The 72,089-nt window shown below is 37.3% G+C and overlaps 1 long non-coding RNA gene across 2 annotated transcripts; it reads left to right on the top strand.

The window, feature by feature from the left end:
- Window positions 1-3,146: 3,146 nt before the first annotated feature.
- Window positions 3,147-53,727, top strand: LOC112654727 (uncharacterized). Of its 2 annotated transcripts, none has more exons than XR_004804960.2 (5): window positions 3,147-3,390; window positions 24,024-24,176; window positions 30,763-30,836; window positions 37,447-37,545; window positions 52,157-53,727. It is a non-coding gene; the product is annotated as an uncharacterized LOC112654727 (long non-coding RNA). The 2 variants fall into 2 exon arrangements; XR_003133302.3 differs by lacking the exon at window positions 3,147-3,390 and adding an exon at window positions 7,980-8,106.
- The last annotated feature ends 18,362 nt before the right edge of the window (window positions 53,728-72,089 follow it).

The raw sequence follows: 72,089 nt of genomic DNA on the forward strand, positions 1-72,089 counted from the left end.
GGTACAGCTGAAGCAAGTGTAATAGACAATGACATCACAAAGCCTATAAGAGGTCAACATGACATTTGGGACAACTGGTGAAAAGGTTTTATTGACTGCTTCAATATTGTAGTTTGGCTACACAAAAAACTGTGAACAATTTAATAATGCCAGTTCGATGACAATAGAACCTGTTAATTTCAATCTACTTACTGTTCAGCTTATTGAACTGACGAGGGCTATTATTTGTACCTCACAGTGTAAAAAATGAATTGTTATTGAACTTGCAGTATTAAAGGCTCATTGTTAGTACTTACTGAGGACTACCTGGGAAAATTTGGTGCTGTGCTAAATGTGGTAATGGAATTAAGAAAAATATAAGATGGAATCCCTGTCCCCAGGCAACTCACATTATCTTTTAGGAGAAGAAAGGTTAACAAGCACAGGAAACCATTAAAATTATTTTAAAAACTATATAAAATCAGTGATCTTTGTATCTTATATGTGGGGAATTCAGTAAATGCTAGATAAATTCACCTGTAATATTTTATTTTTAGTGTATTTTATTATTTTACTTTATGTTATTATCATGACAATTCTAAAGAGCAAACTTCTTTTTGTTTTATGGAATTGGTATAACTACTTGAAAAAAAATCTCCTATATATATTATCTGATAGATTCTGAAAAGTGAAGATAAATGTGCTGTTTTGCTAACCAGTCAAAGTATCAGAAAGGCACATCTACTAGTTGCTGATTGTTATATTTTTAGCATGCAACTTTTGTATAATTCAAGAATATCCTGTAATAAATTAGAGCACGTACTTAAGCTAATATGATTTTAATTGAGGCTTGGGGACCTTTGAAAATATACCTCTATAAACAGCCCCAGGAACAATGACTTCCTGCAAGGGGAAAAGACAGATATTTGCAAAGTCTAGGAGATCCTGTCTAGCATGTTAGTCTCTGCTCTGCAGAACAAATCCCTTGCATCCTTTAAAAAAGATTGATTTTTGATGTAAAGGCACATTTAATCATAGCTTTGAAAGTCTAAAAAGTGTCTGTGAGGGTTTGTTTCTCAGTGGATTGGAAATCTATTAGTGTCTAGTCAAGAGGTCACTGAATAACAGAAATCAAACTTTTCAAGTGTTCTGATGCAAAATTTGATGGGACATGCCAAAGTACTACATTTCTTCTAAAAGCATAGCATTAAAGGTCCACTAGCAGGAATCAGACTAACAAAATACTTTCTTATGAAGTGTTATTGTGATCATGATTCCTCCATCTTGTAATAAAAGTTAACCAACCCTGGAGGCATTTCAAAAAAACACAAGCTTATAAAAAATATTACCACCTAGAAAAGATTTAGTGGCGTTGGCTATAATATTCGAAGATTCTGGGTTCTTCCAAATCCATTCCATAAAACAAGTATATGCTTTATTCCCTATCATCTAGGTTGTATTTCTGTATGTTTAAAGTGTATCGATAAGCTGTGTTTGTAATGATGTCCTAAAGGCCTGCAAGACAGAGTAATTCCTTTTGTATCTTCTCTCATTTGGTTTTATAGTGCTAATTTACAAAGTGTTCTCCCTATTTTTTAGTTTGATTTCATTTTCATTTATTTTTTCTCTCTGCCACCCCAGTAAACTCTTTAAAATGCGATCCAAGTCTACTTAAAATCCTTCCACCATCACTATTTCCAGGAGAATAAATCCAACACCAGGACCTGTGACCAGACTAGGGCAAATTACTTGGACAAGCAGGTAGCAAATATGTGTCAGCTACCACGCTGGCCTTCACACTGGTCCCTTAACACAGGACGTGTAGTGCAACCAACGGAATAGGATAGCAATTGGGGGATGGCAGTTTCTAAGGTAAGTTTGTTATACCAAGAGTCCAGATTAAGCTGGTTAGTTTTATAAATTCACACTGGGATTGAAATTTTGCCCAGTTTGTTATTTTTATATCTCATGCACTTATATTTATTTATAATTTCTACTCAAATTCAGGAAGAGTTGAGTTTGTTCTTAATAATTTTCAAAGAACTGTTAAAATGAAGATAAAATGAAAGGTGAGAAACCATATGTAAAAAAAGATTTATAAAAAAAAAAAAGATTTATCCTTTCAGTTACCTTTGTGTCAATGTACACTGACTCCTCCCTGTTTCTCCTATCCTGGGTATTGACATGATTTCTCCAAAAGCATTTTTTCCTTCCCAGTGTCCCTAATTTTTCTCTCTAAAATTAGCATCCCCGTCCTTAGTTATTCATGCTTACTTCTAATGTCCTCTGTGCTAACATCTTCCTTTTAAAACTCGGGTTCCACATTCTTCCACAAATGTGTAAATAAGTGTCATACCTCCGGAGATTCCATATCTCTTTAGTTTTCCTCTTCTCAAAAGCACTGCAACTCACAGTCTCAGAAAAAGAGTTCAACATTCTCAAGGAAAAACCTAGGATCTTTTCCTTAATAAAATTCATGCACACTACTGACGGCACTTCCTTTGTTGTCTTAAAGACACCTGCCTACCACCCAGAAAAGATTTTAATTCTTTCCTCACTGATTTCAACCTTTGTTTCATGGTCCTTGTTCTACCCTGTATTTTGACTTTGTGTCTGAAACTACTAATTATCTTACATTTATGCATGCAGACTTCCAATAGGCAGTCTTCACTTCTTTTAATAAAGAACCCCGTTATATTTAACAGGACATTGTCAACCAGCCAGAGACTATCTATCTAAACCTTCTTTGCAACTGTTCCTTTCTTCCATGTTCTTCAAATGTGCAATGTGACTAAGCTCTGGCCAACGGGTTGGGAACATAAGAGATGTACTACTCCCAGATCAACTGCTTGCCTTAAGCTTCCCCCTTGCTTCTTCTTACAGACTGTTTAGAAAAGGAAAGCAGCCTAGGGGATGGTGGAGGAACAAAAGAGAGAGAACCTGAATTTCTGGATTACTTTGGAGAGCTAACCGCCTACCCACACCTGCCTACATTTGAACTGGAACTTTAGGAAACAGTATATTTATTTGTACAAGTATATTTTGGGATGTGTTGTAAAAACAGCTTAGCCTGTATACAAACCCAATAAAGCATCTTGATGACACCACTGAAATCTCTGAGAGCATATTCCCTCTATCCAAAGACTACCATTTCTTTTTCTGTCTTAGCCACCTACATATCTTAGTAATCTCTGTACTCCAAGAAGTACAATATCAAAACCTCCTCTCTGGTTATGATCATCTATGTACCTTAATCTTTATATACTTTAACTCTCTTCTAAGCACCATCTGCTCAGGCTTGCTAAGTCTAGACTTGATTCTCTATCTACCTGGTTGCCAATTCAGAAGGAATATCAAGAGGATCGTCAAGGAGGAAAAAGCAAGCATCTGTTTGAAACAAAGAGGGAAGAGGTATTTACCAATGTCTCTTGCTACTGAAATATCAAATAAAATGAAATGTGCTTCTTATAGGAAGGTTGTAGATGGATGTAGAAAGTTCAGGGATGTGGTGAGTATACTCTGGGGATTTATGTGGAGGAATAAGAAGACACAAATGATGTCATTAATTCTAGAAAGTTGGAAATGTAGGGTAAGAGAAAGCAAAAGGTAATAAATCTTACTTAATCTCTAATATTTCAGGTGTGGAATTCTCTCACTCACATTACTCTCTAACCCCGTTTTTGCTTCCTCTGCTTTTCCCCCAACCTTCCTTTTGTCTCACTGTTCCACAGTACCGTGTGATCTGGCATCTTTTTTAACATTCTATCTTTAAAATCACAAATGATCTAATCATCAAGCAACCTCGTCTGTATGGTCATCATCTGCCTCAGCCATTCCACATTCTTCTTTCTTTTTGTTTAGATTTTAAAAAGGTAGGCTTAATTTTCCCTATTGATAGAAACAATATCTACTAACTATAAGAACTTTGGATTATTCATAAAGTCATTAAAGTGACTGGTAAGTTTAAAAATAACCACTGATAAGATTATTATGAATTATTTAGGTTTTCTTTATAATCTCTTATATGATCTATTTTTAGAAATGTTTTCATGGTTATAAAATTTTATTTTTTAAGGTAAAAATATATAAACTCAATCCTACCAAATCCATTATTAAAATACTTTATCATTTTTTATTTAATATAAGAAATAATAATGTATGTTAAATCTACCACTGATATGTACATCTGTCAGTTAATTTGGGGTTACTACAGATATTATTTTATGCATTCTGTTTCCATTTAAAGAGGGAATAATAGGGGCACCTGGATGGCTCCATCAGTTAAGCATCGACTCTTGGTTTCAGCTCAGGTCATGATTATAATTTTATTTATTTATTTATTTATTTATTTATTTATTTATTTATTTACTTACTTATTTAAGAAGGGGAGGGAAGGGCAGAGAGAGAGAATCTCAAGCAAGACTCCCTATTGAGTATGGAGCCTGAGGTGGGGCTCAATGTGAGGCTTGATTCCATGACCCTGAGATCATGACCTAAGCCAAAATCAAGAGTGAACACTAGACAGTTTGAGATGACTCTTTCAATTACTTGGAAAATGTTGGGCTTTATCCTAAGGACAAAGAAACAAATCATGAATCAAAGGATTCATTCAAAGAAGTGAAATGATGACAACAGCACTTTGGAAAAGATCATTCCAGTTACAATGTGGAGAATGACTTAGAGAAAGGCAAGACTGGGTGTCAGGAAAACTAGAGGAAGCTATTGAAGTAACCTAGGAGGGAAGCAATCATGACTTAGGCTAGGTGGCAGCTCTGGAAATGGAGAGAGAATTGAGGCATTCTAGGACGGAGAATTTCATCTAAATGGAGATTCTATCAGTAGTTAAATATATAAGTCTGGAGCTCAGGAAACAGATCTAAGGAAGAGATTACTATTTGACAGTCATAGGCTTGTGTGATAGATATTGACTGTATAGATAGATAATTATTTTTGATAAACTTTTTCAAAATATTGGTCTATTTTATGGCCCTTGTCCAGCTGTTACCTTCATGTTTGAACAGCAGCGAAGCAGGATGTGGCGATCGTGGGTCACAGTCTTTCCTTTCAACCTCTAGGGGTGTTGTTCCCTTGTGCTCTAGCATTTGGTGTTTGAAAGGAATGCTGGGCCTGTCTTACATTTTACTTTTCTTTGTATGGAGCATTCTCTATGCTTAGAATTCACTAATGTCACCAAGCTATTTTTTGTTGTATAAATTTTATTATTAATTTGCTTGGAACATGACTAGTTTCTCAATCTCAAAATATAGATCATTTTTAAAAAACTGGATAATTTTCTAGAATTCCTCTCTGATTATTGTCACAATATACTTATTCTGCTTTCTTTTGGAAGTCTCTTATATTAACTGCATTTCACTATGACTTGCCATTTTTCTCATTTTATCTGACTGTATACTCTCTTTGCCCTTTTATTCTGGATTCCTTAGTTCCTTCTCAGTCTTGTTCTGTAAATCACTAATTAAATTTTCTGTGATGTCAGGTCTGCTAATTATTGATTCAGATTAAAGTGTTTTATAATTCAATAAGTGTACTGTTTATCAACAGTTTTTTCCTCATCTTTGTCATCTGTTTGTTTCATAGGGGCAATGTTTCACTGATTTGTTTTTTTTTCTTTCTATTCCTTAAGGAGAATGTGAATCTAGTGAATTGAGCGCAATTCTCCTTTTCTTACATCGAGACCCTTTCTTATGTGCTATTTATTGATTTTCTTTTTTTTTCTCTTTTGGGTAAATTATCTTTTACAAATAAATGTACATTTCTTATAGTCTTATAATTATACATTGCTCTGGGTTTCATTACAAGTTGTGACAATTCTTTATCCAAATCCTTCCTAAAGGCTCCCATCAAGTTGCCAAGGCTTCAATCTGCCTCCTGAAAATCTTAATAGAACATCTCACTTTTCACACAAAATTAACATGTCCAAACTAGACTAAGAATCACCTTCTTCCCCTTCTAACTCCCACAATTATGCTATCATTCTGCCAATCACTCAAGATTAATTGGAGTATCTTTTACTTTTCTTTTTGACCCTTTCTTAAAGACAGTTTCCTGTATTACAATGATTCATGTGATGTTTCCTTCACAGTTGTGCTGTTCCTTCTCATGTTACGTATTAATAACTATTTCTTTTATAAAGAACACTTTCTTTTTTCTGAAAACAAGACTTTATTTATTTATTTGAGAGAGAGAGACAGAGATTGTGACAGAGAACACGAGCCTGGGAGGAGAGGTAGAAGCAGGCTCCCTCATGTGGGACTTGATCCCAGGACCCTGGGATCATGACCTGAGCTGAAGGCAGATGCTTAACTGACTGAGACACATAGGAACCCCAAATTAATAACTATTTTAATAACTATTTGGTCTTCTCCTACTTCAAAGCAACCTGTGTAATATTGTCAGATTATTCAACTATAATAACGCATTTCTTTGAAGCTTTTTATAACTCTTTATTGTTTGCTGAGTTAAGTACACATCCCCCTATGGTATTCAACACCTATCAGAATATCACCTACTCTGGATCCAATCTACATTTAAAGCCTTATCTTCCACCAGTTAATGCATACCTTATGCTAGGTTGACCTACTGGTCTGCAAGTATGTTTGTGCTACCTGCCTGCATCCCCATCGAAGACATTCCCTTCTCAGTTTTCATTTTTTATTCTACAAACCTATTGAGGTTCTTTCTATTATGAGGCAAGAATGCCTATCTAAGTTATTAGAAATGAAATCTATAAATATAATGTATCTTCTTAACTAGCAGACAATTCTGACATATACAGGTCAGAATATAATAATGCACTGGCCCAAATCAATAAAGTGCAGTGGGAGCACCGAATAGAAGGAGGAATGCTGACATGAAATTCAGGGTCAGCTCCACAGAGAAGGTGATTTTAGAGCAGTAACAGAAAAGATGAATTCGAGTTTACTATTCAGAAAAGAGTGAAATGGTATTCCATAAGGTGGAGATGATATGAGAAGAGTAAAAAAAATGTATGGTTTATGATATATTTGGGAAAAGATAAATAGTCTAGCATATTCATCTTTGACGTGCATACAAGGTCTAGAACATGATCTGGAATGCTGTATGTGCATAAATAGGTATTTGTTGAATAAATGAATTAAACACTGTCAGACTTGAATGTATTAGAGGTACATAATAGAAGACAAGACTGGGAAGCAAATATGAAGCTATGCTATCAATGTGTGAATTCTAGTTCAGAAGTTTAGACTTTATCTTATGAGTAATTGGGAAGCAGAGAAGATTTTTGCATAGGGAATTGGATGTAAAAATGAAAGTTTCAGCCAAAATTGGAAGGATAAATGTACCATACCAGATACTCAACTAAACAGTGAGACGAACCATCCTATAGAATTCTCATAAACACGAATTGACCGCAAGCCATGTTTACCACTCTTAACTTGGTCAAAATGTTATCAAATACATATAAGGATTCATTGAGTGGAGACTGAGAGATGGTAGAGAAGAAGGCCGTTATATGAGTCTCAGTTCTGTCCATAATAGGGAGAGTTGGGGGTGCTTTTCCTCTACCTGAAGTCAAAAAGGTGTATTTTAAAACTACTCCAATATCTTAATAGACACTTTCTGCAGGGTTTTGTGTGTGTGTGTGTGTGTGTATTGTTGTTATTGTTGTTGTTGGTTTTGGTGGTGGGGGGATATAGAATGGGCAGATAGTTAACTCCTACTTTCAAATTCTAAAAGAAGAAACACAACTGGATAACTAATCTAATAGCCAGGGTGAAAGAGAAACTGTTTTTGTTGTAGCAGAAGTGATTGAATGCTTGACTATTTTCCATGGGCTCCAGATACGTCAGGAGCTAAAGGAAGTCTATAGGTATTATCTTAGATCTTGTGTAAAAGGCTGACTGCAGGAGCAAACAGGCATCATTTTCTGGAATCTGGATTATGTGGGATGTAGAAGGAGTAATTGAGCGCTCAGAATAAAGATGCTTTTGTTTGGATTTAGGGAACTGCCAGTGAGAGATCATCAGTGATAGAGCAATCTCCAGAGAGCCCATGAAAGCACTAATGAGGGAGAGAGTCTGCTCTGAACAGCTGCCAGAGCCACGGAATGCAGCTCAGGGCAATAAGGTTGGTTAAGTCCTCCATGCTACTCTGTCCTTCCTGAACTTAATTCTGTAGTGTTCAGAAACTAATATTTTCAAGCTGGAAGAGGAAGGGAGAAACCCAACCATCCTTCTTTCTTAATTGTGAGCTCCCTTCTCTTCTCTGCACCTTCTGACCCCACCCACTACAGTGGAGAGGATACATGTCTGTGTTAATCAAGTTGGATTTAATGTTTTACTTATAAAAGTGAGATGGTAACTTTGATTAAAAGTAGCCTCCTTAGAATGACCAAAAGAATCGTAAGAATTTCATCCAGTGGAAAGAGAACAACTAAATACATGACAAGGACATTGGGAAACCAAAATAAACTTGTTTTATGATCACATCTTATGATTCATACTTATCCACTGTATAGTTACATAGAGAAATTTTATGAACTTACCTATGTTTGAAAAATATCCTCCACGTGCTGAAAGAGGGATGGATAAATCAGGAAGATCATTTCTTCCTGTCAAAGTTCTTTATCATCAAGTTACCTCCTCATACATTAAGTCATAAGTGTTTTCTTCCACTGCCTTTTCTCCCCAGTCAAAGCTGGTCACTCATTAATTTATTCAGTAGTTATGTATTGAGCACCTACTGTGCTTCAGATATTGATCTGATACTTGGAATGGATCAAGGAATAAAACAGATAGAGATTCCTATCCACATGGGGTTTATACTCTCGTTGGCAGAAATGGACGATAGACACACATGATAGTGGATAACTTTCACAGTACACTAGAAGATAATAAGCATAATAGAATAAAGAAAACAAGAGAGTAGGATAAAGAAATTTGAAAAGGTGCAGTGGAGATAGTATCTTAATTTTAAATAAAAGAACCATTAGGCCTCCTTTAGAAGGTAAGATTTGACACAAGTGTTGGGAGAGGTGAGAGAATTAGCCATGTGGATATTTGAAGGAAAGAACCAGTTCCAAAGGCTTGACGGTATTTGGTGATTTGTGAAACAGCACAGATCCTAAGAGAGTAAGGTGGGCGTTGGTAGTAGATGAGGTAAAAGATGTAATAGCAGCCGGACTGTGTAGGGTCTTGAAGCTCATTGCGAGGACTTTGACATTTATATTCAGTGAGGCAGCAAGCCATTAGAAAAACTCAGTGGAGGAGTGACATAATGTGACTCATGTTGTAAAAGAGTTGTTCCTCTGATCTTTGGTAGCCTTTCTTTATTGTTCATATGGCATTTACCATAGTTGGGTTTTTTTGGTAATGTGGTTATTTGTGTGTCTTTTCTTCCAAATTATAAATCCAGAAATGAAAGAGTCTAGGTCTTACTCAGCTTTGTATTACTTATAGTGAGTAGCCAGTATTTTGCATATAAATGATACTCAATCTATATTCGTCAGAACATAGTTTTATATTCCTCTGGCAAGTGATATTGATATTGTCTGACATTCAAAGACTTACTTCATTGATTAGCATATTTGATTCTGGACTCATTATTCTCTTATGCCAAATAGCATAAAATTGACTATAAAACTGCATTTTTCTATATGTTTGACTATAGTATATAAATCAGGTTATTCTACTCAATCTTGTTATTCTATATAATAGTGACCTGTTTCTTTCTCTATCATAGCAAACTGTTTAACCATAACTGGATCTGATTTTTTAATTTGTTGTTTTCCTTCTTTATTTTCTGGGTCCCCTATAAAGCCTGAGGTCCCTGAAAATCTTGTTCACTGTTGAATCCCTAGTGTCTACTGCACTGTTTGACACATAGTAAGTAATCATAGACATTACTGAATACATAAAAGAATGACAAGGGTCCTCTTACAGGGATAACACTCTTACAACAATAAAAATTCATCCAATTGAATGTGAATCATCCAAATTTATTTTCATACATCTCATGGCTAGAGTCAGATGTGTAGAGTAAAATCATGACATTTCCAAACTTTGAAAGGAAAAAAAAAAGAGTGAAAGAAGGAAAAAGGAAGAAAGAGAAAGAAAGAAGGAAAGAAGGGAGGAAGGGAGGAAGGGAGGAAGGAAGGAAGGAAGGAAGGAAGGAAGGAAGGAAGGAAGAGAGAGAAAGAAAGAAAGAAAGAAAGAAAGAAAGAAAGAAAGAAAGAAAGAAAGAAAGAAGAAAGAAAGAAAGAAAGAAAGAAAGAAAGAAAGAAAGAAAAGAAAGAAAGAAAGGAAAAGTGGAAGAAAGATGAAAAGAAGGGAAAAAGGAAGGAGGGGAGGGAGAGAGGCTGAAAGGGAGAAAATGAGGGACAAATGGAAGGAGGTGCTGGAGAGCAGAACTCCCCACTCTAGAATGTTTCTCTGCGGTGTATAGGGATTATTTTTAACTAGGACATGGGAGAAGCTTCGAAAACCAGGTAGAAGTTATCCTTTTGTAGGAGACATTTACATTTATAAGAGAAATCTTCCTTTGTAAGGGTGTTCCTCTTTGTACCAGGAAGAAAAGCTCACTGAATCTCTATAAGCTTTCAATGGAGAAGACACTGACTTTAATGTGCATACTGTTGTTGACCCTGCTTTGTCTGATAAGCTTCCAGGCTCAGGCTCCTCATCCTCAACATTTTCTTTTGTCATTAGCTGAGGATAGTATTTTTAAGTTGGTGGTTTGAGCCATTTGGGGAACTACTCAGCCTTCCTGAGTATCTCTCCTGTAAAGGATGGGTCTTAGCAAGAACTTCGAAGGGTGGAAGGAAAATTATTCCTTCTTCCTTACCAAGGAAAAGAGGAAGAAAGGAAAGAAAGCAAATTCCTTGTTGCTATTGAGGTTAATTTTCTCCCCATATCCTTTTAAGTTCCCCACCTTATCCTACACATAAGGATTTGTTCCATATTGCTTTGCACCTCACCATTTTTAATATTTAAATAGTGAAAGGTACATTACGAACTAATACTTTCTGACTTGCCTGACATTGAGTGATAAAAAAAAAAAACCTTCATTTTTCAGTGGGATTCTTATTCTGTAATAAAGAATAAAAAACTGTATAGCTGCTTGTCAAAGAATTGGTAAGATTTACCCAGCCTCTTTTACATATTAGGCAGCAAACACACAGAACATAACAGCTGAGAACCTAGTGATTAATGTAGCTTACTGTGGAAATCAACTCTAACCAATTCATTTCATTGTGGAATGCTTCTAGACCAGAACTTAATAGGCACTTTCTGTGTTTTCATCCAGTCAGCCTGCTGTGTGCAAGATGAATGTAGGTTTAGATAGATTCATTATATCCTTTGGAATGTTCTAATCCAGAGAGGTCCAAATTTAAGATTTGAACATTTTAGTTTCATATGACTTTATAGATAGTCAGAGATGGTAAGGCACTATTTCTAGGGAGATAAAAGGCATACTTCACAAAATCATGTATTCTACGTCCCTGACCATTAAAACTCCTTACATAAAGGAAGGCACCATGGTCATTATTTCTATTGCAATGGAGAATGCGAGATTTCCAAAAACATCAAAGAACTGAAATCTTATCCTGCTAACATCTTACACAATCTTGTAAGGTGTCAAATACATGTTATCTGTGGTTCTTTTCAGAATCTCACATGATAAATATAGCATCAGCTTTGTCTAGGAGGTAAGGAAGGAATCCTGCAGCAAGGCATAACAAAGAGGCAGAAATAGAGAGGTCAACAGACCTTTTCCCTGAGAAAGAATAATCCAACCTTCTTGAAGTAAATTATCCAGACACTGGTCATTTGCTCTATTGCATCATTTGCTCTATTACATATACACTAACGTTTAAAAGAGAAAAGAAGAAAATAATAAACTAAGCCTTTTAGTGAGGCTTTATTAACAGTTTTGTTGTCATGAATCAACAATTCCTTTTCATGATATTGTCCATTTATTGGTCTGGATGATTTTTGTCTATGTTGCTCAAGCTCTATTATTGGCAACACTTACCTGACTGTATTTGATTTATTAAGACACTAGCTTCTTTTTATGTCTTATCTTTGTATCAGATGCAAAGGAGAAAATTTCTCATAGGTTAGAGCAATGAATTTATCTTGGAATCGGGCATCTTGGGTTTCAAAGTTGAGTTACATTCTGACATGCCCTTTAAAAAAAAAATTCTGACATGTCCTAACATTCTCTCTTGATTTGATGTTAAGTCAGTAACTGTTCTGAGCCTTAGCTTTGTCATCTGCAAAATGAGAATAGAATAAAACTATCTTTAGTAATTGTTATAAATATTGAAAAGAAAGTAAATGTGAGGTCCCTTTTTATTTTATTTTTTTAAAGATTGTATTTATTTATTCATGAGAGACACTGAGAGAAAGACAGAGACACAGGCAGAGAGAGAAGTGGGCTGCCTGTGGGGCCTGATGCAGGACTTGATCCCAGGACCTCAGGATCAGGACTTGAGCCAAAGGCAGACACTCAACCACTAAGCCACCCAGGTGCCCCAAGACCCCTTTTCAACTGTTTAAAAAAATCCCCACAGATGTATAGGGTGATATTAATATTACCAAATGGCCAAATCTGATGTCCATATTATTTGTGATTATGTGGAATTTATCATTTTTTCCTTGTTTACTTTTATTTTTTTAAGATTTTATTTATTTATTTATTTATTTATTTATTTATTTATTTGAGAGAGAAAAAGAGGCAAAGACACAAGCAGAGGGAGAAGCAGGCTCCATGTAAGGAGACCGATGGGGGACTCCCTCCTGGGACTCCAGGATCATATCCTGGATGGAAGGCAGGCACTAAAGCGCTGAGCCACCCAGAGATTCCCCCCCCGCCTTGTTTACTTTTAAAATAGATCATTGCTGTGGTGGGTTAACTAAGGCCTCTCAAAAGATATATGTCCAAGCCCTAATCTTTAAAATTCATGAATGTTACCTTATTTGGAAAAGGGTCTTCTTAGATGTAGTTAACATCTTGAGATGAAATCATCCTGGATTTGGGTTGGGCTCTACGTCCAGGGGTAGGTATCCCTATAATAAAAAGATAGAAAAAAATTGGAGCTACAGATACAAACAAGGAGAAAGTGAAATATGGAAACAGAGATTAGAGTTACATAGTACTAAACCAAGACACCAGGATTGCTGTCAGGTACCAGAAGCTAGAACAGGAGCACGGGATGGATTTTTCCTTAGAGCCTCAGAAGGAGTTCTCCACTCACCTTATTTTTGTGTGCAAGATGAATGTAGGTTTAGATAGATTCATTATATCCTTTGGAATGTTCTGATCCAGAGAGGTCCAAATTTAAGATTTGAACATTTCAGTTTCATATGACTTTATAGATAGTCAGAGATGGCATCCATAACTTCGAGAGAATAAATTTCTGTCGTTTTAAACAAATTACCCAGTTTGTGGTCATTTGTTATGGCGGCCCTAGCAAACTCATACAATTGCATTAGGGCGTTGCTAGAGTAATCAGCCTGGACTCTTTCTGAGCTCACTAAATACATTCAACATTACTGATAATTAGGAGGGAAAAAAATTCCAAGATACTTTTCAAAGTACATCCCACACTTGCACTCATGGTATGAACCTGTTTGACTAGAATGACTGCATTGTGGAGATGTTGAAATCTGTTCTCTTTCTTTCAAATATCAAGTAGGCTGAGCTTCAATTCTAAAAGTGACATTTCATATTTGGGGTGCAAAGTTAGTCCCTGTTGTTGCAGTTTAGGCAAAAATTATTTGAAAAAATGTAAGTATTCTTTCAATCTCTTCTAAAGTAAACAGTCAATATGTTCATGTTTCATTTTTGATATGCATAGATATTCCAAACATTGCATTTTTAAAATTTATTTGGAGCTATACTATTGATGAAAATAATTTTGAAAAATATGTTCTTTGGATCAATTATCTCAGTAATAGACTTAATTATTAAATGTAGTTTTTTTAGAGACTATTTGATTTTCAAAATATTTGATACAAATTAATGGTAAAATATATAGCCTATTACTTTTTGTAATATAATGCTTATATTTTCTCATAAAATAGAAGAAAAATACTTCCTACATCTTCCATAATAAGCCATGCTCCAGATAGTATCTTTATTCTTGATAGATAGATAGATAGATAGATAGATAAATAGGAATAAGTAAAAGGGGATCAGCTGTTTCACAAATCACAGTTTTTGTTTTCTCTTTCTTTTTGACTCGGATTGATAACTCTTACTGACCTGAATCTAATTTATTTTTAGCCCCTTGCCAAATTAGGGAGGGAAGTAGGGGGTAGAGATCCAAGGTGTTAGCATGGAGATAGATACTCAGCAAAAACACTACAAAAGTTTTCTTGCTTCTGATTCAGAGTGGGCATTGTGAGTGAACCATTGTACAGATGAAGAAACAAAGACTCTCAAAGATTCCTGAAAATATATCTCTTTGGATCTTGTCAAGTTGAAGGAGATCTACAGAGGATGCCTCAGCCTGTCCTTGAGCCTGTCCTTTTGTGGTTACCAAGGATTAGGCCAGGTGTTCTTAACTTTTTTTGTGCCCTGTGCTCTTTTGGCTGCCTGAAGAGGACTGTGGATCCCTCTTCTGAATTATGCTCTTTTTGTTTTTGTATTTTGTTTGTTTTTAACTGATCACTTGAGTCATTATAAACTCAGGACATTGCAAAAATAATGCATAAAATCTGTATATCTTCATCCAGCTTTCTTTTTTTTTTTTCCTTTTTTTTTTTTTTATCCAGCTTTCCATAGTGGTGACAACTGATTTAACTGTAGCACAATATAAAAACCAGGAAACTAACATTGGTACAATAATGTTTAACTAGATTATAGAACTAAATTGTCATAGGCTTTTTTTTTTTAACGATTTATTTATTTATTTATTCATGAGAGAGAGAGAGAGAGAGAGAGGCAGAGACACAGGCAGAGGGAGAAGCAGGCTCCATGCCGGGAGCCTGACGTGGGATTCGATCCCGGGACTCCAGGATCGTGCCCTGGGCCAAAGGCAGGCGCCAAACCGCTGAGCCACCCAGGGATCCCCTGTCATAGGCTTTTTGCATGCAATCATTTTTGTGTGTATATGTGTGTCTCTCTGTAGATATATCACAATTTTGTCAAGATTGTTGACTTTGAATTTATTGTTTCACATAGTACAGTTCTCATATCACATCAAAATTTATCATATATCTATGTCTTATGCCATATATTATCACAGTATCTTTCTAAAATCATCTCTATAATTATTTTAAATCTTCAAACATGACAAAAAATTTATTGATGATAAATTGGTAGGAGAAAGTAAAAAAACATGGTAAAACATAGATCAAATATTTAGACCACTGTATCTGTGGAACACTTGGTAGGTACCAAGAGTTGTTTTATTTTTTATATAGGAACTAGGAGATTCTTTTCCAGAAAAGGAAAATTCAGTTCCCATGGCAAAAGCCATTAGAAATAATTCACCAAAAAGGAGAGGAGAGTATCATAAGTTTATTGTAAGAATCTTCCATTTTTAAAATGATATTTAGAGGTTTAGAAGTCAAAGAATATTACTTTGATTGAAGACTTGAATTTAAGACCCAATCTCAGCTCTATGGCCTGAGGTAAATCACTTGATCTCTTGGAACTCAGCTTATACACCTCTAAAAGAAGAAACCAGTTGCTCTAAAAATGCTATGAACACAAAATAATTTTTTTTCGTGTGCTGTGACAAATGTGTATATTCAGCAAAAGTATAAAGTAAGAAACTTTCTCTTTGGGATTCCATGTCCCTTTGCATTGTGGCTCTCACTGGATTTCTAGCTGTTCCTCCATTTCTCCTTCAGCGTGCCCTACCATTTTAACCTATTTAGTTTGCCATTTTTAGAAGCAGGATATGCTCTTGGCAAGTATTTCCCAAATCAGTTTGACTGCAGACCCCGCTACCAAAATCTATTAGCAAGTCACTTTGGGAAATGCTTTCCTCAGTCTTTATCCTCTAGCATTTGGACATTTCTATTTTATGTATCTGTCTTCCTAGATCTTTTAGGATAAGATATTTGATAAACCTATTCATTTTATTCTCATGGGGGAGCTAATGTTTCTACATACAGTTAACTTGTGAGGTTTTTAAAATCATAAATCAAAAAACACATTTAAAAAATCTCTAAATCATAGAGTAAATATCTTAATGGAGCAAAATTGTTTTCTGTAATCTGTATTCTATGTAATATGGCCTGAAGGAATTTATCATCTCTTACATTATGTAAGAGAGTTTAGTGTTGCTCTGTCATTTTCATTTATACCTATTGATATATTTATCCTATGTACTTATAGTCTCAGGAACATTTCACTCGCATTTTTGATGTTAAAAATTACAGATATTTAATTCCATTTAATTTTTCAGCCAACAAAAATCTACTCTCTTGCTTGAGCAGGAATGGAAAAAGACAAGTCCGATATTTTCATAATGGCAAATATTATTTTCTTTCATAGCTTTCCCCGTAGCAAGCATTGTCACTTAACATTGGTGACATGCTTGATTTGGGATTGAGCTTCTCCTCCCACGTTCTACATTCACTTCTGAGTTTACCATCTGATAGATTGATCTGACATCTATCATAGTGGCCTCCTGTCAGCACCTCCACTACATTATCCCTGTAAAGCTCTTATACATACTTTATATCCTATCATTCTCACAAATATAACGATCTTCTAAAAATTTGACTCTCTAGCCTCAGCATAGACATTCTCACTCCTGATAGAAAGGACTATAATCGCTGTGACAACCAGAATGTACACAAATCGTCATCAACTCTTGAGCTCTAAGACACCCCATATTGATCTGACACTTTATCTTTCTTCCATTATCTCCCCAGTTCCTCAAACCACTCTGAGAGCTACACATGGCAGGTAGCATTATTCTTTTCAACTTTTTGGAGGCATAAAGAAATTAAATGACTCACTTATCACACAGAAAACCTGGCGCTAGTCAGTTCTCCCGTGTTCTAAGTGAGGGGTTTTATGTAATATCCGTGTAGTGGCCCATCTCATATGAGACAAGTCATACTTCATGTACGAGAATAAATTTCAGTTTCTAAAATGTTCAAGTCACCTCAGGCAATAAACTTCACAACATCTACATCATAATATGCCTCTGCCCAAAACCTGCCAGTGAGTCCTCATTTTTTTTTCAGTTTATTACTTTAAACACTTACATAATCTGTTTATCAATTTGCCCATTGCCTACTACTTTTACCCTCACTCATCCTATGCCTAACCCTCTCTGGCCTCCTTGATATTTTTCATACTTACTGAGTGTGTCCTAATCTATATTGTAGATTAGGCCATTGTACTGGCCACTTGCTCTCCCTGAATCATTCTTCTCCAAGATATGAACCTCTCAGATATTCAAACGTTTTCTTTTCAATGAGGCCTACATTGTTTACCATTTATTTTAATGTTGTGACTCTCCCAACCTCAGCTCTTCTTACTTTGCTTTATTTTTTCTATTGTACTGAACATTTTTAATATACTATGCTATTTACTAATTTGATACATTTATTGTCTGTTATCTGTATCTCTCAGCTAGAAGGTAAACTCCACTTAAGCTCAAAAGTGGGGACTTTTGTCTGTTTTTACTGCTGATGTATGTGTTGGAGAGGAAAGATTTTTCTGTACTCTTCAAAATTCTTCTAGCTGGTCTAACAATGAAATTGACCTGAGACAGATTAACAGGAAAAAAAACCACAGAGTTTACTTATATACCCATGGAGGCCCATATTGATATTGAGATCCAAAGAAGTGACCAAAGCAGGCATTTTTATACTTTTTAGACAAAGAAAAAAATCTGTGAGGAATTGACAAGACAAAGAAATGTATGTTTGGAAGCTTCAACTAGATGGAATTTTTTTTTTTTTAACTAGATGGAATTTTTTTTTTAAACTATCTATTTATTTATGATAGTCACAGAGAGAGAGAGAGAGAGAGAGAGAGAGGCAGAGACACAGGCAGAGGGAGAAGCAGGCTCCATGCACCGGGAGCCCGACGTGGGATTCGATCCCGGGTCTCCAGGATCACGCCCTGGGCCAAAGGCAGGCGCTAAACCGCTGCGCCACCCAGGGATCCCAACTAGATGGAATTTTAAACAGAGTTTGGGCTGAGGTAGTAAATTAGTAAAAACAAAACAAAACAAAAAACCAAAAACCAACAAGCTTTGTTTATATGCACTTTTTAGCTCTGAATTTCCTATGTCTGACAGTAAGTGTATCTACCCCCTGGTACAAGGATGCCATCTTTCACATGGGAGATTTGTTTCCTGCTTTCTGGAGACAAAAGGTGTGGGGGGGGGGGCGGGGGGGGGGTGTCAGAGCATTCTTTTTGCACTGGCTTCTTCTTAAGTGATTTTAATTCAAAATAATCCATATGCCATCGTGGCACATTTGAGGGCAGCCTGCCCTTGGCCCACACATATCCACAGCATGTACTGGGCTCAATAAATAACCGTTGAATTAGTGAACACACATCTGTCAGGCTCTCTATATGCTCACAGATGCCAACTCCTCTCAGAACTAGGCTTTGGGATATTGCCTGCATTTCTTAAGTTAGAGGGTTAATAACCCTGGAGCTCCCTCAAAGGAGATTGTAGCAGAACAACAAGCTCACTTTTGCAGCTTGAGGGAAATCCAATTTAAAAAGCCGCCATATTCCATAATAGAATATAGCTTGATAAAAGATTTTGAAAATAATTTAAAAGCTTCCTGGTCAGCATTACTTTTATCAGCTGATATATCTCTATACTGTCACTCTTTTCTTCAGCTTTGAAATTTCAAAATGCTTTTTTCTCTGGCTACATGTCTGAGGAAAACAGTATCTAAATACTATTTCTCTTAAGACAGAGTAAGCAAGCTATGGAGAAACCCACATGCAGCATTCCAATTTTTACATTTTCCAGTAACTAAAATGATTGTCTCAATTCACAGGACTAGTTTGCAAGTATCTAGCTCTGTCTGGCTAGACATTTATGTGTAAATGCTTTGGGTACATGTGCATGTGTGTGCGTGTGCGTGTGTGTGTGTGTGTGTGTGTGTTTGGTGAATTTGTCCTTTAAGACCCTAGTGATTGTTTCAGTGTCTGGATGAGCATTTTGATTGTTTTCATCCTGAAAGCGTACAAACTATGTTCAGAGAGATAGCTTCACTTCTTATATAGAATGCAGTGCTCGACGTCTGCTAGCCGTCACAGAACAATGTTTCCAATCAACCTGGACAATGATTATTTCAAACTAAATGGGAAATATATTAAGGACTCTGCTTCTTCTTTTAAGAATTGACTAGGAGAAAAAAAGATAGCCACTTAGATGTTACCCTACCAAGCCCAATCCAAAAGATTCCTCTCTCTTTCATCAATTTACACCTTGTTTCCTTAAGATGTTGACTGGAGACAAAGGGAACTTTATTTCAGTGTGAATTGCCCAGAGGAAATGTTAATTGAGGGCAATGGTATTGTAGAGCAATTCTCTGGCTCTGTCATCTGTTCAAATTTGTTGATTTACTTGGAAAATGAGAAATGGAAAGGTGTGTTTGTGGATAAGCACTTGCACTTTTTTGGACTTGTGTTGGGCACAGAAAATAGAGGTGAGGAAGTCAAAGATTTTAAGAAAAAAGGCACAGGCATGTCTCAGGAGTACCATCCAGTACAATAAGTGACATGCTAATTTTCTCTCTATTACATTTTTATTCTCCTTGAGTTTATCATTGAGTAAATGGAACAGCGACTTACTCATTCCAATGTTTCACGAAGCCTAAGAATAAATACATCTTTCTCTCTTAGCAGAGCATAAAATAAAATTGACTTATTTAAAGATGTATATCAAACAGGATAACAGTGCACAATCTGGGACAAATATTAGGTGTGTTCTTCCAAGCTATTTCTCAACATAGCCCATTTCTTGAAAAGTCAGGTTAAATTAGTTAAACAACAATAAAGAGAATATCTTCAGTTTTAAAGTCAATTATAGTGAATCTGAAAGAGTTTTTACTAGTAAATTAGGAGAGTATTGGATTCGGCTCCTAAAACATGGCACTTTGGAGTGTAAGACTGATGTGCTGAGCTAACAAATTCATGTTTCTGTAGGAGTGCCTATGTGAGCATACAAAGTGACCACACCCTCATGAAGATGGTGGCATAGGGTGGAACAGGTGAAGAAGTTTTGGGGAGAACAATCCTTTCTCCCAGTGCATGAAAATAAAGATACTCTTTGGTGTTTCAGTCAGTGCTGTAAAACTTTTATTATTATTATTATTATTATTATTATTATTATTATTATCAAGGATCAGATAGTAAATATTTTTAAGCTTAGCTGGCCATGGGTTCTCTCACAGTTACTTAACTCTATCAACACTATATTGTGAAGACTGTGTTTCGACAGAAGATTATTTATGCATATTGAAACTTGTATTTTATATATAACTCTCAGGGGTCTTGAAAATGTCTCCCTTTTAATTTTTTTCTGCCATTCAAAATTGCACAACCCATTCTTAGCTCATGGGTTGTGTAAAACCTATGATGTAAGACCACAGGCTGAGTCATTGATTGTTGACTCCTGTTTTAGGAAAACAATTGATATGTGCAAAGACTAGTGATGGATCTGAATACATTTTTAAAAAGATTTTATTTATTTATTCATGAGAGACACAGAGAGAAAGGCAGAGACACAGGCAGAGGGAGAAGCAGGCTCCATGCAGGGAGCCTGATGTGGGACTCGACCCCAGGACCCCGGGATCACGCCCTGGGCCCAAGGTAGATGCTCAACCGCTGAGCCACCCAGGTGTCCCTGAACACATTTTAAAATCCAACTGGACATTTGCTGAGTTATATAAAAGTCAAAATCAGTATGGATAGTCTATGTTATTGCCAGCTAATCTGACAAAAGTTAAAACTTTCAATGGCCCAATAAAAACAATAGTTAGAAAAAAATGGCTTTTTGTGGATTACTTTAATCCCTGATGACCATGAATTCAGCTTTTAATATACAGAGGAACATTCCTCCTCAATACATATCACAACTTTTAGTTCCACATATTTTTAACAGAGTTAAAGAGAATTATATGCAGTTTCTTGTATTCATGCCCCTCATTTCAAACATAAGCTCCTTCACACCTCTATCAGGTGTCTTCTCTGTTGAGTGCTTGCTATGTCCTAGGCACCATGGTAAACCTTTCAGAAATGTCATCTTATTTAATCCTCGCAAAAACCTTCTAGAAATGTTCTTATAATTCTTAGTCTAGAGGTGATGAAACTGTCTTCCATGGGTTGCATGAAGTGCTCAAAGCCACACTGTTAGCAAGGGGTAGATCTGGATATGAAACAGGGCTTTCTACTTTCCAACCCCAAATTTAAGCTCTATTTTTTCCTATAGATATTAGTTCAGTATCAGCAAATATGTAGTCTCTAAGGACTCTGAAGATCCTCAGACTGATGGACTATATGCATTCGTTAAAATATTTGATATCTACTATGTAATAGCACTGAGATTGGACAGGCAAATAAATATGATTACTATATCAAAGGATTTTTAGTCCAACAGAAGAGACAGATACTTAAACAGTTAAATATAATGCTGCACTCTAGCAAAGGTAGGTATAAAAAGTAGATATAAAAATTTAGATTCAGTAGTAATTAATTTAACTGAGAAGAATGGAGGGTTCTGGGATGCTTTACACAATTTTATGAGATTGAGCAGGACTTTGTAGGATTGGAGCATGAATGAATGATTTCTACCCTCTAGATTGATTTGTTTATAGCTGTAGTTCCTAATATTTCCTAGTTGAGACACCGTTTGGAGCTGTAATATTTGTTTCAATTCTTTTATAAGAATTGGATTGTTTTCTGAGTGTGCATTTTAGAGAATAAGCTAATGTTCTGCCCAAATAAGATAAAACACCAAAGGCTTTCCAAACCAAGTAAAGTATTAACTCTCTTTGGCAGAAATCAATTAGAACACCAAATGAGTAATTGCTTATACTTCTGAAAAGCATCATAAACTATAGTGGAAAGAACAAGAAGGCAAAAAAATAATAAAATCACAGAGGCAGTTTTTTCATCCATTTGATCATTTATTCAGCCAAATATTTATGGTAAGTTTCTGTTAGGTGCCAGTGACAGTTTTGATTGATGGAGATAAAACAGCAAATAATTTTAAAAATCCCTGATCACTAGAGCTTACATCTAGGATAAGACAAATAATAACATGTAAACACAAAATAAGAATTTAAAGGATAAAAGTGCTCTGAGAATTGAGGGAAAAAACCTATTGTAATGGAATAGCAAGTGAACTAGGAAACACTTTTATTTTATTATTTATTTATTTATTTATTTATTTATTTATTTATTTATTTATTGAGAAACACTTTTAAAAGGACAGAAAGAGATGGCTAGTCTGAGAAAGTGATATTTAAACCAAGATTTCAATGCATGTTAAGAGTCAGCTTTGGGAAAACCTGGACCCAGAGAATTCTGGGCCAAGATCATGCCAAATATGAGGGAAAGAGCTTGGTAATATGGTCTAGAATCAGGAAATCTGGAATCATGGTTATGAAGGAGGAAGGTAATATCAATCCCTAACATCATATTAAATAGTTTTAGTTTTATTCTAATTACACTGGAAAAGTTATTAAAGGGTTTCATGCAGTGAAGTGGTATTTGATTTGTAATTTTTAAAGTCGGCTGTTGTGTGGACATGAAATATAGTTGAGCAAAGGTAAAAGTCTATTGCAGGTGATTATTAATTCCCATTATGGATAGAATCTTTGTACCAGGTAAGAATGGTAATACTTTTTATGCTTCCAAATGAGTCTAAATGTTTTCTTGAATTCTAGGGTAGAGAGAATAGGTCAATTTGCAAATAAATGTGTCTATTGGCAAATGGGCCAATTTGCACATGTGAACCATTAACATTTATAAGAAGGTGGACCTACATTTATCACAGTGGAAACCTCACTGAAATGTTTTGAAGCCCATCACCAAGATTCTAGTCAAAATCTGATTTAAAAATATTTAAGGTAGTCTCATTTTGGAGAAATGTCCATGTCATCTGAGGCTCACAGATTTACTGGAGATATTTACTTAAACACTTGATGTCTCTTAAGGAATCAAATTTTCACAATGGTTGTGGAACCTCTATGAGCATGCTGCTTTTTGTCCATGTTGCTGACAATTCCCCCAATTCCTTTCTTGATAAATGAAACATTTGGCTGGCCAGTTGCAATTGATGTTCCATTTCCAATTGCGTCTTTTGCTGTGAGGAGCAGCACATTAGTGTGCCTTCTTAAGCTCCTTCTCTCGCCACAATTAAAGTTGCTTTGACAGTCCTTTAGTGCCATAATTCAAGTTTCTACGTAAGTACTGTTCTTACAATGTCTCTTAGCTGAGTCCCTGGTGAATAGCTTGTGATCAGTAAATATTTGCATGAATGATTCTAGAAGTTATGTAATACTACTTAACATGTGTTGTGTACTTACTAAAGGTCCTCCACTGTTTACTAAACGTCCTCCACTGTACTAAATGCTTTTGCAACTCTTATGCTTCTCATAAATGAGGAAACTGAGGCAGGCCAGAGTGAGGCAGGTCTCACTTAGAGTAGATATTGAACCCTGGAGGCCTGACTCAAGACCCGCACTGAGCTGGGGCCTCTGTCTTTGTCACCAGAGACCTGAATTGAGAAAATTTCCTGAGCAAAATGCAAAGGGCAACCGACCCTGCCTACCTCTCTGGTATGTATGGAACAACTTCACTTATACTCCCTTCAGACTCCAGGCTCCCTCACAGTGGGACGGTGCCGGGTTCCCTGGCTACACTTCTGGCTCATGCTTCTGTGCCTTTGAACGAGGGTGTGCTTCATGAGCATGCAACCTGTGTTGCACAGGGTTCCATACATACCAGGGCCCTGTGTTTCATTGAAAGCTATGCTGTCGTGGTCCGAAAAGTCTAAATAATTTTAACTTTGAACTTGTGTTTTGTTTATTTAGCGAAGTTCCAAGGAACAAGGAGGCATGAACATGAACAGAGAGAATTGTCTGTGTGTTCGGCTTTGCTTGTTGCTTATTTGCCCATGAGAGGCCCCATGAGTACAACAATATGGTGGAAGTTTGGTGTTGAAGTTCAATGCAAGTCCAAGCAAGGTACGTGTACTAAGACTACAATTTAGGAGGCTGGGGCACACCGCCTGAGATGCCACACTTTCCTACTGAATCTGAACTGGCTTCAAATGTAAAAGAAAGGCAATGGTATTGTAGGAAATTTGAAATAACAAGGAATCCTATCATATCCTTTGTCACTTGGTATTACTTCTCAATATTAGCCAACTACTTGTACTAGAAATGATGACGTGGTAAAAAAGGGAAAGTAAGGAGCAGCCCATAGGTCCTTTCTCCTTCATTCAGGTAGAATGTGTGCATATCAAAAATTGAACTAGAACTGATAGGCTTTTGTAGCACTTCCATTATTTGGTACACACATATGAGCTATGAAATACAAATTGTGTGATTTGGTGATTCCGCACACAAGTTAATTGCTCTTATATTTTTATTTAAAACTGATATTGTGAAAAGTATAAAGATGAAGGGCACAATTGATGCTTATAATTTAAAATTTTTATTTTTTTTCTACTTAGAACAATAGAAGTAGCAAATAATAAACATGCTGAGAAGTAGGAGAAAGACTGTGGAAGACAGGAAAAGCTTTATATTTTAGTACTTTAGACACCATCTCCCCCCCCCACTACATTTTGCACAAAGCGTCTGATCCCATGTTTTCATTTTGCACTGGGCCCCATAAATTACATAGCTCTGCTTAGCCCGTCCTGTTCCTATAGTCAACAAACCAGACTTCCTTGGCACACCTGGCGAATAGCTAAGCAAACTTCAGATCTATCTCAGACGACACCTGTGCAGTGATTCCTTCTGTATGTCTTAGGGGTAGACATTAGGGGTTTCATTTTCTGTCAACTCACAATAATTAGTAATTAGTACCCCCTTACTTGTTCATATTCATTCATTCTACAAATGTTTGTGGCCTAGCATATCACAGGCATTGTTCTAGGTGCATTTTATACCTTCTTTACTGGCAATGCTCCTTGTATTGTGTTTACCTTCTTACCTTTTTTGCTAAAGAGAATGTCATTGGAGATAGACACTGTGTTTGTCAGTCATCAGGGTTTATTATTATTATTATTATTATTATTATTATTATTTAAAAACACTGTTGAGAGTCTACTACATATCAATCATTGTGCTTTATTCATGTTTTTTTTTCATCCCCAGGCACAAGCAGTGCATGAACAGAAATTGGTAATAAATATTTTATAGGCAACTGAATGGCAAGATAAATAGGAGCTATAGATGTAGCTGAGTAATACCCAAGCATCAGCATGAACTTGAGTAGAAAGAATGAACCTAAAGTAAAGAAATATATTCATCCTATCTTGCATCTACATTTTTTAGTTCACTGCCAGAGAATGCAAATAAGTTGGATGAGTTGCATCAGAGTTATCTCTGATTCACCATGTGGCAAACCTGAAACGGCAATCATAGTCTCCTGGACGGCAATGTCTACCAGCAGGGAACCCGGTCTGCTGCCTTGAGCTCCACTGAACTAGATGTGGGCAATGAACAGAAGTTACTAAAACATAAGAAGGGGGGAAACAACAGTCCGTAGGACATCTGGGGGCATAACTTCAGGCAATAGAGCAGAGCTGTGAAATGTTATGGGGAGAACAACAGTGTGCTCAGTAAGCCAATATACAGGATCAGAGTGAGCACAATTTTTCTTTATTGTTTTGTATCAAAGTGTCCAACAAACAATGGATGAAAAGAGGCAGAGCCACAGGCATCAAGTTACCCTGAATTCAGGCATTGTAATTATAACCCAGAAGAATTTCTTGCAGTCTTTGTGGGAAGACTATCATAGGAAGGAAAACAGCAATGTAGAGGGATATGGGTGGTGGAAGGTGAATCTACAGCGTTGTGCCAACGTCGGATATTTGCAATGTTATTTGGTTAATTCCTGTCTGTTCCATCAGAATTTAAGATGTCTGAGGACAGGCTCCTTTTCTGCCTCAACTACAATTATAACCTCGGCCTGTTACACAGTGACTGATATATTTTAAGTACTTATGTGATATTTATTGACTGAATTAGTGAGTAAACAAAAGACTATGGCAAAATTCACTTAGGTTTCATGAGGCAATCTGACTCCGTCTTTCAATGGTATTGTCCTTCCTTATGAAGAAAGACCATGTGCGATTTCCCTTCAAATGTTCTGTTACATTCAAGACTGGCCAGAAGAAAAGTGAGAGGAAATTATAATTTGAGGACTATGAATGATAGTTTCTCTAGAAACAAATTTAACAGGCTCTTTATGCATATTCTTTATTCTTTAAATAAAATGTAATTAGCACCACGAGCTTGACTTTTTCATTTCATATCCCGCTTTCTTAAAAGAAAGCTTGGTTTGAGCCTCGGAAGATAGTCTTGGTAAACATTTGTTAAATGGATGAGTAAATCATGATAGGATTATGTGTTGATTTAAAACTCTGAAAAAGCACAAAGCTGCAAAGTGATATAATGAGTTAAAAGAGTGCAGCTGCTATTATGGGGCATATGTTAGTTTTCATATTATTCTTTTCCTTGTAGTAACATTCTTAGCACTTATTTGGGTACTTCTTTTGACCTGCTTGAACCTTCTTTGATGTGTGAAATTCTCTTGGCCATAAAATAAAGCAAAAGTTTGAATATAAGTTATTCAAAGAAAGACCATAACTGTGATAGGACAGCATGGGCCTTGCAGAATTTTTTTGTAAAGTGGAAAAAGGCTTTTCAAAGCCCAGCGGTTGCTACTATGTATTTGACCCACTGTTTCAGTCTGCAATTTCAGATGTTGTGCAAACTTGGATGGAATATAACACCACCAAAAGAGCAGCATTCTCTTCCTGAACCTTGCCCCTTGCTGATAGAATATAAAGTGTAAAAGCAAAGAAAATTTTAGGCTGAGACTTGAGCTTCAAAAGACAAAACATGTGGGTTGCTTCTTAGCAGGAATGAAACATATACATTTCAATGGGAAAATGGGAAGTCAGAGGTCATAATTGCTGTGGAACACATCTCAAGATGGAATCAATAGCAAAATGATCATTAAAAACACTATGGAGGGCACAGAGGGCCAGAGCAATAAGGCTTCAGGACACTGAAACAAGAGGTGAGAGAGGAAGAGCTTTCTGTCTGTCAAGTAAATGTGTCTTTATTTTATTTTACTTAAAAAAAATCCTCAAATGTGAAGCATCACACTCTAACGGTTGCAAAAGTGATTTTTAATAAAAATTGCTAAAACAGGTATAGAATATAAATGCTCTTTTTCTTCTCAATTAATACATTTCTAACAAACAGTCATTAGGAAAATCTGCCATTTTACTTTTATTTTATTTTACTTAAAAACCAACCTAAACTCCAGTATAGTTAAGAGTGTTATATTAGTTTCAGGTATACAATACAGTGGTTCATCAATTCCATACGTTACTCAGTGCTCATCATCAGTGTGCTCTCAATTCCCTTCACTTTTTTCACCCATCCCCTGACCCACCTCCCTCTAATAACCATTGGCTTGCTCTCTGTGTTTAAGAGTCTGGCTTATTGTTTCTTTTTTGTTAAAAATTTTATTTATTTATTTGAGAGTGTGTGTGTGTGTGTGTGTGTGTGTGAGAGAGAGAGAGAGAGAGAGAGAGAGAAAATGAACGGGGTGGGGCAGGGGGAGGAGCAGAGGGAGAGGGAGAAGCAGACTCTCCACTGAGCAGGGAGCCCAACATGGGCTCGGTGATGGACTCCCGGATCATGACCTGAGCTGAAGGCAAATGCTTAACTGTCTGAGCCACCCAGCCACCCCTAGCTTTTTGTTTGTTTGTCTGTTTTTTGATTTTTTGAGGGGTTTGTCTCTTTTATCTTTCTTTGTTTTGTTTCTTAAATTCCACATATGAGTGAAATAATATGCTATTTGTCTTTCTCTCACTGACATTTCATTTAGAATAATACCCTCTGGATCCATCTATGTTCTTGCAAATGGCAATATTTTATTTTGTTTTTTTTAATGAATGAGTGATATTCCACTATGTGTCTGTGTCACACACACACACACACACACACACATATAATATATTTATATAAAGATAAAGATAAAATATAGATATATATTTTATATTTTTTTACAGATAAAAAAATATATATATATATACCACACCTTCTTTATCCATTCATGTATCGATGGACATGGGCTGCTTCCATAATCTGGCTATTGTAAAAAATACTGCAATAAACACAGGGGTCCAATTATCTTTCCAAATTGGTGTTTTGTATTCTTTGGGTAAATACCCAGCAGTGAAATGAGTAGGTCATATGATGATCCTATTTTTGATTTTTGAGGAACCTCCTTACTGTTTTCCACAGTGGCTGTGCCAGTTTGCATTCCCACTAATAGTACATGAGCATTCCTTTTTCTCCACATCCTCGCCAACACTTGTTGTTTCTTGTGTTGTTTATTTTAGCTATCCTGACAGGTATGAGGTGATATTTCATTGTGGCTTTGATTTGCATTTCCCTGATGATGATAAATGATGTTGAATGTCTTTTCATGTGTCTGTTGGCCAACTGTATGTCTTCTTTGGAGAAATGTCTGTTTGTGTCTTCTGCCCAATTTTAATTGGATTATTTGTGGAGTTTTTTGGTGTTGAATTGTATAAGTTCTTTATATATTGTGGATACTAATCCTTTATCAGGGATATCATTTGCAAATATCTTCTCCCATTCGGTAGTTTGCTTTTTAGTTTGTTGATGGTTTCCTTTGCTTTGTAGAAACTTTTTTTTTTTTTAAGATTTTATTTATTTATTTATTTATTTATTTTTAATTTTTTTTTTATTTATTTATGATAGTCACAGAGAGAGAGAGAGGCAGAGACATAGGCAGAGGGAGAAGCAGGCTCCATGCACCGGGAGCCTGATGTGGAATTCGATCCCGGGTCTCCAGGATCGCGCCCTGGGCCAAAGGCAGGCGCCAAACCGCTGCGCCACCCAGGGATCCCAAGATTTTATTTATTTATCCATGAGAGACACAGAGAGAGAGAGAGGCAGAGACACAGGCAGAGGGAGAAGCAGGTCCCATGCAGGGAGCCTGATGTGGGACTTGATCCCAGGACTTCAGGATCGCACCCTGGGCTAAAGGTGGCACTAAACCTCTGAGCCACCAGGGCTGCCCAGCTAGTTGTGTGGAAACTTTTAATTTTGATGTTGTCCCAATAGTTTAATTTTACTTTGGTTTCCTTTGCTTTAGGAGACATATCTAGAAAAATTGCTGTGGCCAATGTCAGAAAAATTATTGCCCATGCTCTCTTCTAGGACTTTTATAGTTTCAGATTTCACATTTAGGTCTTTAATCCATTTTGAATTTATTTTTGTTTATGGTGTAAGAAAATGGTCCAGTTTCATTCTTTTGCATGTAGCTAATTTTCTGAACACCATTTGATGAAGAGAGTGTCATTTTCCCATTGCATATTCTTGCCTTCTTTGCCAAAAATTAATTGACTATATACATGTGGATTTATTTCTGGGCTTTCTATTCTGTTCCACTGATCTATGTGTCTATTTTTGTGCTAGTACTTACTGTTTTGATTACTACAGCTTTATAGTATATAGAAACAGTCTGTTTTAGAGAATCAACTTTCATGGTTGATGAGGCTGACTTTGTGTAGGGTATTGGAGAATAAGGAGGAGGGAATTAAGTATGTCAGGCAAGATCTGACTTTGTCATTTGGCTAATTGGCAATGTCATTCACTGAATTAGGAAAGACAAGAAAATGAATTGATTCTGGTGAAAGATTTTTGTCCTTGCTTTTCTGGGGACATGTTCTGCTGGGATATCTGTTTTGTTCACTACTAAATAACCATTGCTTAGTAGAGACCTGGCATCCAGCAGTGGCTAAATAAATATTTGCTGAATAAAAGAATGAATGAAATAGAGCTTTTAAAGATATAGTTGAAAAGATTTGGATTGGAGACATAGAATTGGGAATTATCAGTATTTAGGTGGAAAATTGAGGAAATTTAAAAAGAATGAGCATAGAAAGAAGTTACAAGAGTGAATGACAGAGTTTTGAGCTAACATAATTTTTTTTACAATTAACAAATTATCTGTAGCTGCTAGAGTTGGAAAACACCTTTTAGGCTCTCATTTAAGTGTAGAACTTTCTGGAAATGGTGCCCTTATGAACAAAAGATTGTACATGGAGTCAGTCTTGTGCACTGAGTCAAGGGCAAGCTGTAGGAAGAAGCAGAAAAACAAATAATTTGAGCTCCTATTGATACTGTGCTGTTATAGCTTTTACAGTCATATCATTTAATCACTATATCAACTTTGTGGGGAAAGAGGGGAAGATATCAAGCTGTACTTCACTATCTATATCTGTTCTCATTGATCACACGTTTGTGCTGATTGATTGGAACTTGTGTCTTGCTAATTGTTAACTATTTTGAATATCACCTTTGAAGATAGGCATTATGGGCTGCATTCAGCAAGCCAGGAAAATGAGGCTCAGAGACTGAAAGTCCAAGGTCATAGCACATACAATTATTTTAGCCGAATGTGAACTGGCTGGCCATTTGTGCAATTAAAGCCCAAAAGCTTCCCTGAGCTTCTCTCCTGGGTCTTTCTTCTCTCTGTTTCTCCCAGGTCAAATGGCAGAGAAGACACTGAGGGTCAAGAACTCTTTGTAGATTGTGACCTCCATCATGTTCACCTCCTGGGTGAGTTTCCATTTAATAGTCTTATGTTTTTTTCTAGTTGGAACTCCCCATGAACATATCATGGGTATTGCCTATTTCTGTGCAGATTTGTAGAGTCTTCCTGCATCCTGGCTGGTTCACCTTCTTACTTAGTTTTTAAGTCACTGAGTCTGAAGAATGTGATTAAAACCTGCCTTCTTTGTTCTACCTTGTTCTGCCTCCTTACAGTTGCCCTCAAACCAGCATAAAACACATTTTAAACTCATGGCCTCCTTATGAGAAAATATTTTATGTAACAAATAAGTAAGCACAAAGCAGACATTTGTTGTCTATGCTCCTTGAATGGAGTCTACAGGTAATAAGTTTTAAGTGAGTAGACAATCATGAAAGTGGTGTCAGTAAAATACTGAGTAGCATAGTTAAATGGGATCTGGAATTACTCTGTCAAGGAATGTTCTGTTACAGATGACAGCTACTTAAAGGGATTCATTTAGGTAATTTAAATTGCTTGCATATTGTGTATAAAACATTCTATCTTCTTTAATAATGAGCAACAAGTTGAAAGACTAATGGAATAGATGAGACTGAAAAAAATTTTACTTCCAGTGGATCCTTTGATTAGCTTCATCTAAAATTTACCTTTTTATATTTAGCATCCTTAAAAGTAAACAAAGAGTTTTTGAATTAGTTTTATTGTAACAATTCCAATTTGTTTAAAATACCTTTTGCTGAAACTCTTTTCACGTGGTAATTAAGGATATTTTTGAACAGTTAAAATCAAATAACAGAAACATTTCAGTCATGTTTCTTTTCAAGGACTCATAGGAATGCCTTTTTAAAAGTTTCTGCTGGAAAGTCAGCTGTAAAGGCAATAACAGTATCACAAACTCAGAATTTTAATTAACATTGCATTAATTAGCAGCACATAGATTAAAATCCAAGAAATGTATGCCTATGTGTTTGTGTGAGTGTATATCTGTGCAAGTGTCTCAGTGTGTTCATAGTCTTATTAGTTATTTCAGAGAGATTTAGCATCTACTCATTTGGATCTTATGAGCAAAGAGACTATCCGGAGAAGTGTGAAGGTATTTCTAACATTGGGCTCAGTTGTGCATATAAATGGTGATTTTAGTGGCAATGAAAGGTAGAAACTCAAGTTGGCATTAACTCCTCTGTATCTTCTACCCACCCCCGCATCATTCAGAGGCCTAATAGATTCTACTAAATAAATGATTTCATATTTTGTTTCTCCTCCTGAATTCCATCTAAGTTAATTTGGGCTACTGTATTTTGTTTTAACTGCAGTCCGTTTCTCTTCACCCAATTCTTTAGTTGGCTACCAGAACTGCCTGTTTTATATATTTTGTTTGTCTCTGATACTCAGCACACGATTCCCTGTTTGTTTTGCCTTTTCAATGAGGGCACCAAATTACCCTGACTATAGGGCTGCTTTAGATGGCTATTTGGCCAGTCCTAACCAATCAACTTCCCCCTGCCATCCCCTCTCACCTCGCCAGCACAGTGATTTATTCAGCGACGGGACTATCAATCCAAGTTGGTGCAATCAGATTGGTTCTTAGAATGTGTGGTAGAGCCACAGAGGGAACACTCTCATTCTGCCTGGAGGAGAACCTGTAAGATGAGGTCCTGGTGCACCTGATAACTGTTTGGGCACTTGAAAGAACCCCTTGAGATTCAGAAGAGAGCTATGGGATATTGACATTGTGTTCTTTGGGATTAACAGGTGGGAAGAATGTAGCTCTAACTCTTTGGCAGTTTTGTTGCCACCAGGTGAAGACTGAGATAAAAGCAGCATGAAGGAAAGCAGAGATGTCAGAGAGGGAGTCCTGGGGGCGGGGTTTGAACTCCTGGTTCAGCCAGCAACTGAAGCTATTCCTATGTGACAGTTTTATTTGAGATTTCTGTCCCTGGCAACCAAATGGACCCTCACTGATCTATCTTTGGACTAAAGTGTAAACAACTTAGCAGGGTATTCAAATCCCTTCACAGTGGGGCTTCTTCAATCATGCTTTCAGTATCATCTCTCTGTTCAATAGCTATACAATCCAGAGCCCAGGAAGACTGCACTCTTTACAGTTCTCCCATCCTGCAATAATGTTTGTCTTTCTGGACTTGGTAAACTACTCATCTTTTGACCTGTTTAAATATCACCTCTTCCAATAACATTTTCCCAAACTCCCCAAGGAGGAGAGAATTATCTACTCTCTTTGATTCCCAAAAGCCTTTGCTCATATTTCTATTGTGTTTAAAATTCATCTGTTTCTTGTTATTCTTCCCTACTTACAGCTCCATTTTTGCAAGAGCAACACCTTAGTCTTTTTTTTTTTTTTTTTAATCTCTATTGCCTGGAACAGTAATTGTGAAAGCCCAGTGTGATGCTCTGTATTTGATGAATATGTAAGTAAATATCTCAAATATCCAAAATTACCACTTTAGGAGTTTTGCCATCGAACGGCCTGTTAAAATGCAAATAAGATGCTGAAGAATACAATTTTAATAATCTGTAGTTTCTTGGATTTATTTATATATTTTAAAAAAGATTTGTCAGATATCTCAGCTGTTTGGCTAGAGCCCCGGTCCTCCCCAAACCTGATGATCAGAATCATCAGGAAAGTGAATTTGAACACCGAACCTTACTCTTGGTATTCTGGATTTATTTATCTTGGGTGGAGCCCAGATTTGTGTGTATTTTTAAAGATACCTAAATGATCCCGATTCTCAGACATGTGGGGGAAATACTGTACTAACATATTTAGAAAATGGAAATTTAAATTGAGAAACTTAGATGATGGCATAGAGAGGATGAAAAAAATCTTGAGATATAAATTGATTTGGGGTTGGGGAGGGTTACAGAGACTCAGTCCCTGGCACCTGGAGGGAAAAAGGGAGCAATGAGAGAACAAAGTGATATTGATGTCAAAGATAGACTTTTAACTTCTCATTCTCCCTCCCTTGGATTGTTTTCTATTTTGCCAAGAATGGTCCTCTTCTCATATAACTTCAAACTAGAACATTTTTATTATGTGGTTGGCTTTAGAGAAGCAGCCTATTTATGATTTTATTTAACTTGCTTATTAACATTTCCTATACGTTCTAAACTAAGCTGATCACATATTTCATAAATAGAACACTGGAGGTTGTTTTCCTTCAGCTTTGTTTCGTTTTCACTTTATAAAATGGACTCTGTGTTACAAAAGACAGCGGAGGTTACAGGAACGCTATCAGAGTGGCAAGAAGAAAAATCACTGAGTCTCTAATAATCTGTTGATAGCTTCAGACCAGAAAATGTTTTATGAATTAGGTTAAATGTGCTAACATTTGGAAGAAACTGGAGGACTAACTTTTAAGCTCATTAGTTCTGCAAATGACTAAGAAATAATGCCCAGCTGCTAAAAATAGATTAATTCCTTTCCCTCCCGGAAGGCTTTCAATGGCATGCTTATTACTGTTGCACTTAGTTCTTTTCTTCCTTCGATTTTTATTTATGTGTATCTGGTATTTTTTGTCTCTTTAAAACATTTCTGAAATTGCCTGAATACACCTGAATACAGCTCTGGTATAGAAACACCGGCAAAAGCAAATGTGAACTCTCCCATTTGTAGTTCTCTACCTTTGAAAGCAGTATCACGGTTGACTTAGATATCTTTTGGGAGAAAATAAGTATTCTTTCCAAATTCATAACATGTTTTCATGACTACGAGTTTGAGGAATTAGAAGACAAAATTCTAAGCAGTGAATTTGTGTTGCTAATTATGAATGGCAGTAGGCTATGTGCATTATCACTTATGAAGATAATGAGTGAGAACAAAAGAGCATATTAAATAAATACATACTGAAAAAAAATATAGGCTATTCAGGAACATAGATGACATATGCAAGCTGCTTTTCATTTATACTCACAGTTACACACATTTAAATGATTTTAAATAAATATTTTGCTATGGAAGTGTTAGAGTAATTGAAAACCGTACCCATCTAGTAAGGTTGCTGACATAATACTGAAGCTAGAATTACTGATTTATGATATATATTTAAGTAGTTAGAAAACCTCTGAATTGCACATTAAGCCAGGGTTTTTCCCTCGAGATTTTATTTATTTGAGAGAGAGAGAGAGAGAGAGAGAGAGGAGAGCGCGAGCAGAGTAAGGGAAGAGGGGCAGAGCTGGGTTCAGTCCAGAAACCCTGGAAAATGTTCTACGTGCGCTTGAGAAGAATGTGTGTTCTGATGCTTTTGATTGAAATGTTCTGTATGTGCCTATTAGGTCCATTTGGTGTGCAGGGTTAATCAAGTCTGCTATTTCCTTATTGATTTTCTGTCTGGATGATCTAACCAATTTCAAAAGTGGGGTGATAAATTCCCTTATCGTTACTATATTGTTACTTATTTCTCCCTTCAGTTCTATTAATATTTGCCTTAAATAAAGCTGTTATTGGGTCTGCTGTGGGGTCAGAGGTGGCAGGCTTCTTGCTAGAGTCTTGGGCATAGGGGGACCCTGTCTGGCCCCTAGGTGGAAGGGACATTGTTCAGTAGGTGGTGCTGGCACAAGGATCCACTTTGGGGTGTGCAGTTGGGTCCTTAAATAGCAGGCCTGTTACCAGGTACACAGAGTGGGGCGGGTGGAGGGGATGGGCTCCTGCCGGGATCCTGGATGCATCCTTGCATGGAGAGGACTAAATCCAGATGCTGGCTGGGAAGGGCTACAACTGACTCCTATGGTTACTTCTGGTCCACAGCCAAGGTTGAGGCTTGCTCTGGAGGCCCAGGTGGGCTCCTCTCCCACCTCTTCTCTGGACAGGCGACTGCATCACTGTGGCTCGGTGACCATGACTGAGGGAGCCTGAAGCTGACTTACAGGACCATCTCAGGCTCTGCAACAGACCGAGGTTGACAGGAGCGCGGGTGGGCATGTCCCCCAGTGGGTCTCTGAGGGGACCGAACTGCTCCAGGACCACAACTGGGAGAAATTGAAGCTCACAAGCATCCATTTTAGGACTTTCTGTTCAACTGAGGTCACTGGCCTGCCTCTGGGGTTGGCAGGACAGTTCCTAACCTGGGGCTGGAAGGGGCTGGAGCAGAGTATGAGGCCCATTCGGGATCTTGAGGGGCCCGGGAGAGAGTGTCTTCCAGCAGTCTCATGCCAGCAGGACTGCTCATAGACTATGGTGGTTTAGTATAATTCAAATATTTTCTTTATTTCCACAAAATAACACTTCACTGGACTAAATAGAGCATTTATTTTTAAAGATGTTATTTATTTATTCATGAGAGACACACAGAGAGAGGCAGAGACACAGGCAGAGTGAGAAGCAGGCTCCATGCAGGGAGCCCGACGTGGGACTCAATCCAAGGACCCTGGGATCACGACCTGAGCGGAAGACAGACACTCAACCACTGAGCCCCCCAGGCATCCTTAAATATAGCATTAATGAAATAGTATTTAGCTCTAATTGCTGCAAGTTTTACTTGAGAGACCTGGATGCCAATCCCTCCCTCTGCTTTCCCTACACATTTGTCATGCTGTAATCTGGCCTATATAATCCAGTTCAATTTAAAGAGGGAGCATACATCTTAATTTTCTAGTTAAGTAGAGGGCATATCTAGCTAAGTGGATGAATAAATGAGGATATAAATACATGAATGAGATGAAGGTTACATGGCAATAATGGAAATATTGCTGGATAGTCTTTTTTGACAGTCAATAAAAGGACTGCAGTGCTGATCAATGGAGCTCTTGAATTGCTCTTTGGGTAAGAGAAAAATTTAACCCTGGTGCTAAGAGCCTGACTGAAGATGTTTCTCTTGAACTCTGCCTTTGATATTGAGCTCATGTGATGAACTTACATCGACTAAATCTAAGATGCTCTGCATCAAATCATGAAAACACTGGCTTTCACAGAAGATAATAAATTATTTTTAGAATAGAAATCAAGTTGAGAGCAAGTGAGAGATGGGGTTTGGAAAAGTACGTTAAAAAATAAAATATATACATTTTTACATATATATAAAAACTGGGCCTGTCATACCTATAGGACCGGAATAGTAGTTAGATCTGGATTTCAAATAGGTTTATTTTCTTCCTTTTTGTTTTCATATTTAATCAGTTTTCTATGTTTCGCTTTTGCAATCAGTGAAAAATAAAATTGAATAAAATAATTGAACAAAAACTATCTGCTGTTTGGTAAATAGTTAATAATAAAGTCCTGATGGTTAACAAGTTCTTTCTTGTAATTGGAACACTCTTTTTTAAAATTTTAACTACAGAAATGACAAGATACAGGCTTAGGAATAAAAAAAAAAAAACATATCATCTGGGGCATTTCACCTGAAAAATGACTGAGTACCCCTAACTAATTATATAAATTAAATATAAATGACTAGAGTATTTCCCATTTAGTTATGACTCTAGGAAATAGACGTTTAGGGCAGCATTTCCTAAATTTCTTCAATGGAACATTAGCATCCTGAAAATTTGCTAATAGGTATTCCTTAGAACAAGGATTTTATGATCAAATCAGTTTGGGAAATGAAGTTCAACAAAATTAAGCAGCCTTATTTTACAGCTAGTTTCTTAGAGCCATTTCATGTAATAATGTGTCTTGTGATTTTCCAGGAGGAGATATAATTTGTAATGTTTCCTAAACTTTCACCGAGAATTCCCATTAACACGTGGCACACTACAGTTTGGGGAAGAACATGATGGTGGATGTCTGTAAGTAAGACATAATGCTCTGCAATGGTTGGTCATCTCCGATTTTACTTTCATATTATTTTGTTCACCTTTCAAAATGTATCTCTATCTGCACACATAAAATTATCTTCCATTGCTTTCTTTTTGTTTTTGAGAGGCTGAACCATTTATCTTTCTTATAAGAAAGTTATGAGTTCTATTCTAGATCACTGTTAGAAATATGTATTTATTTATTTGTTGTATTATTATTATTTTTGTTATTTTTTGTTATATTATTTTTGATTGTAAAATTTCCAGGCATCCAAAAAGGCAAAAAGAATGATATAATGAATACTTGTGTAGCACCTCCAAGAAATGAAACATTATAAGAAATGTTTCCATAGCCACCTCCTACTCCTTATCTACTACCTCTAAGAGGTGGGCATCTTTATTTTTATTTTTTTTATTTTAGAAAGAGAGAGTGTGTGTGTGAGAGAGAGAGAGAGAGAGAGAGCAGGGGAGGAGCAGAGGATGAGGGAGAGGGAGATAATCTCTAGCAGACTCTGCCTGAGCTCAGAGGCCAACTGGGGGGCCTCTATCCCAGCACACTGAGATCATGACACAAGCCAACATCAAGAGATGGACACTTAACTGAGCCACCCAGGTGCCCCAAGGTGGGCATCTTGAATTTCAAAACTTAAAATGCAGGTCTTTATATTTTCACTGTGAATGGTATTATGCTGCATGTGTTTATCTGTCCTACAGTCCTTCCTGTCAGTAGTATGCTTGTGAGTTCTATTTTAATGCTTTTCAAGGCCACCGTGATAAACAAACAAAAAACTTGGGGTAAGTGGCAAACTCAGCTTCCTGAAGTGGAAGTCTTTGACTGATTAAGGCTTGATTGTTTACCCCACTGTGTTGTTAATTAGCATAAATGTCTCATTTGTTCCTGTTCTCCAATTTTTTTTTTTTTTTTTTTTGTTCTCCAATTTTTGAATGCTGCTTTGTACGTGCTTATGATACATGGTCATATTTTTATCCTATTGGCTCAATTTTCTATAAACTCACACATTTATTTTGTTTGTTGATTTATCGATTAAGAAGGATGCTTTAAAATTTTCTGCATGCAAGTACATTCAATTTCCTCACTTCAGCATAGCTTCATTAGTTTCTTCTTGTAATTCTTTCATTTTTTGCCTTTTGTCCTCCTAAATCTGTGTTATTAGGTGTAAAGTAATTTAAGATTATTGTATTATGCCTTCCTGGTATATTTAACTACTTACTTATTATATTGTGTCCCCCCTTATCTTTAGCATGTTTTTCTCTGTTTAACCTTTAAGTTTATTTTATTCGATAGTAATAAAGCAATACTTAATTCTCACAAACTTTCATTTTTAATATATTTCTGGGTCTTTATGTTTTAGATCCTTTAAACAATAGAGCTGGAATATTCTAACACAATCTTAGAATATCTATTTTTTAAAAGATAAATTGAATTACTTTGTATTTATTGAATTTGTGAATATACTTGCCTTATTTCTATTTTTTTTAGAAAGATTTCATTTATTTATGAGAGACACAGAGAGAAAGGCAGAGACACAAGCAGAGGGAGAAGCAGGCTCTCTGCGGGAAGCATGATGCAAGACTCAATCCCAGGACCCTGGGATCATGCCCTGAGCCAAAGGCAGATGCTCAACCACTGAGCCACCCAGGCGTCCCAACTTGCCCTTATTTCTAATAGCTTCTAGCTTTTCGTTTGTCCTGATTTTTCTACTCCTCCTCCTCCTCCTTCTTCTTCTTTTTTTAAACAAAGCTTTCTTTTGAAATGTTTGAGATATTTTTACATTATATGTTTTCCCATAGTGATTAGGACATTACACCTCGATTCTTTTCTTTAGCGATCACCCTTAAACTTTGACTTAACACGCGCATATTTAACAAGATCTGAAGTTAATGAATATCTCTATGCTGCTTCTGAACAATTCACTATGCTCTGACTTCCATTACTTTCTTCCAATTTACATAGTATTATTTTCCAGTATTTTAGTTCCATCAGAACAATCTTGGTTTTTACCTTCCAGATTCTTATTAATGCTGTTGCTTCCTGCACTTATCATTTGCTTAGTTTCACCCACACGTTTATGATTTCCTTTGATCGCCATTACTTCTTTCACTGTATTTTTTTTCCTTTTTTGTTCAGTTTCTTTCCAGAAGTTCTTTACTGAAGCTCTGTTGGTGGTGAATCCTTGGTTTTTGTTTTTCTGAAATGTCATAATTTCACTTCCGTTTCAGGTGAAAGTTTATGTTAGTCTATGTTTCTAGATTAATAGTTCTGAACAGTTCAGAACTGTGTATCACTATCCCATTGTCTTGGCTTCTTTTCTTATTGTTGAAAAGTCTGCTTTAGTCTATTTGTCCTTCCTACAATGTATCTAGATTGTGACAGAGACCGTTAACCATCGGGTTCCTGTGTCATCTCATACTCAAGGAGCTGCAACTTAACACCCAGTCCTCTAGCCTTTACAGACAAATCACTGCTACCTAATTCCTCTGAAACCCTGTAGGTTTATAAATTATTTAACCCCAAGATCCCTGGAAAATTTCGTTAATAACCCTTTCCACCTTCAGCTCCACCTGTTGCCTCTATTTATTGATAGTGAGCAAGTTGGAAGATCTTCAGATCAAAAAGCTCAGAGCAAGTCAGGTGTAGTCTCTCCATTGGACATTAGACTGGGAGTGAGCATCCCATTGAAAATGTGACAGTCAGGCCACCAACATACCTTGACCCTTTGGCTTTTAGAGAAGCCCGCATAATAACTCATCTTTTTTGCTTATGGCATGTTTCACAAGCTGCATCAAGAGAGGACCAAACTAGACTAAGATGCCTCTTGAACCTATTTTATTTTATTTTATTTTATTTTATTTTATTTTATTTTATGTAGGCTCCATGCCCAGTGCAGAGCACAACATGGGACTTGAACTCATGTCCCTGAGATCAAGATCCTGAGATCATGACCTGAGTTGAAATCAAGAGTCAGACACTTAGCCCACTGAGCCATGTAGGTGCACCGCCCTTGAATACTGTAAAGGAACTGGGTATGCAACCCAGAGGTTTGGGAACCATAGAAAAAAAAAACTGACAGGGCTTCTCTGTGTGTAATATATAGAGAACTTAGGTACTTACTTTGAGTCAGTAGAAGATGTTAGATTCTGTGTAGGAGGAGAAACTAGTAATGCTGCAATTCCTCATGAGTCCTAGGCTGGGAGGAAGAGTACATACCTAAATTGATAACAAGATTATTTTGAGCAGCAAAATTCAAAATTCCTCCGTTGTTTCCAGAACAGTGTGTTTAAACTGTGTGCATGTGGGTGGAGGTATGCAGAGATGACCTGGGGCATCTCACAACTTCTATCTCCTTTCAGTGTGTCCTTTATGATCTCTAGCTCTCAAGTGACTAAACTCGCTTTTTCTGGCTTTCCTCAAGAACACATGTGGCATTCAGGGAATCCCTATGGCTTCCAAGAAACCTATATATTTATTGCCTGAGCTACACAAGTTCTATTTTTACCGCTATAACTATACTTAGGGCCAGGGTAACACAACCTCATAGAGAAAGAAGCCTCCCCTCCTTGGAAGGGGATCTAGACTCCAGAAGTGAGCCTCAACAAACAGACAATCTTTATGTCAGTTGGGAGCAGAATGCTTCCTCCTGCTGTCCTTACCTTCATCTATCTCCCTCAGGGAAGTGGTAGTTCTCATCCAACTTACTGCTTGCCAGTCATGTCATCCTAACAAGACTTTTCCTCGGCGTCATCCAGCCCTGGCCAGCTTACATGTCTTGTCTCCTCTTCTCACTGGCACAAATAACACCAGCCTTACTTTCTAGATGAGGCCTTCACCTGTTTCTTGGGGTCCCTGTGTGCTGCTCCTCTTTAGCTAGAGCCTTTGTCTAAACGGAGCCATCATTTTCTTCCAATTGTCTGGATCAGATTTTATCATTTGTCCCCAGGTCTCCTCCTCACCCCCAGAGCATCTGTCATTTCCACCTGTCCACTTCAACCCTTCCAATCTCCATCCGCTCATTTGTCTAAGTTGTTTGCCTTTGCTTATTTGTGTCTCACATTGGGGAGAGGGAATAAAGAATGACTCATTAATTTCCATAATTTTTTTTGTTTGTTCTCCATGATGTTTACTATTTGTATTATTGTTATTTGGAACACATGGGTCCTTAAGGTTTTTTCAGTAGTTTAAATAAGCAACACCATTCTCGGAGTGAAAGACTTCTTTAACACTCAGCTGCATGAAATGATATTGAAAAATGACCTGCCAGCTCTCCGAATAGGGCAAATGCTTTAGAGTTTTATCGTGGACATCAAGAAAGAGAAGTGGAAGTTAGGCCCAAAGTCAAATCAGTGTCAAAGTCAACCACAGCAATTGACTGAATGGAAGCATTTTATAGGATCTGTATCAACAAATAAAGTAGATATTGTTGTAGATTCAAGAGATCTGAAATGGAATGCTGTGAAAATTAAAAATATATCTTGAAGCATTTTTTTCTTTTTTCCCCTCTCCCAGGCTAATGAGTACCCAATTAGAATTTTGTGGCACACTTACAAAGTAAAAATGGAATTCTATGAATTATGCACAGTGTTCTGAATTGCACATAGTCTCTGTCACTACAACCATTGTCACCCTCACATCTTGTCTCTCTATCCAAAAAAAGAGAATATCCATGCTGTTAGACATGTGGTATCGAATTACAGGGGAGAAATATGAAAAATATCCAACTCTCTACACCCAAAACTGAAGCACTAAGATTGCACATAGAATGTATTGTTCAGATGAAAAACACTAAATTTCCTTTGATTTTTACAATAGTTTATGCTGCTTGGAAATTATGGGCTGGCATTTGAAAGTAACATTTAAAAGAGGAGAATGGATATTTTAGAAGAATATTTCTTTTGGCATGCACTGTGTCAGAATGTTGTTTTTTTTTTTTTCTTTTCCCAAATGGTAAAAATCTCTATAAGGCTGGATTCGGTCTTTGAAGGCAGAAGAGACAGGATGGAAAATATTTGTGACTTAAATACATCTTTCTATATCTTTAACTCCCAATTGTTTCCTTATAGAATGACCTCAGAAAAACAGATTTTACTGTTCCTGAAAACTGTCGGAAGATGAGAAGCAGTTTCAGTAAGAAAAGCAGAGAGTAAACAAAGCTAAGATACCAAAGTGAATGCCATGAATCCTGAATAGAACACAGTATGGGTAAACTGACTGGTTACACTTTGTTAAGTTCACTGAAGTAGAAGTTTGTGGAACTCTACTGTACATAGGGTTCAAGTGGTATGTGTTTTTATCAAGATGAATTCTAATTGTTCAGAGGCATGAAGATGGAGAATGGCCATATAGCACAGTGGTTAGAAGAGCATGAGCTTTGTGATCAGACTGACCACTGATTTGTGGCTTCAAATCTCAATTTTTGTCAATTGCTAGTGAGTGCGGGCAAGTTACTTGATCTCAGTCTTATATTAAAGTTCTCAGTAGATGCTACTTGTTATTACTTTTCATTTATTAATATTGTAAGACAAAAAGACTGTCATACAAGAAGTAGCCAAGTTCTGATTCTAAACTTTTCCAAATTTTCATAGTAAGTTACAACAGTCCCCTCTACTCTGTGGGGGAGATGTCTTAAGACCCTTAGTCAGGGCCTGAAACCAGGGATAGTACCAAACCCTATGTGTCCTATGGCTTTTCTTTTTCTTTCTTTCTTTCTTTCTTTCTTTCTTTCTTTCTTTCTTTCTTTCTTTCTTTCTTTCTCTTTCTTTCTTTTTTTTGTTTTAAAGATTTTATTTATTTATTCATGAGAGACACAGAGAGAGGCAGAGACACAGGCAGAGGGAGAAGCAGGTTCCCTGTGGGGAGCCCGATGTGGAACTTGATCTCAGGACCCCAGGATCACAACCTGAGCCAAAGGAAGGCACTCAACTGCTGAGCCACCAGGTACCACTATACTGTGATTTTTCATACATACCTATGATCAGTTTCATTTATAAATTAGGTGGAGTCAGCAATTGACAGCAATAAAAGAACAATGATAACAATATATTGTAATAAAAATTATGTGAATATGGTCTCTTTTTCTTATTGTGCTGTACTTACTCTTCTTGTGATGCTATGAGATGATAAGGTGCCTATGTGATGAGATAAAGTGAGGTGATAACATCGGCATCATGACATTGTATTAGGCTACTCTTGACCTTCTGATGATATGTTACAAGGAGGATCATGTGCTTCCACACCGTGGTTGACAGTGGGTAACTGAAACCACGGAAAACAAAACTGTGGATAAGGGAGGTCTACTATTAATAACTTCATAGATGAAAGTTCTATAAAGGAATTATGGCAAAAATATTTTTAAACACACTCTTGTATTATCTCAACCCTCCTTTATCTACTTCCCTGATTATTCATAAGCTTTGAACACTTCTTCAAAAGTACTTATCAGTCCTCTTAATGCCCTCCAAGGAGAAAGATGTCAAGAAATTCATTTGAAGCCTATCTCGATGTTTAAGCCTGCTGAGCCTGCGTCTCTACAATTTGACATTCAGTGGAAGCAATAAACCGTGATCATATCACCGAGAAATCAGATTCACCCTTCAAAACATTTGAGTGACCCATTCTTTTCATATCTCTACATGCAGAGATTTATACTTAGAGTGGTTGTGTGTGTATGTGTGTATGCATGTACATTCAGAATGTCAAACTGGATCTTTCAGTGATCTCAAGTGGAATCTTCTTATGGTGTAGCCATGTGTTTGTAGAATCATTGATGCTTAACCAACTGAGCCACCCAGGCACCCTAAGCTGACTATTTCTTTTTCTTGGCCTATATGGTTTGTGAAAAATGCCTGGCATACATTTGCTTATGCATGCTTAAAAGATAAAAAGAAAAAAATAGGTTCCTTGAACTAGAATTCTTTATTTTTTAAAGTCTAGATTTTTAGGAGAGAAAAATGCAGGAGAAAGAAGCTTGGGTCAAGTGCCTAAAGTGTGGACATAAGTGTGGTAGGCTATGTACTTTAAACATGATTCCCTAGTTGCTTCCCTTTTATTTTTTTGAGGAGGTAAGTTACAGGGTCATAATGAGCTAAGCTGATACCATAAAGGAACTCCACTACCCCCTTTTTTATCCCAGTGTCTGAAGAAGAGCTGTGTCTCCTATAATAATAGGAAGTGTAATGTTTGTTTCACATCTACTTTGAATCTCTCCACCCAAGTTGGGTTTTTTTTTTGTTTTTGTGGGTTTTTTTTTTTTCTGTATTTGTGGCCGTCTTTCATCATATTGTTCTAAAAAAGTCTTTTTTTATGTGACTACTTTTGAAATTAACTGTGATTACATTGAATCATATTTCTGCATTCCACTAGTAGTATATTTATTTATTTTATTTTTTTTAATTTTTATTTATTTATGATAGTCACATAGAGAGAGAGAGAGAGAGAGACAGAGACATAAGCAGAGGGAGAAGCAGGCTCCATGCACCAGGAGCCTGACGTGGGATTCGATCCCGGGTCTCCAGGATCGCGCCCTGGGCCAAAGGCAGGCGCCAAACCGCTGCGCCACCCAGGGATCCCTAGTAGTATATTTATGCCTAACTATCCTGCCATTTTATAATTTTAGTTAGATATTATTCATTCTAATATCTATGACATTCATAAATACCGTCCCTGGCTCAGCTTTGAGGATGTCACAAAATAGGTTGTCCTGAATAGATACACATGCATTCAGCCATAACTCACCAGACTGTACCATTTAAATTTATCAAACAAAAGCCAAGATATAATAAATATCAGTGTGTGTGTATATGTGTGCACGTGTGTGTGTGTGTGTTTGGTAGGAGACAGTGCTGTATTGTGGTATGTGGGAGCTGTCAGACATGGAAGAAGTGTAGTCTTTTTCTTGATAGAAACGGGGAAATAGAACTATACCTACATCTCTTAGGATTTTGAGTAACCTGCATGAGCTTTCAAACACATAAGAATCAACTGAAGTGAGCATAATTGTCTACTGCGCCGTCTGTTTGAGCACAGTTTCACAAGTTTGAGTTTTCATGCCTAGACTTCTATTAATTTGCTTGGCACACTATTTTCCTAGACTATAAAAAGGTTCCTACTGTCTACTTCAATCAGCTCCCTATTTAACAGAGCTGGCAGTCAACACGCAGTTGAGCTAGTGAGACTCCCGAGAGGACTCTTAAGGACATCTGTTGCTAATCTCCACTCCCTCAATTTTCTGAAGATTCATTCCCTTTCCCCACCGCTCTTACTCTTAGCAGATAGTGTTACTTAAAGCTTTCCTGAGGAATGAAGCTCACCTGACGTGGATTTCTTCATCTCAGTTCCTGTTCCTGCTCTTATCACTTTCTACATCTAATGAGACATTCCTCCAAAGGATCTATCCTTCAGTCTTTTTTTCCCCTTTTGTCTAATGAACATACTCCTCTTTTATATTATTTATTTATTTACATTTTTTTTTGATAGAGTGAGGGAGGGTAGAGGGAGAGGGAGAGAGAGAATCTTAAGCAGGCTCCACGCCCACTGTGGATCCCAAGGTGGGGCTTAATGCAGGGCTCAATGTTTTGACCCTGAGATCACGACACAAGCTGAAATCAAGAGTTGGGTGCTTATCCTACTGAGCCATCCAGGTGCCCCTATACTTCTCTCTTCTAAAAGCCATTCCCATTCGATCCTTTAAGTCCCTGCTTCTTCCCCTTCCTTCTCTGCCAGACATCTTAACATAAATATCTACTTACTGCTCCTACTTCCTCACTACCCACATTTTATATATTTATGTTTTTACATAGGCCTGAACCTACAACCCTGAGATCAAGAATCGCATGCCCTACTGACTGAGGCAGCCAGGCACCCCCTTGCTGTCTACATTTTCATCGAGCCCTTACAATCTAGTTTCTACAACACTACTCTTGTTTTGTTTTTACCAGGTGACTAACTACTATCATGATTTTCTAATGCTTAGGACATGGATAAGATGCATCTCAGTTTTATAAGAATATTATTTTGGGAAAAATAATTAGTTTCCATCAAGGTTATTTAAAAATGTGTTTAGAATGAAATTATTACTTTATTAATTTAACTACAGTGTACTGTAAAAATAGAATCCAATAAGAAATCTAGAATTTCTGCCTAGATTGTGATAGTCTATTATAGAAAAGAGTTAAAGATAAAAATACAACTAAAAACAAATACAATGGAAGCAATGAATATTGGTACTTAGCAGGGTTATATACCTATGTTGAAAGAGACCTGGGAGGATTAAAATTTTTCCACTGTGTTCCCTGCATGCCCTCAGTACCCACAGCTGTTTCTCTCAACCCCCTCTTGAACTTGACCACTAATTGTTCCTTCCAATAAAGATAAGTAAAAATACAATATTATATTAGGGGGCATATACACTAAAAATAAGTAAAAATACAATATTACATTAGGGGTTATATACAATGTTATGATCTTAAATAGAGGCTTGTGTAGTTGTTATTTTTAAAAACCACTTTATTGAGATTTGATTGACATACAAAAAGGCATGCATATTTAATGTATATAACTTAGTAAGTTTTGGGATAAGTGCATGCCTATAAAACCATCACTGCAGTCTCTACCATTAACATATCCATCACCTTTAAAAGTTTCCTCCCATCCTCTTATTTAATTATTATTATTATTATTAACACTTAGCACAAGATCTATCCTCCAGCAATTTTTAAACTATATAATACAGTATTGTTGCACAGTAGATCACTAGGACTATTTATGTTGCATAAGTAAAATTTTGTACTCTATTATCTCTCCATTTCCATCTTTCTCTAGCCCCCGACAACCACCATTCTACTTTGCTTCTCTATGACTAGATTCCTCCTGACGTGATATCATATAGCATTTGTCCTTCTGTGTCTGGCTTATTGCTCTTCCATAAAGTCCTTCAGGTTCATCCATGTGTCACAAAAAACAGAATTTCCTTTTTTTAAAAAAAACTGAATAATATTCTGTCACATGACAGTACCACAACTTATTTATCCATTCGTCCATTGGTAGGCATTTACATTGCTTTCATGTGGTGACTGTTATGGACTCTGCTGCAATAAACATGGGGTTATAGACATCTGTTCAAGATTCTGGTTTCAATTCCTTTGGAGGTAACTGCAGACGTGGAATTACTAGATCACATGGTAGTTCTATTTTTAATTTTTTGGGGAACCTCCATACTATTTTTCATAGTAGTAGCATGAGTTTACATTCCTGGCAGGAGTGTACAGGGGTTTCGGGTTTCTTTTTCTCCATGCCCTTGCCAATACTTACTATCTTTTGTGGTGTTTTGTTTTGTTTTGTTTTGTTTTGTTTTATAATAGCCATCCTAACAAGTTTGAGGTAATGTCTTGCTGTGGTTTTGATTTGTGATGATGATTAGTGATACTGGGTATCTTTTCATATACCTCCTGCCATTTATATGTCTTTGGAGAGATGTCTATTCATTTCCTTTGACCACTTTATAATAGGATGATGATGATGATGATGATGATGATGATGATGATGATTGCTATTAAGTTGTATGAATTCCTTATATTTTGGATATTAACTCTTTTTTTTTCTGAAGATTTATTTGTTTATTTTAGAGAGAGTGAGAAAGAGAGTGGGGGAAAGGAAGGAGGGGGAGAGAGAATCCTCAGGCAGACTCCCCACTGAGCATGGAGCCTGATGTGGGGCTTAATCCCAGGACCCTGGGATCATGACCTGAGCCAAAGTCAAGAGTTCACTGCTTTAATGACTGAGTCACTCAGGTGCCCCCAGAATATTAACTCTTTATTATATATATGGTTTGCAAATATTTTCTCCCGTTCCATAGGTTGCCTTTTCATTTGGTTGATTGTTTCCTTTGCTGTGCAGAAGATCTTTACTTTGATGTAGTTTCACTTATCTATTTTTGCTTTTGTTGCCTGTGGTTCTGGTGTCATATCCAAGAAGTCACTTCCCAGACTAATGTCCAGAAGATTTACTCCCATAGGTTTTTCTAGGAGTTTTATGGTTTTCTTTTCATTTACTTCACTATTTGGCTTGGGGTCCCTTCTTGAGGGTATGAAGTATCTGCAACATTTCCCTACATGAAGGAAGGGGAAATAGAATGTAATTTATTTACTCTTAATTTTTTAAAAGTATGTGATATTTGATACATACCAAAAATACATGCTAAAAAGAGATTATCTACTTACATGAAGGGAGAATAAACTATTTGATTCCAACATCATACATGTTACTTCATGGAGTTTCCTGATGGGCACATCCAAGTCTGCATTCTAAGGATCAGACACATTAAAAAAAATAGATTTCACGAAGTCAGGCTGAGAAAGTCAAATACCATGTGATTTTACTGATTCACGGAATCTAAAAAAACAAAACAAAGAAATAAACATACAAAAACCAAAATCAGACCTATAAATACAGAGAAGAAACTGATGGTTGCCAGAGGGAAGAGGGGTAGGATGATGGGTGAAATGGGTGAAGGGGATTGAGAAACAGGCTTTCAAATATGGAATGAATAAGTCATGGGAATAAAAGGTACAGAGGGAACATAGTCACTGATATTGTAATAGCATTGTAGCTTGACAAATGGTAGGTGTACTTGTGACTGCAGCATAATATATAGAGGTGTTGAATCACTGTGTTGTGCACCTGAAACTAATATAACGTTGTGTGTCGACTACACTCAAATAAAAAATTAAAAATAACTAAATGCTCAACTGTACTCAAAAAATTAAAAATAACTAAATACTAAAATAAAGTAGATTTCTTGAATCTTGGCTACTTTTGACCCCGTGACCTTATAAAGCAAGGCAAATGGTAGAAATTTTATGTATCACTGAATTCATTTAATTTTTGAACACAGCAACTCTAGCTATTAAACCATATGAGAAACTCAAGATTTTTCTTGGCTTCCAGCAGACTGTTTTTGAATTCCTGTTTCAAAAGTGTTTTGAAAAAAACTCAGTGACCTCCTGGGCCAGCGGCATGAAGTATGTATTAGAATAGGTTTTTGCCTGGACTTGTTTTTAATAAAATCTTCAAGAGATGTTCCTTGCATCTCAGAAAAACTCAGAGGAATATTTTGGTTTGTGGTTTAGTGATAAAATGAAACACTGTCCCCTGTACACTATAGGGAACAATAATACATTGGCCATAAGACATAGTTTCTCTTCCTTTATAAATAGGTTTTTAATTTAACTTCTTTGTTGATTTTCATTATACTTGTGTATAATTTGTTGGCTCTTTCTTTCTAAGCCTATTTTCATACAGTTAGGGCTTTATAAGAAAATTAATTCCAATGTAAACAACTTAAACATTAGTTTGTGTTCTATAACATTAGTAAAATATTTGTATTCTGTTACATTAGCAACATTTTTCTTTTGTTGCAGAGGTACTCAAATACAATTCAATAACATATATATTTTATCCAGGTAACTGAAAAATGTCAGTACTAGTAAATGCTGTCAATTTCACACTCTGGGGTAATATATTGGTAATGGTTTTATTCCACTTTTAACCTTGGTTGTCAATCAGGAGGGGCAATGAGAATTTTGGACAACTATTGCCCTCTACGCTAAAGAAGACAGAAGAAAGGGGGGGGGGGAACCTATACAATTTCTGACTTCCATTTTCCCTCTAATACTTTTGAACACCCAGCTCCATTTATTTTCTTTTGGGGAAAAGACCAATCAAGGTTCAACTTCCTCATTTTTGGGTGAGGATAAAGGGGCCCTGTATATATTAGGAAGTTTACTCATCTTCCAACTAATCATTTTGCTCCCTTTGTTTTAGATAGTCTGTGCATATTGTAGATATGAAGGAAGTAGATGCTAATTTGATTTTGAGAGAGTGGAATTTATTTATTTTATTCTCCATATATTCTTAAAATTGTAGGAGAAAAGAATTAGAAGTTTCCTTCTTTTGCTTCCTGAAGCAGATTTATCTTGTAAGCCTTGGAATACCTCTTGAAGTTCACCACTTTTGCTTCTTTATCATTTGCGTCCAATTGAGACAAAACCTCATATTTTATCACTGCTTGCTGCCTGGTTAAATTTTGGGACAATCTCACCATTCATGGTTTATTGATAATTTCAAAAGAAGTTATCCCTTCAACCCACTGGAATTGTCATTTCTTTAAAAACTCAGGTAACAGTAGGGTGAAATTCAAACATTGAATGCCATGAGTCATGTATTTCAAGCTTTGCCTCCAAGTTTAAAAACTATGTGCTTTTCTTGGGTCTTTTGGGAACAATTATTTCATGTGAATCTTCTTCATACATCAGACAAGACACGGAACAGCTTGTTTCTCTTGGTATAGAACTTCACAAAGTTTTTGTTTTCTCCAACAGGAAAAAAGAGGTCATTAAAATTTTCATAATAAATTGCTTCAATTTAATTGATTAATATTGTTTACAACTTAATTGATTAATATTGTTTACAACTTAACTTCTATCCTTGTTATATTAATCATAAAGCTCTTATTAAAATTCATAAGGAAACAGTATAAATTTTAATATTTATATGAAACATGAACTTAATAAACAAGATTTCAGCTTTTTTTGCAGTCCAGTAATCATTTTCTTAATGTAAATAAACGACAAGCATTTCTATAGATCCTAAACAGAAAAAGTCATCACAGATACATCACTGATACAAAGATTTCCAAGCTGCTTTCCCAAAATATTTTCTGTAGAAGGATCTTTCTTTCACGTCCTGGCCTCAGGTCAATCCAACATAGTTTGCTTTTGAATAAAGACAAGGATTTCTTGGGAACTTAGGGAGTTGTTATTAAGATAAATATACTGTTGATGTAGAGGAAACAATAAGCAACTTTCTATAATTATATAAAGAATGAACGCTGCATTGGACTTCAACATGATGCACAAATTGGTTTGGCCTTTTGAAAAGTATATAAATAAAGGGAGGCAGTTGAGTGAAAATGGTCACATTGACTGTGCAGGCAGCTCTAACCCAAGGGGAAATTAAATAGGGCACATGTACAAAGGCTTACATTTTATGTAAGAAGAAGGAGAAAATTCCTTCCTTTTCAGCACATTAAACATGTTTGGCCCAGGGCAAGGCAAGAGGATTATACACTTGGTCTTTTCCCTCATAAACAGAGAGAGGTCTTGGTATTTCACCTCTGTAGCAGTTTTCTAGGCTCTATCTTTACAATTTTTGAAACAGAAAAGAAAGATTTCTGATGTACTCTTCAAAGCAGGAGAATTCTTTTTTTTTTTTTTTTTTTTTTTGCAAGGAGTATAGTGTATTATCTATTTGGTTGTGAGGGTTAGAGAAACTAAAAGGGTCCCTTCTTAGTGCAGAAGGGAGCAAGTGCTCCTAAGTCTGCCCAAGTAAGCACTGCTTTCAACATTCATAGAGAGGATCAATAACTCATCATCTTTGGGAACTATTTCAACCAGAAATGGATATTTCATCATTTGCTATTTTGCTACTTTAGCTGGATATTATCAGAATGATCCATGTTATTAACTCTGTGCATCAAGTCATTGTCTTTATGAAGCTTTGCTCTGATAGAGATCTCATTTTGTTTTCCAGATGGAAGGAGCATCCCAGCTCATCAGCAAGCAACTACTGAGTGTTCTGCACCAGCCTAGATATGATTCCTAAACAGTACAATGTCAATATGTAAGGGAGACAGTATAAAAGATCCTAAAGACGTTGGCAAACTATGCAAATTATGCAAGTTCTATCTATTTTTAAGTATTTCATTGTGTATATGGCCATATATTACAAAGCCAAAAATCAGTACCCTTCTTCTGATAAATTATTTTTATTTCATCACTGGGTGTAAGGGACTTTTTGGAAAAAGTAGTTTAAGTGCTATCTCAAGAGCTTATGGAGAGAGCAAATATATTTGAAATTACATTTGTCCCACAAAACCTGAGATATAAATGTATTTTGGAAATTCAAATATAACGAAGAATGATGAAAACTGGAAACTTACTACTCAGGACTTTATATTCAGTGACCAACATAAAAGGTTTATTTTTTAATTTTTTTATTTTTTATTTGCCTCTGTGTTAGTGAAAAATTTATTGTAGATCAACATTTGAAAAACTGCTGTTGGAAGTAACGCAAAATGACTTTGTAGACACAGTGAGCTGGATTTCTTCAGCAAAGTAGATTTTGTGAACAGTAGGGATTAGAAACGTTTTAGGCCAGGGGAATGGAATATCTGAAGAAAGAGAATCTAGCACTTTTGTGGAACTATGATGAAGGTTTAACCATTGAAGTTAAAAATACGTATTGCTGATGAGTGGACATGAGGGATGGTGGGCAAAATGAAGCCAGGATTATGGAAGGCTTGAAAACCAGACAGAGTCTGGGAATGATGGATTATCTGGGTTATTTATACACCCCAATTGCAGTAAGGCATAGAGTCAATTATAAGATGATAGTGATGACTGTATCCCTTTAAAAGTTTATATTGATAGATGAGTGTATTTCATGGTAACTGTACTTTGATAGTGGTCTAAAATTTGAGTTTCCTTTTCCCCTGAATCATTTAAAATACATAAAAATAATTTTTCGCCCTTCTCTTTCTCCTCCTCCTTCTCTCTCTCCTGGTCTCTGCTTCTTTCTCTCTCTTTCTCTCCACATACACATATACACCCACTATATGTGGACACATACACACATATATGGTAATTAAACTTGACTGGATATACAGAAATCAGTTGATTACTTTTCCCTGTGATACTGTAGTTTTCCCCTGTTCTTATGCCCTAAAAATATTTTTGAATAATAAAAACAATCTTACCTTAATTTATTGGAATGTGGTGGAAAAAATCTAATATGTAGTAAGTAAAAACTACTTGATAATCACTATTTTGGATGCTAAAATCCAAACATCCATTTAATTTTCTAAGAAACCACAGTAAAGCATTATCTCCATGTTACAGATGAGAATATTGAAAATCAGAGAGGTTAATCAACTGGCCCAGGAGCACACAGCAGCTGTTGTGAGAGGTTGGATATGAACCCTGGTGTTTGTGGCTCTAAAACTATCATTCACTCTTCCATGTAACTCTTGACTCAAACAGAATATTGCCACCATAAAGTTGGTGATCTAGAAGATTAAAATTAAATTGATCTTTTCAATACCACATTTGTTTGACATCATTTAGTGAAGTGTGTGTTTCTGTTTTACCTTTTCAATTATGGACCATGAAACGGTCACTTTCAATTGCTTTAATGGGGAAAAAACACCACACAACAACTGATTAGAGTCTTTATTTGTTCATGGTAAGCTGTAACATAAGTTAGGAATCATAGATCTCATAATAACTGTTTGTAGTCAACAGAGAAAATAAAGTACAGGCAGTTTTCCTGATAATAAAAAGTGAAAACACTGATTCTGGCAGAAAAACAAAAAGTTAACAAAATGGAATTAGCCTTTTTTTCTTTATGACCCTCTGCTATCTACATTCTATCTACTGTTACTAGTTCTGTTCTGTTATCTGAATGGTGGAAGGTACCAATGGAAAATCACAATCTAATCACATTCTACTCTCATAACCTGGTCCCCAATCTGTGAATTTTCTGAATTATAACTGCTTCCCTCATTTACTTTGTCCTTGTCTATGTATCAGCCACTCCTAGCTACCTGATAGCTCATTAAGGAGAAGGAAACACAAAGCTTTGTGTAGCGATTTGGTTCTGTGCAGTAATTCTCATTCATGCCTGATGCACCTGCCCCAGGTACTTCCATTGGTTTTGTTGAAGAAGTGGGGTCACCTAGTATCTGTTCAGCCCTTGCTATACGAGGAGCCCAGCGTGAAGCACATGGCTGGTGATGACTTCCTTATTCCTGTACTTTTCTGTGTGAGGCAACTTCTCTTACCAATCCTGCTTTGGAGATGTAGACCGTGGAGCAAAAACTGGTTATAGAGAAGGGATTTGAATCCCCGGATGCTCTGACTATAGGGGCCAAACACTTAAACCCAACAATGTCAACAAGGAGCTTAAGTCTCATTGTCATTATTGTTAACAGGTAGATAAAACTTTCTAACTTTCTGAATTGTCAAGATTAAATTAGATAATGTATTACGATGTATTATCATCGTGTGTGACACAAAACATTTTCTTAGTAACTAATATTCGCTACCAATTATAATATATTTTATTTAGTGATTTATAAAGCTTAATTATATATTAAACAGAAATTAAATATGATTTATATATTATTTGCATTTTCATCCTGACATGCCTGTCTCCACTTACAGGCATAGGACAGGATTTACTCTTATATATTTTTGCTTTCAAGATGAATTGTGTCCAAAACTTAATAGCTAGTTAACATGTATTTGTTGAACTGATTAGGAATATACAAATTGCCTGAGTAATGTCATTGTTTTGAAAGCTAGTTTTGAAATTACTTCATACTTTCCATATTATAGTTAAACCCTTGTGGAAGGGAAATATTTAAAGCCCCTTAAAATTCCTAAAGATGAGATATACCGTGTGTTTCATAGTGAGGGATAAAGAAAAGTAAACTTGGATTCGTAACTAAGAAATGCTAAAAAATTGATAAAAATATAAATATGTTTCAGGTGACATTTTCTACAATAGATCTGCCTCACAATAAAATCTTTAGAAACTCACAGATAAAGTCTCCATATTTATTTCACAGTGGTTGCAAGGAAAGGTTTGTTTTGTCCAATTATAACGTAAACAGCACTAACGTGTTTTCTGGAGTGTTGTCATTTGGGGACGGGTCTATCAAATGATGGGATACATTAAATACCTCTGATGCACTGATAGCTTACCATTTAATATATATAAATACAAATGCCATATATTAGTGACAATTGTTTAAAGAAGCGGCAGCTTTATCAACTTATAGGTGCAGAGTGAAATCAGTGAGGAAGGCCTGGGGCCCTGAAAAAAACACTGGGACCCTGACACAGGTCCCACTACTAAGCAAATTCAGAAGCACATGATTGCTTTTTTCTTTTCTTCTTCTTCTTTTTTTTAAAAATTGTTGTTTATTTTTCCTCATTCAAGTGTGAAATTTCTCTTTAATTTATCCTCCTCTTCCATCCCATCATTCATGCATTTTAATTCTCTTGCTGTCTCCAATGTTTCTTTTTTTTTTTTTTTAAGATTTTATTTATTTATTCATGACAGACACAGAGAGAGAGGCAGAGACACAGGCAGAGGGAGAAGCAGGCTTCATGCAGGGAGCCCCATGTGGGACTCGATCCCGGGACTCCGGGATCATAACCTGGGCTGAAGGCAGATGCTCAACCACCAAGCCACCCAGGTGCCCCTGTGTTTCCATTTCTAAATCTTGTGATTGCTGTTGATTTAATTCAATGAATCCAATTCACATAAATGGGTGTTAGTGGGAAAGGTAAACTCCCACCAGATTCTGACGGGGATAGAAGAAGGTGGCTTTGTTTGTGAAGTGCATGAGTACATCCAGGATGGGAAGAACTCAACAAATCCAAGAAATAAGTATTGAACTTGATTACTTTACATTGTGAAATTATATTCAGTGTCCATTTTTAAATGGACCTCACAGATACCGCTCTTGAAAAAACAATTATTACAAACAAGCCCGACTCTCTTCCCTCCTTTACACCCCTGCCCTTTCTCCCTCCCTCAAATATTTCAGCAGGAACACAGACGTGTGCAACAATCATTAATTTTACAAAGGATGTTTGAACAATGTTAGTACTTTGAACAAAATACCATGATGTATATTCGTCTTTTTAAAAGCAAACTTTTAAGAACTTACTGAAATCCATGAAAACACAATGACTCAATTTCACAGCTAATGAACACATATTTATATTTAGTCACATCTTTTAATGTGAATCCCTCTATTTGCCTGAAGGCAACAGAACCTGTCAAGAAGGGCCTACTAATAAATCTTTGATGCCCTGAGAAAATCTTGTATTTTTATTTTGCTTTTTTATTTTGTGGGGGGGGGGGCTCTGTGTTCAGACTGATCAGAAATATGTGATTCATTGTATTATAATAACTATGTAAGCCTCCACAACTGCACCTTGACTCAAAGTGAAAAAGAACAATATAGGCAGAATGGGAAACTAAACAGGTGATGGGGATTAAGGTGCACTTGTGATTTGCACTGGGTAATGTATGGAATGTCGAATCACTATATTATACACTGGAAACTAACATGTAGTAACCCATATGTCAACTAACTGGAATTTAAATAAAAACTGAAAAAAGAGAAGAAAAGGAATATATGATTCATACATCCTTAGCATGCTCTTTATGCCAACAGGGACAACACCTTTGCATATGTAGAGAAAATATATTTTTTAAGAATACATCATAGAGTAGATATCACGGAAATAGATTCATGGGAACAGTGGAGGAGATTATAACTTGGCAACATGACTTTGGTTTTTACAGCTTCCAGTGCAAGGGCTGGTTTTTCTGTATAATTTAGGTTTTTCAGAGAATGAAATACAAGAATTCTAGATGACCCTTAGAGAAAAACACCACAGATCAGATAGCTTAATCTGAACATGAAAGACAGTGCCTTCAGAGAAATAAGAACTGATCTTATTTAGAAAGATCTAGAAATATCAAGAAAAAGATAGGAGTAGAAACAAATTACCGTAGTATTAGAAAGTCTACATGAAGTGAGGACGATGAGATATTTGGTCTATGGGATCAGTGGAAGCATGTGTCATGAATCCTGGCAGTAGTTTTAGTAGGTTGATGTACATGATTAAATAAAAAACTTGAATTATGTTCAAAGGCAAATATACCTGGAGAAAAAACAAAAACAAATAAACCTCGAGAAAATAATATTTGTGATATACGTATCAAAGTATGAAAATGAATAATATAAAGAACTTTGTAAATAAGATAGTAGATTAGGACACAAACTCTGGAGCCACCTCAAGCTCCTGCTGAAGTTTGAATCCCAGTTTGGTTACTTACCAGCTGTATGACCTTGGAAAAGTATTTCAACCTCTCTGGGCCCAGTTAGTGTTCCTAACACTACATTACTGAATTCCTAACACTGTGTTCCTATATTCAGAATATATTGCAAATATAGCTTGCAAATATTCAAATAATTTATTCAAGTAGGTTTTTGAAATTTATTTATTTATTTATTTATTTATTTATTTATTTATTTAGACCACGTGAGGACAGAGGGGCAGAGGGAGAGAGAGAGAATCTTAAGCAGGCTCCACACTCAGTGTGGAGATGACACAGGGCTCCATCAAACGACCCTGAGGTCAAGACCTGAGCTGGAATCAAGAGGTGGAGGCTTAATTGACTGAGCCACCCAGGCTCCCTGAAACTTACCTATTTATTATATACAAAAACCACATTTCTCTAGAATGAAGTTGGTGGTGGCAAAAGACTTATTTATAGTTCACTAGGATGGTGAGGACTTAAGATCATATGAAATATTACAAAATTAACGTCCAGGGAAAGACACTTATCTTCTACCAGTTTCCTTTTATATAAAACAAGCAATCAAAACATGATCCAAATAAATAACCATTGTTCATCTGTTTCATTTTTTTTTCATTTGTTTCATTTTTAATGACAAAGTTAATATTTGGTAACTTGTGAAATATTTAATAGGATCTAATTCTTCTGATTAGTCAAAAGTGAGTTTAGGGGCATGAAGTGCCTGAGTGGTTGTCGGTAAGGATCCCACTCTTGTTTCTGCTCAGATCATGATCTCAAGGTCTTGGGGTTGAGTCCGAGTGGGGTCACATGCTCAGGGTGGAGTGTACTTGAGATTCTCTCTCCTGCTCTCCCTCTGCCCCTCCCCCTACATACTCTCTCTTTCAAATAAATAAATGAATCATAAAAAAATAAGTTAGTTTAGGTGCAGTTCACTGGTCTTTGGCAATAAGTTCACTCTCTGGGTCATGCTTTTGGTTTTGAAACGAAAGTGACACATTTTGATCTCTCAGTTGGTCACTTGCAGAAAAATTCTTCACGTTGAATACTCTTTGAATACCTTTTGCGTGTATGTTTTTTAGACCAAAATGCTTTAAACTGATGCACAAAACATTCTTAAAACCCACAGATTTGTATAATGAAGTATATTTCCCATTTTGATGATTTGTTTCTTGGAATATATGGTTTTTATGGAACATGTCCTATGATGTAAGAATATTCTTTATTTTTTTTATTTTTTGGATTTTTTTTTAATTGGCGTTCAATTTACCAACATACAGAATAACCCCCAGTGCCCGTCACCCATTCACTCCCACCCCCCGCCCTCCTCCCCTTCCACCACCCCTAGTTCGTTTCCCAGAGTTAGGAGCCTTTACGTCTGTCTCCCTTTCTGATATTTCCCACACATTTCTTCTCCCTTCCCTTATAATCCCTTTCACTATTATTTATATTCCCCAAATGAATGAGAACATATAATGTTTGTCTTTCTCCGACTGACTTACTTCCCTCAGCATAATACCCTCCAGTTCCATCCACGTTGAAGCAAATGGTGGGTATTTGTCATTTCTAATGGCTGAGGAATATTCCATTGTATACATAAACCACATCTTTATCCATTCATCTTTCGATGGACACTGAGGCTCCTTCCACAGTTTGGCTATTGTGGACATTGCTGCTATAAACATCGGGGTGCAGGTGTCCCTAAATTTCATTGCATCTGTATCTTTGGGGTAAATCCCCAGCAGTGCAATTGCTGGGTCATAGGGCAGGTCTATTTTTGACTCTTTGAGGAACCTCCACACAGTTTTCCAGAGTGGCTGCACCAGTTCACATTCCCACCAACAGCGTAAGAGGGTTCCCTTTTCTCCGCATCCTCTCCAACATTTGTTGCTTCCTGCCTTGTTAATTTGCCCCATTCTCACTGATGTGAGGTGGTATCTCATTGTGGTTTTGATTTGTATTTCCCTGATGGCAGGTGATGCAGAGCATTTTCTCATGTGCATGTTGGCCATGTCTATGTCTTCCTCTGTGAGATTTCTCTTCATGTCTTTTGCCCATTTCATGATTGGATTGTTTGTTTCTTTGGTGTTGAGTTTAATAAGTTCTTTATAGATCTTGAATACTAGCCCTTTATCTGATATGTCATTTGCAAATATCTTCTCCCATTCTGTAGGTTGTCTTTGAGTTTTGTTGACTGTATCGTTTGCTGTGCAAAAGCTTCTTATCTTGATGAAGTCCCAATAGTTCATTTTTGCTTTTGTTTCTTTTGCCTTCGTGGATGTATCTTGCAAGAAGTTACTGTGGCCGAGTTCAAAAAGGGTGTTGCCTGTGTTCTCCTCTAGGATTTTGATGGAATCTTGTCTCACATTTAGATCTTTCATCCATTTTGAGTTTATCTTTGTGTATGGTGAAAGAGAGTGGTCTAGTTTCATTCTTCTGCATGTGGATGTCCAATTTTCCCAGCACCATTTATTGAAGAGACTGTCTTTCTTCCAATGGATAGTCTTTCCTCCTTTATCGAATATTAGTTGACCATAAAGTTCAGGGTCCACTTCTGGGTTCTCTATTCTTTCCATTGATCTATGTGTCTGTTTTTGTGCCAGTACCACACTGTCTTGATGACCACAGCTTTGTAGTACAACCTGAAATCTGGCATTGTGATGCCCCCAGATATGGTTTTCTTTTTTAAAATTCCCCTGGCTATTCGGGGTCTTTTCTGATTCCACACAAATCTTAAAATAATTTGTTCTAACTCTCTGAAGAAAGTCCATGGTATTTTGATAGGGATTGCACTAAACGTGTATATAGCCCTGGGTAACATTGACATTTTCACAATATTAATTCTGCCAATCCATGAGCATGGAATATTTTTCCATCTCTTTGTGTCTTCCTCAATTTCTTTCAGAAGTGTTCTATAGTTTTTAGGGTCTAGATCCTTTACCTCTTTGGTTAGGTTTATTCCTAGGTATCTTATGCTTTTGGGTGCAATTGTAAATGGGATTGACTCCTTAAATTCTCTTTCTTCAGTCTCATTGTTAGTGTATAGAAATGCCACTGATTTCTGGGCATTGATTTTGTATCCTGCCATGCTACCAAATTGCTGTATGAGTTCTAGCAATCTTGGGGTGGAGACTTTTGGGTTTTTTATGTAGAGTATCATGTCATCGGCGAAAGGGAGAGGTTGACTTCTTCTTTGCCAATTTGAATGCCTTTAATGTCTTTTTGTTGTCTGATTGCTGAGGCTAGGACTTCCAGTACTATGTTGAACAGCAGTGGTGAGAGTGGACATCCCTGTCTTGTTCCTGATCTTAGAGGAAAGGCTCCCAGTGCTTCCCCACTGAGAATGATATTTGCTGTGGGCTTTTCGTAGATGGCTTTTAAGATGTTGAGGAATGTTCCCTCTATCCCTACACTCTGAAGAGTTTTGATCAGGAATGGATGCTGTATTTTGTCAAATGCTTTCTCTGCATCTAATGAGAGGATCATATGGTTCTTGATTTTTCTCTTGCTGATATGATGAATCACATTGATTGTTTTACGGGTGTTGAACCAGCCTTGTGTCCCGGGGATAAATCCTACTTGGTCATGGTGAATAATTTTCTTAATGTATTGTTTGATCCTACTGGCTAGTATCTTGTTGAGAATTTTTGCATCCATGTTCATCAGGGATATTGGTCTGTAATTCTCCTTTTTGGTGGGGTCTTTGTCTGGTTTTGGAATTAAGGTGATGCTGGCCTCATAGAACGAATTTGGAAGTACTCCATCTCTTTCTATCTTTCCAAACAGCTTTAGGAGAATAGGTATGGTTTCTTCTTTAAACGTTTGATAGAATTCCCCTGGGAAGCCATCTGGCCCTGGACTTTTGTGTCTTGGGAGGTTTTTGATGACTGCTTCAATTTCCTCCCTGGTTATTGGCCTGTTCAGGTTTCCTTTTCTTCCTGTTCCAGTTTTGGTAGTTTGTGGCTTTCCAGGAATGCGTCCATTTCTTCTAGATTGCCTAATTTATTGGCATATAGCTGTTCATAATATGTTTTTAAAATCGTTTGTATTTCCTTGGTGTTGGTAGTGATCTCTCCTTTCTCATTCATGATTTTATTAATTTGAGTCTTCTCTCTTTTCTTTTTAATAAGGCCGGCTAATGGTTTATCTATCTTATTAATTCTTTCAAAAAACCAACTCCTGGTTTTGTTGATCTGTTCCACCGTTCTTCTGGTCTCGATTTCGTTGAGTTCTGCTAGAATCTTTATTAACTCTCTTCTTCTCCTGGGTGTAGAATCTATTTGCTGTTTTTTCTCTAGCTCCTTTATGTGTAAGGTTAGCTTTTGTATTTGAGTTCTTTCCAGTTTTTGAATGGATGCTTGTATTGCGATGTATTTCCCCCTTAGGACTGCTTTTGCTGCATCCCAAAGATTTTGAACGGTTGTATCTTCATTCTCATTAGTTTCCATGAATCTTTTTAATTCTTCCTTAATTTCCTGGTTGACCCTTTCATCTTTTAGCAGGATGGCCCTTAACCTCCACGTGTTTGAGGTCCTTCCAAGCTTCTTATTGTGATTTAGTTCTAATTTCAAGGCATTATGGTCTGAGAATATGCAGGGGACTATCCCAGTCTCTTGGTATTGGTTCAGACCCGATTTGTGACCCAGCATGTGGTCTATTCTGGAGAAAGTTCCATGTGCACTTGAGAAGAATGTGTATTCAGTTGAGTTTGGATGTAAAGTTCTGTAGATATCTGTGAAATCCATCTGGTCCAGTGTATCATTTAAAGCTCTCGTTTCTTTGGAGATGTTGTGCTTAGAAGACCTATCGAGGCTAGAAAAAGCTAGATTGAAGTCACCAAGTATAAGTGTATTATTATCTAAGTATTTCTTTACTTTGGTTATTAATTGATTGATGTATTTGGGAGCTCCCACATTCGGGGCATATATATTGAAGATTGTTAAGTCCTCTTGTTGGATAGATCCTTTAAGTATGATATAGTGTCCCTCTTCATCTCTCACTACAGTCTTCGGGGTAAATTTTAGTTTATCTGATATGAGGATGGCTACCCCTGCTTTCTTTTGAGGACCATTTGAATGGTAAATGGTTCTCCAACCATTTATTTTCAGGCTGTGGGTGTCCTTCTGTCTAAAATGAGTCTCTTGTAGACAGCAAATAGATGGGTCCTGCTTTTTTATCCAGTCTGAAACCCTGCATCTTTGATGGGGTCATTAAGCCCGTTCACGTTCAGAGTTACTATTGAGAGATATGAGTTTAGTGTCACCATGATATCTATTCAGTCCTTGTTTTTGTGGATTATTCCACTGAACTTCTTAAAGGGGAATTTTAAGAGTCCCCCTTAAAATTTCTTGCAGAGCTGGTTTGGAGGTCACATATTCTTTCAGTTCCTGCCTGTCTTGGAAGCTCTTTATCTCTCCTTCCATTTTGAATGAGAGCCTTGCTGGATAAAGTATTTTGGTTGCATGTTCTTCTCATTGAGGACCCTGAATATATCCTGCCAGCCCTTTCTGGCCTGCCAGGTCTCTGTGGAGAGGTCTGCTGTTTCCCTAATACTCCTCCCCATAAAAGTCAGGGATTTCTTGTCTCTTGCTGCTTTAAGGATCTTCTCTTTATTTTTGGAATTTGCAAGCTTAACTATTAAATGTCGAGGTGTTGAACGGTTTTTATTGATTTTAGGGGGGGGATCTCTCTATTTCCTGGATCTGAATGCCTGTTTCCCTTCCCAGATTAGGGAAGTTTTCAGCTAGGATATGTTCAAATACATATTCTGGTCCTCTGGCTCTTTCCGCGCCCTCGGGAACCCCAATTAAACGTAGGTTTTTCTTCCTCAGGCTGTCGTTTATTTCCCTTAATCTATCTTCATGGTCTTTTAACTGTCTCTTTTTTCCTCAGTTTCCCTCTTTGCCATCAACTTGTCTTCTATGTCTCTCACTCGTTCTTCCACCTCGTTAACCCTTGTCGTTAGGACTTCTAGTTTGGATTGCATCTCATTCAATTGATCTTTAATTTCTGCCTGATTAGCTCTAAATTCTGCAGTCATGAAGTCTCTTGAGTCCTTTATGCTTTTTTCTAGAGCCACCAGTAGCTGTATAATAGTGCTTCTGAATTGGCTTTCTGACGTTAAATTGTAATCCAGATTTTGTAACTCTGTGGGAGAGAGGACTGTTTCTGATTCTTTCTTTTGAGGTGAGGTTTTCCTTCTAGTCATTTTGCTCAGGGCAGAGTGGCCAAAAGCAAGTTGTATTGGGAAAAGGAGCAAAAGAGAGGAGAGAAAGAAGGAAAGAAAAGAGAAAAAGAAAAAAAAAAGGAAGAAAAAAAGAAAAAAAAGAAGAAAAAGAGAAAGAAAAAGAAAGGAAGGACAAAAAGGGTGGGGGAAGCAAACAGAAATCAAAAAGTTAAAAAAAAAAGAAAGAAAGAAAGAAAAAACCCCAGAGTATCTTCTGATTCTGTATACTTTTATTCCCTTGACTTCCCCTGGATCTTCTCTGTCTAGCTGGTCTTCTGGGGGAGGGTTCTGTTGTGCTGATTTTCAGGTGTTATTACTTGGGGGAGCTGCTCTGCCCCCTGCCTGGTGCAGGGCTCAGTGGGGGTTGTTCACGGCCTGAGGCCGCAGAAGGAACAACCGCAGTGGCGGGGCCAGCTCTGCAGCCCTGGAGTCAGCCCCCGCAGGAAGCACGGAGCTCTCGGTCTGCAGGGCCTGGAGGCTCCGGGCGGGGCCGCTGATCTGCTCAGCTGGGGCAGGAGCGTCCTCGCTGTCCTGGGCCCTCCCGGCCTCTGCCTGTCCCGGGGGAGGCCGGTTCCTGGGCTGTGTCCCGGCGCCCTGTGCTCCCGGTCTGCGCTGTTGGATTCGCGCTCCCGGCCCGCAGCCCCCTCCGCGGAGCCGCCCCCGAGCCCCCCGAGCCCCCCTAGCTGCTCCCCCCCGCAGCCCCCTCCGCGGAGCCGCCACCGAGCCCCCCCGAGCTGCTCCCGCCCCGCAGCCCCCTCCGCGGAGCCGCCCCCGAGCCCTCCGAGCTACTCCCGCCCCGCAGCCCCCTCCGCGGAGTCGCCCCCGAGCCCTCCGAGCTGCTCCCGCCCCGCAGCCCCCTCCGCGGAGCCCCCCGAGCCCCCCCGAGCTGCTCCCGCCCCGCAGCCCCCTCCGCGGAGCCGCCCCCGAGCCCCCTGAGCTGCTCCGGGTCCCGCCGTGCGCGCTGCAGCCCTTAGGGAGCTCGGCGCACTCTCCCGGGGCGCAGGTCCCTGTTACTGTCCCCGGGAGCCCGAGGGCATCCCCGCCCTCCTGGGTCCTGCTCCACCTCCCTGCGAGCCCCTTTCCGCCCGGGAAGGTCGGTGCAGCTCCTGCGTCTCCGGGACGGGGCTCTCCTGTCCTGGGGACACTCGCCCCGGCCTCAGCCCGGCTCCTCGCGGGGCCCCTCCCCCTTGGAGGCCTTTTGTGTCTTTATTTCTTTTTCCCCGTCTTCCTACCTTGATAGAAGCGCGAACTCTTCTCACTGTTGCATTCCAGCTGTTGTCTCTTTAAATCTCAGGCCGCGTTCGTAGATTTTCAGGATGATTTGAAGGTTTTCTAGGTAATTTGGTGGGGACAGGTGACTTGGGGACCCTACTCTTTAGCCATCTTGCCCCTCCTCCTCAAGAATATTCTTTAAATTACAGCTTCAATGATCTCTTAATGTTTCAGTGAAATGTGCCATAATATGTGGTTTTATTGATATTAATTACATTTGCAAGCATCCATTTATAATATTTTTCTCATGAAAGTTAAATTTTGAGTGTCACATCTTGATGCAGTTTGATTAGTCTCTTTGGGACAACAGGAGTATGTTCTGGGGCTTCCGTCATGCTGGGACCAGAACTTTCTCCAGGGAGAAAATTAGTTTGACTTATGTAGGAAATTTCATAACGAAGAACTTGTTATTCAAAAAAGATTTTATTTAGAAGCAGTGCTTCATAAAACCGGGGAGAGAGTTGTTTACCAAAGAATGGAATTTGGGGAGCTAGTTTATGTTTATGAAGTAAACAAAGATTGGCACTTTCTTCATTCTTTCACTCTTTACTTCTTTGCCATGTTATTCGATTTTCTACTTATGTTAATAAAACAATCAAGTCCAACAATGCAAATTAGATTACCAGGGACAAAAATGTAATTTTAATTAAATTTGAACTTTGGATCCATTTTTATTCTCTTAGGATTTGAATAATCAGCATTCCTTTTTTATGACAATTCTCTTGTGCCATGATAACTGACATGTTTAAACCTTGCCAGTCATTTTCTCCAAGTCCTTTGAGAGTTTTCAAGTCTATGTTAGAGATGATTTCTTTCATCTTCAATAAGAGGCAAGAGGGATCCTAATGGCATCTTCCCATTAGCCGTATCTTGAGTGTGTCAGTACAGTGCAATTCAATAATAGTTTTAAAGTCAGATTTTTGTAAGTGTCCCATTTACTAGCTCCATTGACTTAAGACAATTCCCAAAGACTCAATTTTCTTAATCAGCAATAATAATATCTCTTGGAGTTATAATGAAGATGACGTGAAAAGACATATGTAAAAGGTCATGCATGTATAAAGACCTAGCCCAGCTTCTGACCCATTGTGATATTCAACATATGTGTTTATATTCCTCTTTTTTCCATTTCCTTTTCTTTCCTTCTCTCAAAGTTATGAAGGTTTTACTAAAATAAATTGCATTGATTGTCAATATTCTCTATTTGGTAGAAAATGTCATATATGTCTTTTCCAACTCCTTGGAAAATACTTTCATATTGAGAAAGAAAAGAGACTTGATCTGATTGTGAATCATGTTAAATGATTTTGTACTTATGTGAGTGAGGAGAAATTTGTAAACTTGTTCAAAATGCATTTGTCTATTTCTGAGCATAATTAAAAATATTTAATAGCTTTCCATTTCAATCAATTTTATTAAGCAAATGCCTCCTAGTTGTTTTGATATCAATTCACTTTCCTGCCACTTATTTTCACTTAATAGTGGACTTGTCTCAATAATGTGTTTACTTGAAGTACTTTCTTGATAATGCTATTTTAATGATGATGATACATTTTCATGGAGACCTTTAGTAGATAGGCATGAGGAAATTCAGGAGAACATATGCAGAATAGCAAAGTATTTTAGTAAAGAAAAAGCAGGCTAATGATACAGATTTTCTCTGATGAAGGCAATTGAGTGGGAGAGAAAGGAATTTCCTTCATTCACATTTAAGATTCACTTGATCTAAGTTCCCAGGTTCACTTAAAGACCAAGAATATGGGAAAAACAGGTAAAGCATCTCTAGCATACCTCTATTTAAAAATGCCATCAGGACCCATCTCTCCCTAGATCCTCTAGAACCACAAAGATGAATTGATGTATTTTTCTGTTAATTTATTCACTCATTATTTACTGAGTCCCAACTATGTGCTTGACTCTTTTGGGATACTTGTGAAACAGCAATGCCCCAGACAGAATATAATCCCTTGCCCTGTGGAGCTTACATTTTACAGGAAGCTTTGGTTAGACAAACATTAGGTATTAAACATAATGAATAAACTATAAAAAAATGAATAAACTATATACTTTGCTTATAGGTGATAAATGCTTGAAAAAGAAAGAAGATCAAGTGAGAGGGCACTCAAATACTGTGAAAGAGGGTTTGTTGCATCTGCCCTACTGATGTGAATTTGCAATTATACCACACAATAGACCAGCAGGTCAGAAAATTAGACCAGAACTAGAATACTATTCAAATACAATGAGAAAATGGTTACTTAGTGCAGTCAATGTTTTCAGGTGAAAACAGGTAGGAATTTATTGAAGTTCATTAGGTAGTTGAAAGCATCTTCTGGAAAGCCAATGACTAGCCATGAAAAATCCCCAACAATGTCATGTAGAACTGTTGCAAAGAAGAAATTGCTGTTGTCCCCAACCTGCACAAATAGCATAGTTCTGAGTCAACAGAGTGTGTACCACCAATGCCATAATGGCCACAACAAACTTCCACCACTGCCACTCTCAAAGGGTCTTACCCCTTCACTATGTTACTCACTAAAAGATGGATACTGCATGTGCCTACTTCTTGTCTTTCTTTTTTAAAGATTTTATTTGTTTATTCATGAGAGACACAGAGAGAGAGGCAGAGGGAGAAACAGGCTCCATGCAGGGAGCCCGACATGGGACTTGATCCTGGGTCTCCAGGATCACACCCTGAGGGCTGAAGGTGGCACTAAACCACTGAGCCACCTAGGCTGCCCACTTCTTGTTTTTCATATAGGGAGTCTTCTTGTTCCTTCTGGTTGCCTCAAGTGGGTACGTCTAGTTGCCAGAATCTAAGTCACCTGATGGCCTAGCAGTGGGAAAAGATGGCACGAGGAGTCCTGGGATTGACTTTAGAAGGATAGGACTCACATTGTGGGAAATTCCTACAAATACCCAAAAGATATTCAAATGATTTGGGATAAACCAAGTACGACAAATACAGATTGCAACTAGGAATCATTGATTAGCATCTGAGACATATAATCTTATTTTTATGCTCTACCTTACTTTTAATTATTGGTTTTCTCTCAGATTCATGAGTGTAGCTCTGTGGCCTTCAATAGTAGGCTTTCAGAGCACTTGAGTATTTCAAGCAACATGGATTTTTCTTTTACACAGGTTAAAGACAGAAAATCAGTTGATGTTCGTGATACTGGTTTTCACGATGATTATTTTTGAGTATCTACTAAAAAGTGAGAGGAGCTGTCTTAAAGACTACAAGCCAGTTGTAGTTTTAATCTCAAAACTCTAAATTTTGGCATGCTATGGGAAATTGATATTCTGATTTAACAATCTTTTTTTATATATTTATTCCTTCCTAGAAGCAGGTTAAAATATATATATTCCTCCTTCCCTTATAACTAGTAAGATTAGATGATGATTGAATGAAATATTGTCTTTGAAAAAGCATACATAACTATTGTGAAAATCACAGTTGTAGAATCATCCACATACTGTGCACATCAGTGTAGGTGTTTGAGTTATGATGTACGAACTACATATTTTACTTTATGGTTGAAATATTTTTCTACTTAGCTTTTCCCCCTTCCTTCCTTAGCTTAAATCTAATTTTAATAGTTCTCATCTGTACTTATCAAGAATTCTTAAATATATACATTATTCATTCAAATACTTTATGTATATTTTTAAAGAAGTCAGTGCACATAATGAGTTGTTTCACCATGTTTTTTTTTTTTTTTTCTACCTCATCTAAGCGAAACAGAATCAAGCCAAAAACTGTAGTGAAATATCTTTCCTGAAGAAAGGTGTTTCAGAACAGAGATTTTGTTATTTAGGTCATCGTCAAAGGCAGGAGACAGGCTGAAATCGTGTCAGAGTTGGAAGGGTGGCATATGTGAGCATGGTGGAGAAGTGCTGGTAAATCACACCAGAGGCAGAAAGGAACTGGCATAAAATGAATACACGGAAGGATGGAGCCCACCCGGGGTCATTGGAGACAGAGTCTTCCTTCCGGGATCATTTCCAGACTCAAGCCATTGAAGCATTGAAGGGTGCTAACATTCCCTGCCATCACACCTTCACTCTCTGGATTGTTCTGTCCATTCACCCGACTGTGGAGGAAGAATTCTAATTGTGAAATTCTAATTGTGTGCCTCTGTGAAATTGTAAAGCAAATGTTACTGACTTCCATGGGCTTATTACTGGGTGTTTCTATGCAAAGCTGGCAGAAAATTGGTCCACGCATGAGCTCCTTTTGAATTAGTCAGCCAGACTACAACTTACCGCAACTGAAAAGGCTTTGTAACAGTTGCCAAGGATGTGTGGACAGGCCAGATTTCCACAGCTTCCCACAGGGGAATCCTGACACATTTGTCACTTCCTAAATCAATCAGCGGCCTTGTTGTTTTGCTAACTTTACCAACGGTAGGTCTACTCTCCCCAGAGATGCTGAGAGTCTGGTGAGGAGGCTGGGCGGTCTGCGGAAATAGGTACCATGACCGGGATTGTCAAGCTGCGTAAGTTCTCCCTTGAGCTGAGAAACTTCGAACACTATCATGATGCAATTCCTTGGACTATAAGTAGAGGAGTTTTCAAAGTAGAGCCTTCTTGTATACTCGGCGGCATAACAGATGCAACACGCAGAGAGATTAATCTGATCATTATCCAAAGAATAGAACAGAAGGGACAACCTGGCCTAGCACACCTTTAACTATGTCAAACACAACAACAAAAATCAAACAGCAATCTATTTGGAACACACTTTTTTTTACTGCTTTCTCACATGTGTTAGCTCACTTGACTATGACAGCCCCGGGGGACAAGACAATGTCGTGTGTGACTGAACACAGGATTGGGAATCCTTAAATGTGGATCCAAGCCATCAATAAATATGTGTGTTATTTGCATCTGGGTGCCATTGTGTACAAGATAATGTGAAGATAAATGAGATGATGAGTGAGCAAGTGCTTTGTAAAGGCGCGGCAGATATAAAGCAATTATATTATTCAGGTGGACAATGCCCTCGTAAGCCGGGTTGTATTCTATTATTTATATGACTCAGGACATCTGTAAAGATTCCTAGAAATAGATGAAGAAGGGCACCCGATAAAAACTAGACCTCCGTGGGCAAGCCAGTTGAGGATTTGGACTGTTCTCATTTGGGTTTTATAGGAAAAGATGACCCTTGAAACCTGGAGAAATCTAGGACGTGTGGATTACATAAGCAATTCTTTGAAAGGCAGCTATTTCTTTTGGTCAGATAACACTAGAGGGTAGTTTTTATAGTTCTGTCATATGTGGAGCAAACAGTACCTTTCCAGGTACTGGAAATTGAATGAAGTTCCTTATTTGTAGAAGCAGCAGCTATGAAGTAGCAGTTTTGACATGACTTTGAGGCCACGGACATAAGTAGAAAGAGAGAGGGATTATTATCCAACAGAGAATAATTTTATTTTCAGACTCTAGAGCAGTTTGTCTCAATTTCCCATGAAAATATTAAATGTGTATGCATGCATATGCACACACATCACAAATGCAAAAAATATGCTTACTATGGGGCAAGGCTCAGGAATTTGGATGAAATTGTGAACAACACTATTGAAGCTGCTCTAATTTTAAATCCCCTCTTGCAGCTGCAGCATCCTGCCCTATTCTCTATGAATACAACACATTGATTTAAATAAAAATAGTTATCTGCATCATGCTTCCTTTTCCCAGCTGCAGGACTTTCATAAGCCTTTGATTTACTCTCTATTAGAGGTATAGAAATAAAGTCATTTAAGATTAAAATAGTAATGTCCCTTGGTCCGGTCCCTAGATCCTGTCAAATTTAACCTAACGTCAATTAATGTGACTGGTTTTATATTTAACAAAGGAACAAATCTGGTTCTTTCTGTAAAGCAGAGAGGAAACCTTTTTGAACATGGGCCTTTTTTCTCTGTTGTTCACAGGATTTGTGCTCAAGTTGATGGTATAGTTGGCATCTTTTGTAGTAGTTCCTGAAAACCTCATGGTCTTTCCTCTCTTTTTGTACTTGTAAAGCTTCTCCCTCTTCCTCCAATACATTATTGGAAAACCTGTCTTAACAATGCTTTTTTTATCTCTTGCCTGCCCCCTTACCCAGATGGTACACAGAGACAGAAGTCATTTTAGGTGCCCGTCCTTTGTGTTTTCAAAGCCCTATGAGCTTTGCGGTAACGTGCATTAGATCTCAGTAGAAGCAGAGGCCCTGTCTGTGTTTCTCCCAACACTGAATTCCTGGCACAGATAGCGCAGTGGCTGCTTAATAAAAATAATTGCAAAAATGGAAGATAGAAATGAGTATATTGCCTGCTTTCTGGCTTGTCTTTTCTCGTACCTAATGCTGTGCTAGCCCAAAATAGGTGCTTAAAAGAAATACCTGTTGAAGAAGCAAATGCAGTGTACCCTTGTGGTTTTTACTTGTTTACTTGTGGTTTTCACTTGTGTTTTTATTTGTTTGTGTTGACTGCCAGAGGAAGACAACTGTGACAGCAGGAGAGAATATACTCCCTTCATTGTTCTCATTGCCCCTAGAATAAACTTAATGGTAACTGTGGTTGTTAAAGTTCATCTTGATTCAGAGCTAGCTCGCCTATCCTATTTCCTCTCTGCCCTCCACCCCACAGCAGTCCTCACTCCACACCTGCAGACCTAATGTATCCAGTCCTCTCTCTGGCAGTCATTCCATGTTTTCCTTCTATCAGAAATACCCTTCATAATTTCTTCCCCTTGCTTCCTCAACCTTCAGGTGTTGGAATCGACATCACTCTCCCAGAAGACTCTTTCCTAACATACCAGGCTGGTGTTAGGTGAGTTTTTATGTTACGTCATTGTTGCATACTGAGCTCCCCCTCTTTAATAGCTATATTTTTGCTATGAATTGTGAGATTTCTGCTCCTTTAAGTCCTTTTCTACTGTATGATTTTGAAGGTCATTTCACTTAAGATAAAGCTCAAGTTTCTTAAATATGAGACACAAGGTCCTAGGGGATCAAACTACTATTTACCATTCCAGTCTCACCTCAGCCTTGTATTCTTTCACCATAATGTTTCTTGAAGT

This window comes from Canis lupus, chromosome 15, assembly GCF_003254725.2.
Source record: "Canis lupus dingo isolate Sandy chromosome 15, ASM325472v2, whole genome shotgun sequence".
NCBI lineage: Eukaryota > Metazoa > Chordata > Mammalia > Carnivora > Canidae > Canis > Canis lupus.